Source organism: Cryptomeria japonica, chromosome 9, assembly GCF_030272615.1.
Source record: "Cryptomeria japonica chromosome 9, Sugi_1.0, whole genome shotgun sequence".
Lineage (NCBI taxonomy): Eukaryota > Viridiplantae > Streptophyta > Pinopsida > Cupressales > Cupressaceae > Cryptomeria > Cryptomeria japonica.
The window spans coordinates 536,154,166-536,226,254 of record NC_081413.1 but is presented as its reverse complement, the minus strand read 5'-3'; the positions used below and the strand labels follow the sequence as shown (position 1 = coordinate 536,226,254).

General features: G+C 37.1%; 2 protein-coding genes across 3 annotated transcripts; both read left to right on the top strand.

Moving 5' to 3' along the window:
- The first annotated feature begins 40,909 nt into the window (after positions 1 to 40,909).
- LOC131077095 (uncharacterized) lies at positions 40,910 to 64,605 on the top strand. Of its 2 annotated transcripts, none has more exons than XM_058014517.2 (2): positions 40,910 to 41,247; positions 64,166 to 64,605. In XM_058014517.2, the coding sequence occupies exons 1-2, from the start codon at positions 41,055 to 41,057 to the stop codon at positions 64,408 to 64,410; spliced, it is 438 nt and encodes a 145-aa protein (XP_057870500.1). In that variant the 5' UTR covers positions 40,910 to 41,054; the 3' UTR covers positions 64,411 to 64,605. The 2 variants fall into 2 exon arrangements, with proteins under 2 accessions (XP_057870500.1, XP_057870501.1); XM_058014518.2 differs by lacking the exon at positions 64,166 to 64,605 and adding an exon at positions 60,639 to 60,952.
- LOC131077094 (transcription termination factor MTERF9, chloroplastic) lies at positions 51,191 to 52,458 on the top strand. Its single transcript, XM_058014515.2, has one exon. The coding sequence runs from the start codon at positions 51,191 to 51,193 to the stop codon at positions 52,220 to 52,222; it is 1,032 nt and encodes a 343-aa protein (XP_057870498.2). The 3' UTR covers positions 52,223 to 52,458.
- Positions 64,606 to 72,089: the final 7,484 nt, after the last annotated feature.

Sequence of the window (72,089 nt, the reverse complement as noted above, 5' to 3'; positions counted from 1 at the left end):
AATTTAGATCCTTGCCTATCATGTTTGCTTCCTCTTTTTATTACTATTTATGGATAATTTCCCCTTCAATCGTTATATGGCATATTTGGTTAGAGCAGAATAATAGAATTATTCATAAGAAGCATTCTCATTTGTCAGATGTTTTTTCTAGAATTGAGGCTTCTATCTCTGAGGTTGCTATTTCCTATATTTATAAGAATCTTGATCATCTAACTTCCTTTTCTCATTGGGACAATAGGAAACTAGAGTTTGGAGTTCTTTGAAGTCCCTTCCTTTTTAGGGTTTGGTTGCTAGAAGTTTTGATGGGATTAATTGAAGAAAATTAGCTAAATGGTGTCCTCCTCCTTTTTTCAAGGTGAATTATGATGAGGCCTATAGAGGGAATCTTGGTGAAGCTGGTATTGGGGTGGCTATTTTTTTTATCATGTAACTCCAAGTTAGAAGCTACTAGATGTCATTATGTTGGTGTCAAAACTAATAATTATGCTGAATTTCACGCTTTATCTTTCAGATTGGATTTGGTTGTCTCCCTTGGAATTATGAATGTTGTTTTAGAAGGTGATTCTATGGTGAGCTTTTAGAGCTTAAATAATAAAAAAATTCATTGCTGGCATCTCCAATATCTTCTTGATCATATTTTGATTAAACTTGCTAGCTTTTATTCTTATTTGGTTTCTCATTGCTATAAAAAAATTAATGTTACTGCAGATTTTTTAGCTAATTTGGCGATTGATTTCCATGCTAATCAATTAGATGTTAGGCCCCTTGATATCCCTTCTTTGGTTGTTGGAAGGGTTCCAAATACCTCTTGATTACTTCAAGGATCTAGATGACAGTTTGGCACTTTTCTTTGATGACTCATTTGGGGTATGTTCCATGTTTAGAGGTGCATCTGCACACCTATTATATGGTATGTATTTCATTTTCTTTCATCAAGTAGAGTGCAGGCTGTCCTTTTTTGTATCATTAAGTTTTTCTGGACTCATGGTTATCTTTTACCCTTTTCTGCTTGCTCCGACCTTATGGATATTGCTTGTCATCTTCATTATTCTACATGATGATTACTCAACGGTGTTTTTATTCGGTGGAGATTATACCCTTGATTTGATGAGCTTTGGGGGTTGGGTTTCTTGTTTCTTTCATGTTGGTTCTCGGTTTGTTGAGCTTTGTACGTTAAAATGTGATTAATCATATGCGGCTTACTTGCAGTATTGCATCTTTCTGGATGATGCATGTGTGTCATGTCTCATGCATTGGTGACTGTGTGTATTTTTGCTCCCTTTTGGATTTGACATGGGTAAATGTCTCATGTAGTGGGATGCGTATTGTTTTTGGTGTGTCATTAATTCTAGTCAGCGGTATTTAGCCGCTTGCACGTTTGTGGATGATTTCTTGTAACTTTTGGGGGTGCAAGTGGTATTGGGTGCAAATATGAAATGTTTTGATGACGTCTTTTTACGTAGTTTTCATCATCATTATATTCTTGGGCATTCTAGAGGCAGCTAATTTGCATTGTTCATTGCCTTGTACTTTCTTGGGTCTCACATTTTGGTACAGATTGGGGTACTTGGCAATTATTGTTTTTCATTCCGCCTTCCTTTAATATGATGTTGGCTTCATTTTTTATTTGACATTTCTTTATAGTTGGGGACTTAATTGGAAAGGTATAATGTCTTGTCATGTGTGTAAATTAGTGTATCACAAGGGATTTGATATGTGCGAAGTTCTGCTTTGATCATTGATCTGTATGTTTTTGTTTTCTGTTATGGTACTGTGGTGGCTTGCTGAGGTTGTTTAGATTGTAAATGATATCTTCTTGCAGATACAATTTTGCAGTTGATATGATGATTGTGTATGTCAACCTATGTGAGCTTTTATTACACTTTTGCTCCTAACTATATTTATTTGGTTTCACTCCTCATTTCGAACATGCTTTTGTTTTTCTTTTATATTGTTTTGGGAATTCTCTGGGTATGTCATGTCGTTTCCAATTTTGTCATGTCAATACAGAGTCTTGGCTCTTTTGATTCTTGGTGATTTTTAGGATGATCATGTTTATGATGATGAAAAAATTGGTAAAATTTTTAATCTTTGTTCTCCTAGGGTATCTTATGCAGTCAGAAAGGTGGTGGGAAGAGTTTGGCTTTTGGAAAATGCAAATTCTTGCATGCGTGAGGTGGTATCTTGTTTTCTCAATGTTTGTATGGATTTCCTTTTGGACTCTTCTATGGTGTGTATTATTGCATACATGTTCCTCGTGCCCTCATGTTTTAATTTGGATGATTTGGTTAATATTTTGTCTTTTTACCATTTTGATTATGGTGACTTCCCTTATGGTGGTTTCTTGCTTCTTAATGAGTTATTGGCTAATGGTTGGTGTGGAGAACTTCTTTTTGTGATCAGATGTGGACTTATTAGTGGAAATTATGATGACACTTTGCTGGCTATGGAAAGGCTGATTGATCATGTGCCTCCTTCTATTATGGCTCCTGCACTTGAGACTTTCACGAGAATTCATTTTCTTCTTGATCTTTGAGTGTCTCTGTTGGTTGCTCCCCAAGTTGTTGAACCTTTACAGGTGGTTCCTCCTCCTTTGGATGATACGGTGCCTCCTTCTCTTGGAGATCCTCCATATGAGAGCTCTAGCAATTGGTTTAGAGGGCCATGAGTTGTCTGGTTTTTTGTTTGGGTTGGCTCTTTTTTTGTATAGATCTACATATGTATTGGGGTTTTTTTTGTTGGGTGGTGGATGGTAGGGTTTGGGTTGTGTCTTTTCTTCTTGATATCAATTGTAATGGGTTCTCCATTTTGGGCGCATGGATGGATGATCTTAGGTCTAGGTTCATGGGTACTCTTGCTTAGATTTTTTTACGGGCTACAACTAGAAGTTTTCTTCTCTTGGTTCTTTCGTGCTGGTATGCCTTTTTTGAACCAGGATTGTAAACACTTTTATTTTATTTAATAAATAAAATTCAATGACACTACCACTTTTATCAAAAAAATAAATAAAATAATAATAATAAAAAAAAATTACACTTAATAAATTGAAATTTAAACATTAGAAATCTATAATTCTATTATATAATTCTAACTCTTCAATCTCGCACCCCCGTTATGACGTCCTGGTGATTCATATATTCTGCTCTTGTCGCTTAGTGTAATAACAAATGTTAGCCCTCCGCAATCTCTTTTTCTTTATCCTTTATATGGCAACGATAAAACCCTAAAGCAACAAAATAGGCCCATTCGCTACTAGTGCAGATCCAGCTTACCCTGAATGGATTGCTCAGTTTGCCGTTGCTCAGTTTATGATACCAGGGTTTCTCTTTTTACTCGACCTGCATCTCTGGTATCTCATCTCCCCTCCATTCGCGTATGTCCAGTGGCTTTGACAACACCTGATTTCCATCTTTCCTTTGTCAGATATCCACCAGTCTTCATTTCGTCAAAAATTTCATGGCGTATATCATGTGACGCCATACCGACAAAGCAGTCACAGATAAACCCACAAGTAGAAGAATCGAGACAGCGCCGCCATAATGCCATGAAACAATTCTTGCTCAAGGAATGCTGTTTTTCTTCCTCTCAAATCACATTACTGATAAGCAAAGACCCCAGCCTCTTCAGAAGAAGATCCCTAGACAGATTCCATCAGGTCCTTCAGATGCTCAGAGACTGTGGATTCACTGTAGAGCAGATAAGGAAAACTATTATCAAAAGTCCAGCTTTTCTTACTCATTCTGTCGATGGCAGTTTGAAGCCTAAAATTGAATACTTGAAAACATTAGGGATGGCTGAAGAAGATGTGAATTATGTCGTCTCCCACAATCCCAGAGTTCTTACTAGCAGATTAGATGAAACTACTGCTCCGAAAATCTTATCACTGATCAAGTTATTTGGCTCAAAGGATAACCTATTGAAGGCCCTCAGGAGGGCACCTGAGATTGCGTCCTATAATGTTAAAGTATTGAATAATAAATTGAAGGTTTTGGAAAACACAGGCCTCCTAGAGCATGAGATCAAACGAATTCTTGAAAGCAACCCTCGAGTCCTTTGCTGCTCTGTAGGTAAGATAGAGAAGAATATGGACTTCTTGACATGTATTGTAGGGTTAAAACCAAATGTTGTTGTTAAATATCCCATATTCTTAAACTTTAGTGTAGAGAAGAGGATGAGGCCACGATATGAGGTTTTTAAGTATCTAAATGCATTGCGAGCTCGCCGTGACCTTACAGCCGGTCTAAATACAATTATGTCATTAAGTGAGGGGGATTTCACTCAAAGGTTTCTATCCGGCAGTCCTGATGTCAAAATGGTATATGAAAAATATAAGGGCAAGACTACGGATGTTGAAGTAACCAACTCACCAAATATAATTTGGAATTGAACGGTGATTTCAAGTGCATCGGGTACCATTTTTAAGGTATGTTTTATTGATGTTACTGAGGGGTTTGCTTCTATCCACTAAATCTACACTTTCTTGCAGTCTATTTTTTCCCTTTAGTAGTGAAGAAAAGTTTCTACCCTGAATTTAAACAGGACATTTATGAAATGTATGGTCATGTATTAAATCTATGTATTATAAACGATTTTTAACATTTGGTGTTGAAACCATTGAATGTTCCTCGAAGATTTATCAGGTACAATCTTGAATGGGTTATTTTTAAGGTATGTTTTATTGATGTTACTGAGGGGTTTGCTTCTATCCACTAAATCTACACTTTCTTGCAGTCTATTTTTTCCCTTTAGTAGTGAAGAAAAGTTTCTACCCGGAATTTAAACAGGACATTTATGAAATGTATGGTCATGTATTAAATCTATGTATTATAAACGATTTTTAACATTTGGTGTTGAAACCATTGAATGTTCCTCGAAGATTTATCAGGTACAATCTTGAATGGGTTATTTTTCCAATTGATTCAACCAGATTACATAGATATCAGCCTCTCTGACTTTAATCAGATTATACCCATTTGTGTATTCTTGAAGTATCTTTTGGCTAAGCTGTTACGAAAAGGATTTATTCTGTCAAAAATCACCACAGATTAAAACTGATCCAATCTCATATTCAAGATTTGAAACTTGGTAGATGACAATCATTAGAGTTGGATGTTATTTTTACTATCATATCAGAATGCAGTCATCAATGACTGTTCTGAATGCAGTCCTCAACACTGATATTTACAGTGAGTAGTCCATAGAAGCAGATCGAGGTAAAAACTATCGTGAATGCAATCCTCAACATTCACGTTTAAAGTGAGAATTTACTTTAAACTACAATACTCAAATTGGATATGATGTTGTATAATTATATTGTTTATTTGTACAAGTAAACTCTTTTGTATTGTGGTATCTCTGTCAAGGGAAAAAGCAATATGATTTGTAAAACCAAATAGCTCAGTGGCATTGACTTATAATATCTTGAATCAAGAGAGGGTTTTGAATCCCTATTCATCACGATGTTGATCACACTAGCATATTATAAGTTAACTTGGTGGGCAGACGCGGATCTTTTATTTGCAAGCATATAATTATACCCATGGTACATGAACAAAAAAGAACTAATAACTTGTTTGTAGATAGCCTTGTTTAGTTGCAATAAAAGCAGTTTTCACGTATGATACTTGCTTTGTGAGCAACTGCAAGCATGCTTTTCACGTCTAATGGCTGTGTTGCAGTGACTATTCTTCATTTTTGAAGTTTATTTTGCCAGTTTACAAGAGGAAGAAGGAATAATTAGACCTAGAAAGAACTAAGATACATGTAGCTGATGTGAGCTCCATTAGGTCATCTCTGCCCTCCAAGGGATTCCATCTGAGTAGTCATCTTACTGAAAGTAAATTTTTACAAGCTCACTCTGGAAGGAGCAACTTGCCAATCACATCTCGGGAGATTGAGGCTTTACGCTTACCATTTAACAAATTGCTTCCATCAACAAACTAGATCCTTAAGATGATTAAGATCTCTCTCACAGAACAGCTTGGTCAGAGGTTAGTAGAGGTAACTAAAAAGTTAAAACCTCTCGAAGAGATTCACCTTTTCAAACAAGAAACAGCGTGACATCTTGGTGAACCAGTTCCATTTGAGAGGGATAAAAGGGGGATGGCCAAAAGGTAGTGCAACGATCACTTTATCAGTAAGGCGAGCATTAGCAATACATACTGGCAGACCAGCAGCTTTCATGATTCTTACCGTCTAAGGATTAACAATTACAAGTAACTGCCAAGGCTTTTTCTTATGTTGGAAGATCATTCATAAGAAGCCCAGCCTTCTAGCTTATCAGTATCATCTGGATTTGATAGAGAACCAACAGGCAATGTAATAGGTATGTATCACAATGGGTGCCTTGTTGATACCTGGACACACCTAAGTAAGTAAAGGCTTTTAGTACATGAGTAACTAAGCTTTTATTGTTATAGTGATATCCAATCCAATATATGAATATCCTTCGGATGGAATGGCTAGGTATTTTGTGATTTTGTTCGTCTTTCGCTAACCATCCTGGGATTCATCCACTCAGGAAAATTCTCGTGGCCTATCAGGATTAAATTAAAAAAAATCGTTATGCATCAGAGATCCTAAGGTCACCTTAATTATTACCGTGAGTGTTGGATAATCTTAATGTTGGCCTTTCTCTTAGTGAGCAAAGTGGAGAGTTTAATCGCAAACTCTGCATTGATTGCAGCACTCACTCTTTCAATATTGAAGCTTTCGAGGCAACTCTGCCTCTTAATGTTACGGATATTAAGTTTCTACAATTCATATGATTGGAACTAGTTGTTTCTAAATTAGATTGTGTAAAAAATTTTGCATCAATATTTCTGGTCACACTCTTTGATGCATCATCAGAATGTTAGAAAACAAATAATCAATTCTAAATATGCTTGAACTGTCATATAACTAAAAATATCTACTAAAATAACAGGATTGGGAGCTAAGCAAAAGCCTTGACTAGTTGGTGAGTACTGAAGCATCATTGAAGAGCATCCTTGCTTAGTGAATCAATATGGACATGAAAGGCCATATTATATGGAACGATGGCCACATCCTTTGATCATATTTTAGTTTGGATGAGAATTTTTCTTGCTCTTACAAGAAATGATCAGATTGTATGGATTATTCATTGAGCACATGCAAAAAAAAATCTTGTTGCCCGAGTTTTTATAGTTGGAATTCACAGATGGATTTGTCATATACCTTGAAACAAGTGAAACTGAATAGGCAATATCAGGCCTCGTGTGGATTAGAAACATCAAGATCCCCACAATACTTTTGTAAGCTGTCTCATCAACTAAATCAACACTGTCATCTCGACATAACAAAACTCCATGAGCACTTGGAGTGAAGGCAGGGTTACAATCAATCATATTAAATTTTTTCAGCATATCCTGTGCATACTTTGTTTGACAAATGAAAATCTCATCCTTACTTTGATAAACCTCCATTCCTAAAAAATATTTCATGGGACCAAGACCTTTCATCTCAAATTCTTTCATCATAACATCTTTGAATTCATCTTTCATCTTAGAACTACTACTCATATACAAAAGATCATCAACATACAAACTTATGATGAGAATATCAGTACCTTTTTGTTTGTAGTAAAGGGTAGGATCACTCTTACTTCTTTGAAAGCCATTCTCCTGAAAGTATCCATCAATCCTGGCATACCATGCTCTTGGTGCTTTCTTGAGGCCATACAAAGCCTTCTTCAACTTGTAAACAAGATGCTCTTTTCCTTCCACTTCAAAACCTTGTGGCTGCTCCACATATACTTCCTCTTCTAAGTACCCTTTCAAGAAGGCACTTTTCATGTCCATATGATGTATGCTCTACTTCTTTTGAGCTACTAATGAAATCAGCATTTTTATGGTCTGTTGTCTTGCTACTGGTGCAAATGTCTCTTCATAATCAATTCCATACTTTTGTGTGAATCCTTTAGCAACTAATCTCGCTTTGTGTCTTTCAACACTCTCATCACTATTAAACTTGGTCTTGTAGACCCATTTGGTGCCAATCCTTTTTTTCTCATGTGGAAGTTCTGTTAACTCCCAAGTGTCATTTCTATGAATGGAATCCATCTCTTCTTCCATGGCTTTCACCCAAACCTCATTAGTACATGCATCTTCAAAACGTGATGGTTCAAAATCAGCCTTGGCTAATAAAGCAAAATTCACTATCTCACCTATTGGGTTTTCTTCATGTACTTGATTTCCACTCTTCTGGTAGATATCATTCAATCTCCTTACCTTCCTTGTAGAACTTGGAGAAGAAGCTAGACTTGAACTTGGTACTGAAGAACTTGATGAAGGGTTGCTTGGTGGAGTTAAACCACTAGATACAGAAACATTAGTTGACTACTCATGATCAATATCAGCAATTATATCATCATTCAAAATAGATTTTGGCTTCTCAACATGGCCTTTTTGATGACCATAAACTCCCCCTTCATCAAAAATCACATCTCTTGAGACAATAAGCTTATTAGTGATAGGATTATACAATCTATAAGCCTTGCTTTTCTCACTATACCCAATAAAAATATATGACTCACTCTTTGCATCTAACTTCTGTCTATTTTGATCAAGTACATGCACATAAGCCAAACAACCAAAAACTTTGAAATGATTAACATTAGACCTTTTTCTATACCAAGCTTCATAAGGAGTCATCTTTTCTAGTGCACTGGTGGGGCTACGGTTGAGAATGTACACAGTTGTAGCAACTGCATCTCCCCAATAAGAATTGTTCAATCCCTTGGTTTGTAACATGCACCTTGCCATTTCAACCACAGTACGATTCTTCCTTTCAGCTACTCCATTCTGTTGAGGTGTGTATGTAGTAGTAAGTTGCCTCTTGATGCCATTAAAATCACAATAACTTTGGAAAGCCTTTGAGCAAAACTCTCCTCCACGATCAGTCCTTAAACATTTGATCTTGCACCCTTTCTCATTTTCCACAAGGGCTTTAAACTTCTTGAATGTATTCAAGGCTTCATCTTTGACCCTCAAAAAATATACCCAACAATTTCGTGAGTAATCATCAATAAAAGTGATAAAATATGATGACTTACCCAAACTCTTAGCGTGCATAGGACCACATATATCTGAATGAACAAGCTGAAGTGGGTGATGAGCCCTCCATGCATTTCCCTTTCGAAACTTTTCTCTTGCATGCTTTCCTTTAGCACAAACTTCACAAACCTCTTTGTGTTCCTCAACCTTGGGCAAACCAGAAACTAATGCATGTGAGGTTAGAAACTTCAAACTATGAACATTTAAATGCCCATACCTGAGATGCCATAACCAACTTGAATCCTCATAAGCCATATTTTCCAAACTGTTGTTATGTTCACCAAACCTCAAGGGAAACATTCTATTTCTTGTTGTAAAGCGGAAAAATCGAACCCTAGGTGTTCCCCCCACTCCAAAGAGAGAGAAAGGAGGTCACTAGGATTGACGGTTTTCACTTAGGAGAGACTTTACATTCAAAAGAGGGGTTGAAACTCACAAGATCCAATCCCACACAATGCAAGATTGAATTATAAATGAGTTTCAAGGGTTGAGGCAGCAAGGATACCCTCTTTTGTAAAGAATGTAGATAGAAGAATTGAACTAGGAGTGTATGTGAAAGTAAGAAAGATACGCTTGTAAACGGAGGTAGAGACAGGGGATGAAGCTACGGACTTGAAATTAGCAGTAAAATGTCGAGACGATGCTGTCCTGCAAGTTTGAGCGAAAGTTGACGGGACGATGGCACTCCAAGTGCACACGGTCCTCTGAAAAATCCGCGAAACGAAGGGGGATCTGTTCGTCTCTGCACAAGGATTCCAGATCTTCAATTACAGTCGCGTACCTGCAACCTACACACAGAAAAGAGAGGATGATTGGGGGGTTAGGGATTAGGGGTTTGCCTTTAGGTCAAACCCCGGTTTTGGAATTAACCAAGAAATGAGAATGCTGTAAATGTAAATGTTTGTAATGTAATCAAGTACTGATATCTTGTTGTAAGAATGTTTGTATTCTTACATGCGAAGGTGTAATGATGTTGTATGTTGTATGTTGTAAGTGATCTCCTCTTCAATGGTTGAATCCTTGTCTTGAATGCAACACCTAGCCTTGAATGGAGACCTAGAATGCTCAATTGCTTGAAGGAATGCTTGAATGTTTGAATGTTTGTCTAGCGCTTCCGCCTCTTGTACGCATATGTTTTTCCTCCTTAAAATAGGAGAGGAAATGTAGTTTATATACTTGTCAATTAGGGTTAGGAAATTGATTTTTCCGACCTTAGGCCGACTTAGGAACATTATTTTCCAAATTGCAAACTTGAAGACTCGATGCCCAACAAGAGACTGGGCCCAAAATAGGGTCAGGGACCAGGGCGCTGGGCGCCATGGTCCTGAGGGACTAGGGCGCTAGGCGCCATGGTCCTGAAGGACCAGAGCGCTGGGCGCCATGGCCCTGAAGGACCAGGGCGCTGGGCGCCATGGTCCCACCTCCCGGGACAGCAGGGTGCAAGGAGGATCAGGCCAAGGTGCAGAAAAGATGCAGTTTTTGATGTCGCAAACAGGTTTCGGGGTCTCCATTCAGGTTCAACATTGCGCCGCCATCGTGAAGACCTAAATGCAATCGAAATTGCAAGTGTCGCAATTTTACGACGCTACATTTAGCCCCCACTTTAGCGGGAGTATAAGCGTACGCCCATACTTCCGGTAAAGTACAAGGAAACAACATTGAAAGACTTTCACCACGTCAAGGAGGCAAGATACACCAAGCCCCCAGTGGACTAAGGATCTTACGACTTCAATTGACAAAATAAAAGGGAAGATCATGAGGGAGAACCATGACTGTCAGTAGTAAGGTTCTCTCACTATGAGTCATGCAGGAAAAATACCAAAAATTTTCAAGGCAAAGCTAAGTTCGCCAAGAAATTTTCAAGAATCTTGAAGAGATATGAACGGAGTGTATGCCCCCCACGTTAAAGCGATTGCACACGCCTCATCGGGGGTGATTGCTTTAAGGTAGTGATACACATAAGAAATGAGAAGGGAAAGGAGCATGTTATCAGAAAGATTTAGCCGCCAAGTGTGAGATAAACCCAAGGATAATAGACACAAAAAACAAATCACGAGGTGACTTCGCTTTCCTTGGGGTCAGTATGCTGTATGATAATTCATGTATATCATATGTATGTATGCATAATTGTTCTTCATTCCCCAATCAAGGAAGGTCACCTAGAAGAAGGGAACACATGTGTCTTTTGAGTCAACATGAGAGAGACCAAAAGAGATCTCAATGCTTTGCATCGTCCTCAAGTAGACAACACTAAGGACAACAAATAGAAGAATGAGAATAACACATAGAAGAAGTAACAAAAGAGATCAAGAGAGGAGGAGAGAATTTGCTATGCTAATGTACTAGTCTAGCACGTCATCCACCCCCCGATCTTGCTGATCAATATTTTGGGAAGGCAGGAAACACGCTAGAGGAGGAACATCCAACACAGCAGATGGAGCTATCGCAAGATCCAAACAAGGGCCATGTTCATGTTCCAGGCCACGTTGTTCTTGTCTAGGAGCTAGGATAAGTGCTTTAGAAAATTTGTTAGATAAATGGTTATCAATATCAACATATTCATATTCACTATCAGAAGCAAGAGAAGTAACATTTTCATCATGGATAACATTTTCATCTATATCATCATCAAGATTTATAAAAATAGGATCTTTAACTCGCACAGGATCAAAACCATCATGCATCTTATGTTTAGGAGATTTTGGCTCAATTTTTAGCTGAGGAGAAAATGGAATAATACTAGCTGAAGGTGTTTTTGGGGATTGCAAAGTTTGAGAAGCAGCAGCACGGGCTCTAAGACAACGCTTTCATCGGCGTTCACGCGCAGAACGATTTCGTCTAGTCTTAGTAGGAAGTTGAAAAGATTCAGGAGGAGGAATGTTCTCATCCTTATAGGTTGGACAATAGGAGAAGAGGAAGGTCTCTTCTCTCTATAAGAGGAAGGAGGAGGAACTGCTCCATATAAAGGAGGAATATTTGGTTTAGGAAGGAGACCAAGTCCATCATGACGAGGAGGTATAGGTCTACTTTTAGAAAGTTTATTAGACATAGACATAGTCACATCCATAGGAATGGGTTGGGAATCTTCTTGAGGAAAGACATTAGTTTTATCTTTCAAAGGAAGAACTTCCTTCTCAAGAACGATAGGAATATCAAGTTTGGGTGTTCGAGGTTCACTTAGAGATAGGATCATATCTTTTTTCCACTTTTGATAAGATTTGAAAAGATGATCACTTCGTGGTGGAAGAGACTGGAATTGTTTAGGCAAAAAATAATCAATAGGAACACTAGAAGTTCTTTCAGCTGGTTTAAAGAGACTATGATTGACAGTAACAACTTCACCATTATGGGGAAATTTCAAACATTTGTGAATAGGAGAAGCAATAGCTTTCATGGAAGATAGCCAAGGATAGCCTAGCTTCACACGAAATTGTTCGGATGATGGAATAATAACAAAGCCCACTGTGTAGGGGAAAAAGCAAGACTAGGTTAACATGCCATAATCCTACCTTTTGACACACATTACGGAATACGAAAGAGCCTAGAGATATCGCACAATTGGCTACTTCTTTTTGTGAAAGAGAAAGCCACGGGATATCTATTAGGATTTCTATTCCCTTGTTGAAATTGTAAGATCAAGTAATGCAAGTTCAAACCCTAATCCCAAAATGCAAGTATGAACTAATAACAAGATTGCAGAATTGAGATTAAACAATGAACAGCTGTAAATACAAGGATGAAATAAGAATGCAGATGTGTACCCGGAGTCAAAATTGGACTGAAAATGTTCGGGACGGGAGCGCGGGCGCCACTGTCCTGAAAATTGTACCGGAAACTATCGTTCTGCACTCTGAAACACTGTCAGAAAGCTGTCTGTCTGGAGGACCAGGGCGCCCAGCGCCCCTGTCGCAGTCTTCTGCTCTATAATTTGATACAGAGTGCTGTCTCGACTTGTTCTCTCCGGATCTGTATCCTGCGGCGTCGTCCGAGTCCCGAACCTGCACTTATATCTGAAAAATGGGATGGGCGGCTATATAGGGTTTTGCCTTAGTCAAACCCCCGCTTTGGTGATTTCCACCTCCACGAATAGCCGAGTTGTTTTGTAAAATGTATTGTGTGTGCAGACCTAGTGTGTGTGCAAGGTCCTAAAATGCAAGAAAGCAAACTAGAGCAACCTAGAAAGTAAACCCTAATTGCTTGTAAATGACAATGTAAATGCTCTAAATCAAGATGCAAAGTGATCTAAAACATGAATAAATGATATATTGAAGCTTATGCAAAGACATGAAAACAACATGAAATCATACCCAACCCTCAAGGGAGGAGTACAAGCCAATCTTCAGTCGGTAATCTCCTATTGTTCTTCAATGTCTTCCAAGCCCTAAGTGAAGGAATGAAATTGATAGATGCTTGATAGAAGGATGTTGAATATTGTTGAAGTCTTCAAAGATCTGCTCTTTCGCTGCATATGAGGTTCCTGAAAACAAAAATCGGATCCTTTCAAATGAAGAAAGAGAGCTCTTATGTAGGAAACCCTAGATTGTAAATTCGTCTTTTGGCTGACCTAGAGATTGAATATCCCGCCAATTTCTTGGGGTTAAGCTTTATTTTATGATTGGATCGTGCTCCCAAAATTTCGGGAAAAATGTCCGGGACCATGTGCACTCCGGGCGCCATGGTCCCGACAACTTTTCACCAAATTTTTAGGGTCGTCGGATATGATGATTTTAGAGAGAATCCCGAAGTTACAGGTGATTTCGAGATGTTTTGACCCCGAAACCAAGCCCCCAAATTCGAAATAGGACTTAATTAGGGTTTTTGATTGAGTGATGTATTGGAGGAATAAAATGCAAAGGGCACGCTTTAGCGAAAGGGCCCAACTTTATGATGCAAAGGACGATGAAATAGGACCTTAGACCTAATTAATTTGATTAATTAAGTGCTAAAGGAGAAATGCAATGCAAAATGTAAAATGCACTAAGGCGGGTGCTAAACTAGGTGTGAAATTGTACCACCCTAGCAAGTGCATACAATTTACGACGCTACATTTAGCCCCCACTTTAGCGGTCATATGAGTACTACGTGCATATGCAAGCTAAAGTACAGAAAAGTAAACATCATTTGAAAAAGGATATATCCATAAGTTGTCGGACGAAGCCCTCAGCGGTATCTGCAGTGCATAGTTAGGAACCGCACCCTACAAAACACATATTAGATCACAAAATCACCTAATGCTTACTAAGGAAAGTGATGAAATCTGTGAGTAGCTATATGCCCCCCCCTGTTTCGACTTGCTTATTAGGGAGGTGAAACAGGGTAGCATGTTTACTTACGACAAATTGTGTAAGAGAGTATTGATGAGGGGTGTTCACTAAATAGGCTTCATCATAGCACTTTTTGGAACATCCCGAGAGTAAGAGAAGGAAAATACGATTCCAACGCAACAAACGGCTCGAAAATCGCATCTCTCAAACCCAAGTTATGATAAAATTAATGATAGAGGAAAATTAGGGTTTCAAAAGTGAAGATAAACAAATGAAAGTATATACTTTGAAAGTGACACTTACATTTGTCACTTTGTTGATTTCAGAATACTATTCAGTGCAGCGGAGCCCACATAGCCATCATCATGCCTTCACGACGACCGGAGCGTCCCACGAGGATTGAGATCCTGCGCCAGGCCGTGATCGACGACGAGCCACTAGACGAGGTGAGTTGACTGAACGTTGGCTTTTGATTTTTTTCGCATTTTGACTTTTCTGTGATCGTATGCGGGCCTTGAATGTTGACCCGGGGCCCACCCAGGGCGCCATGGTCCCTGTGGGGCGCCCTGGTCCCTGACAGGGGCGCCATGGTCCCTCCAGGGCGCCATGGTCCCTGACAGGGGCGCCATGGTCCCTCCAGGGCGCCATGGTCCCTGACAGGGGCGCCATGGTCCCTAATAGGGCGCCATGGTCCCAATCAGGGCTTGGTGAGGGGATTCAGGGTTGGCATATGATGTTCGACAGTTTGCATGAGCGATTTTGCTGATCGAGTACTGATTACGGTTATGTTTTCGTGTTGCAGGATCTCCCATACATGAGAGAGCATACAGCGGGACATATTCTTCGCAGTTTGCGAGATCAGATTTCGCGGCTGACTCAGGCAGAGAGAGACACATTGTCGATTGTGGGATTGTGGTATGTGATCCTCATGCCAGCCATTCGGTTCCATCCTGCGATGCTGATGGCATTGATGGAGCGATGGGGTCCTGACACATGCACTTTTCACCTTCCAGTAGGAGAGCTGACGGTTACACTTGAGGATGTGTACCGTATACTTCGTCTTCCTATCAAAGGAGCGACTGTTACATACGCGACCGATCGGTCAGCAGAGGATCATCAAAGAGAGCAGATGTATTGCATAGGGAGAGTCATGCCGAGCGAGATGAGAGGTCGCATTATGGTCAGCTAGCTCTTACATCCTACAGTGGAGGTACCCCTTCTGAGACGCCTTATGATCGCCATCATAGTACTAGCTATCTGCCCTAATGGGCGAGGGACGCACATGCATGGGGGTCTCACATGGTGTATCAGAGCGATGGAGAGACACAAGAGAGTGTATGCTTGGGGTCGGAGTATGCTTGCACATCTCTATCACGACCTTGAGGAGTATGTATTCGGACAGGGTTGCAGTTTGATGACATGCACACTTCTGCAGGTGTGGATTTTAGAGCACTTCACATGCACCAGGCTTGTCGGCTTTCCGCTGAGTACGGCTAGCGAGCGACCTAGGGTGTTTGCTTATCCACTTACCAGCAAGTGGAGATTTGGAGATTTGTTATATTGGAGAGTGATTTTTGATAGACTGACAGCTGAGGTGACAGTGTGGAGACCTTACCTGCGGATGCACAGATGGGATGGGATGGAGAGACAGTTAGCATGTCTACAGAGAAACTGCCTACTGAAGGGATGATATTCACACATCATAGTCCCATTTTACTTCGACCGAGTACGGAGGCAATTTGGGCTAGAGCAGTGTGTTCCAGCCGATGTGCCCATCTATACTCGACACTCACGGGTCCTTCCCAGACCTAGAGTGGTAGCGAGACCGACGATAGATGACATCGAGACTACAGACATAGAGGGATCTGATCAGGATGTAGTCACTGATTACTCTGCAGAGCCTGGAGCACAGCGCAGGTACGTCTCATGGTTTATGAGATCATATCTAGGTCCCATCTTTCCACCAGATCACCCGACAGGCCATCCAGGCCCATGGAGACATGGAGACCGAGACGAGGACCAAGGATCCAGGTCAGAGGAGCCAGAGGAGGGAGAAGGTCATGAGGAGGCGGGAGATCCTGATCCACCTACAGGCGATCAGCCCAGTGCCGAGGAGGAGGAGGAGGACACAGATAGAGAGGAGGACGAGGAGGATGCAGGTGAGGATGTGGATGAGGACGAGGATGAGGATGACGAGGAGGACGAGGAGGAGGAGGATAGGGATGATGAGGAGGAGTCAGATGCAGCTCCCCACCATTCAGGAGACGATACCATAGCTTTGGATCCACCTCTTATTCCCCAACAGGGGGAACATGAGGCGATACGGAGACCTGTTCCTAGAACCGTCCAGCCTACACCTGTCGTGCACAGATTAGTCGAGTGAGGGGAGCCTAGTAGATCCCAGTCACAGATACTACCGTATCATGATCCCTACTGGCGTGAGGGAGACCCAGGTATAGTAGGTTTATATATTAATTGATTAATGTTTTGATGATATAGAATGGTACTAACAAAAATCTGTTCTACTGCCACAGCTAATGTGCAGGAATGGTGTTCCCTGATTCAGCAGGCAGTGACAGACATTTCCATGATAGCACAGATCCCCAGTTCCTCACAGATTGCCTATAGGCCTCAGGGGAACGCGGGTCGGCATGAAGACTTGTTTTCCCCATTCCGAGTACAGGTAGACATATGGAGGGAGAGAGAGAGAGTCCTATCAGAGGACCTTCAGCGGGCGCGGCGAGATCTAGCAGCAGCTCAGGCCGAGGCTACCACCTATCGCGCGATCCTTATGGATAGGGATCGTAGGAGTTCCTCTCGGAGTCACTCATGGTCTGTATCGCGCTACACACCCATGGGTCTGCCTTCACGGCCAGATCAGGAGGGAGCGTCCAGTCGACACTCTCCAGCCACTAGCCCTAGGGATAGGAGATGATTTTATGATGTAGGAGAGGTCACATTTTGGATGTACAGTGACCTATATTTGTATACGATCCACACATATATATATATATATATGTATATATACATGCTTCTCTTTTGTCTCAAATGTGTTATCTTTAATGCTTAAAACAATGTATATTTTATTTTGATTAAATCTAATACATTTGGTAAATGTACATGTATGTTCAGAATTTAATTTCCATGTGATTGATTTCTCAATGCTCCATGATTAAATTGATACATGTGTGACTTAATTAAAATATTTAATCAAGTACTACATTGATGATAAGGAAGAAATATGCATTAAGTCTAAGAATCATATAACTAATGTGATTTAATTTTGAACTTAAACACAACATGATACGATTCTACTTAACACATAAATACACTGTATAATATGCTAGCATAATGGAAATGTAAATCTTTTACAATTTACATAAATGAATTCAAGACAAACTATAAAGTAAGAAGACACGCTTGTCAGGAACGAAGCAATATAGATTAAACACCATAACATTTAATTCTATTTTGCTCAAATTAGTAGATACTAACATATTATCCAATGTTGAAGAATTGAAAAGAAGATAGATGAGGAATGAAGAATTAAGCATAATATCTATGCAAGTGCATAGCATTAATAGGTTCTTTAAGAGGCGTACTGTCTACATCCGCTATTTTGTAAGCACCTGATCCATAATCCTCAATAACGATATATGGTCCAAGTCAATTAAGACTAAATTTTCCCTTTTCTGCAGGTAAGGCATTCACATTGCGCTGATTCTCATAAAGGACTAAGTCACCTACTGAGAAGGAACGTTGAATAACCTTATCATTATAGCTTCGTTGTAGAGTTTTGTGATACGCTTGAATATGCTCAAGAGCGTTTATACACTGTTCATCAAGCATCTCAAGCTGTTGAAGTCGTTGTTCTCTATAAGAGTCATCATCTACTATACCTTTGAGAGAAACCCTAAGTGATGGAATCTCTAACTCTAAGAGCATAATAGCGTCAGCACCATAAACAAGATTATAAGGAGTAGTTCCCGTAGCAATTCGTACACTCGTTCGGTAGGCCCAAAGAGCATAGATTAGCTGGTTACTCCAATCCTTACCATGCTTATTCACGGTTTTGCGAAAAATTTGTTCAATTATCTTATTGGATGATTCGGCTTGGCCATTTGACTGAGGATAGTATGGTGTAGAAAATCGATGTTTGATATGATACTTCTCGAGGAATTTCTTCACGTCCTTGTTCTTAAACGATGTCCCATTATCTGAGATTATTGTGGAAGGTATCCCGAATCAAGAAATGATGTTTTCTAGAAGAAATTGACAAATCACTTCAGCAGTAGTAGAGCGAAGGGGAATAGCTTCTACCCATTTCGTAAAGTAATCTGTTGCGGTTATAATGAAGGTGTGTCCTTGAGATGAAGGAGGAGAAATTTTACCAATAAGATCCAAACCCCATGCGGAGAAAGGCCAAGAAGCTACTTGAGAACGAAGTTCTTGGGCAGGAGCATGAATCAGATTATTGTGTTGTTGACATTGATGACATTTCTTAACAAATGAAAAAGAATCCTTCTGCATAGTTTGCCAATAGTATCCCATACGAAGCAATCTATGGACCAAGGATTTGCCCCCAAAATGCCCCCCACAAGCACCTGAATGTGCCTCTTCAAGAGCAACGGGGATTTCCGATTTGTTAAGACAGCGAAGGAGAAGACCATCATAACACCTTCGGTAAAGAACATTAGAAAGAATGATATACCTAGTAGACAGCTTGCGGATTCTAGCCCTAGTGTTCCTATTAGCGGAATCAGGAAAGGTACCATCGGTCAAATATCTTACGATATGCGAGTACCATTCATCTGAGTCTATAAAATCACAACATGTTACCAAGCTAGAATCGTCTACAATAGCTGGAGAAATAAGGTTGTGAATAACGAATTTAAGATCGACCACAGGGTCCTCTAAAGATACCAGAGAAGCCACACGTGCCATTGCGTCCGCATGTCGATTATCTTTTCGAGGAACAGGTTCCATGGTATAAGAATCGAATTCTTGTAATAAAGAGATAGCAAGATCTTTATATTGTGATAATTTGTCTTGTTTTGCTTGATATAGTCCTGTTACTTGTCTTATAATCAATTGCGAATCTCCATAGATATGTATGTGTTTTATATTCAGAGCCAAGGCTGCTTTTATTCCCGCTATAAGAGCCTCATACTCAGCAATGTTATTGGTACACAAGAAATTTAGACGATAGGATAAGGGAGTGGATTTCTTTGTAGGAGAAATCAGAACAACACCTGCCCCCGATCCCGTACGACACTTAGAGCCATCAAAGTATAACTCCCAAGTTTCATCTTTCTCTATAGAAAGAATAAAGTCATCGGGAAATGACTCAGGGTTAGGAAAGGAGAAAGGTGAAGGGGCCTCAACTAAGTGATCGGTCAACGCTTGTCCTTTAATTGCTCTTTGTGAAACAAATTTAAGGTCAAATTCAGTTAACATCATAACCCACTTAGCTAGGCGTCCTGATAAATCAGTTTTAGAGAAAAGATGCTTCAAAGGATCAAACTTTACCATGACGTGGACTTCTGAATTTAAAAGATAATGTCTCAATTTCTGAGCCGCAAACACCAAGGTCAAGCATTGTCTTTCTATCATAGAATATCGGGTCTCATAATCGAGTAAGGTACGACTTATGTAATAAACCGGACATTCCTTACCATCTTTATCATGTTGTGCCAACAATGCTGCGAGAGCATGAGAGGAAGCAACTGTATATAGAAGGAAAGGTTTAGAAGGTTCGGCAAGTTGAAGAACAGGAGGACTAGCCAAATACACTTTTAAATCTTCAAATGCTTGCTGACAATCCTCATTCCATTGAAAAGTGATATCCTTTTTAAGAAGTTGAGTAAAAGGAAAGGTACGATCCGCCAGCTGAGACACGAACCTACGAATAGCTTGAATCTTTCCTTGTAAGCTTTTAAGTTGAGACACATTTCTAGGAGGTGGCATGTTAACAATAGCATCTATTTTCTTAGTATCCACCTCAATCCCACGATGCGAAACTATGAACCCTAATAGTTTTCCACTATCCACACCAAAAACGCATTTTCGGGGATTCAAGCGCATGTGGTATTTACGAATTCTTTCAAAGATTTGACGAAGGATTTTAACACGATCCATGCGAAGAAAGGATTTGGCTAGAATATCATCAACATAATCCTCTAAAATCTTATGCATATAATCATGAAAGATAAGGGTCATCGCTCGTTGATAAGTTGCACCGGCATTTTTAAGTCCAAAAGGCATCATTATCCAACAAAATGTACCCCAAGGAGTGGTGAAAGCGGTTTTGAATTGATCTTGAGGGTTAATAAAAATTTGATTATAGCCTGAAAAACCATCCATGAAGGATAACAAGGCATGTCCTGCCGTAGAATCAACTATCATGTCAATGTTTGGAAGAGGGAAATCATCTTTTAAAGAAGCTTTATTTAGATCCCGAAAGTCGGTACACATTCTTATTTTGTTGTCTGGTTTAGCCATAGCGACAATATTTGAAATCCATGGGGAATAATCAATAGGGCGGATAAATCCAACCTCCAATAATTTTTCAATCTCAGCCTTCACAAGCAGAGCCACCTTAGGATTCATTTTTCGAATCTTTTGTTTCACGGGCTTAGCATCAGGAACTAAGACAATATTATGAGTAACAATCTTAGGATCTATACCAGGCATGTCAGAGTATGTCCAAGCAAAGATCTCGGGGAATTCGTGCAATAAATCTTCATATTGTTTTTGTTCCTCTTCATCCAAACATTTCCCAATTTTAATAACTTTCTCTTTATTGCAAGGGTCCATCTTAACATCAGTGGTTTCACTTATGAGAAGATTATTTTGTTGAGGAGTATCCTTTAACTGAGGGAATTCTTTCACAATCTCGTCATTATCAATCTCTTTTCCAAAATAGGCTTTAGTGTTCAAACAATAAGGGAGTCCCCTATTGTGATGATAACGAGGAAGAGTGTCATAGGCTCCCAAGAACTCAGCTAAAGCATCGTCAGTAGGGAAGATATCCAAAGCACAGTCACCCGAAGGATCCCCATCAATGTACTCAGGATGCTGTATTGATAGAGATGTAGAGATAGCATTAACACTAATGCATGGTCTTTTAGAAGCTTTAGTACGTTTGCAGGGATTATAGCCAAGTCCAAAGGCATAATTGTGAAAATTAGTCTCTAGAGGCACTCTTATCCCTTGTTCATGAGCGCCATAACCTTTTCCATGATACCCATGCTTAGCAAAAATGCGAAAACCACGACCGTAACGATCAGCCATTTCAGGAAGAGAAGGTGGTTTTTCATAAGACAAAGAATCAAACTCTTCATAATTAGACGTGTGAGGAGAAGAAGTTTGAGAAGCGGCCACAAAATTATTACTCATAGATTCAGGTAAGGTTGATTGATTTTTAGCTTCTTCCTTTTTTTCAACTTTAAGCTCTCTAGAAGGAACCTTATATTCACCCACAAAGGTAGGATTGAAATCAAGGGATCCCCAATCATCTTCTTTGAGGATCTTCTCAAGATCAAAATCCTTCTTATGTGTACTTTCAAGTCGAGAGGAATCTTCTTCAGGAGCTCCAGACTCATCCAAAGAATTTTGATCATCGGAGAGCGAGGATTCATTGATAGGTTTCTTGTTTAAAGAGTCATCACTAGATGAGGATGGCTTAGAAGAATCTCCTTTGGAATTAGATGTTTGTAGACAAGCTTGAAAATTAGTATCACCAATCAAAGTATATGTCTTATTGTTATAAACAAATTTAACTTGTCTATGCAATGTAGAGGGGACAGCTTGCATGCTGTGAATCCAAGGCCTCCCTAATAACAAGTTATATGTTAAATTTCCCGACATAACATGGATAGGAGTAGGCAAAGTAATAGGTCCTACTGTGAGAGGTAAGGTGATGATACCCAATGAAGTCTTAGCCACATTGTCAAAGCCACGAATGGGACGAGAGTCAGGCTCAATAAGAGATGTATCCACATTCATCTTATGCAATAGATTAATGCTACATACATTAAGGCCAGAGCCATTATCTACTAGTGTTCATCTTATAGCAGTATCTTTCATGATAACCACAATCATCAAGGGATCATATTGTTGTTGAATTTCACTAGTAGGCAACTCATCTTGGGAAAACACAATTCGAGCTTTAGGATTCATCACAGAGTTAACCAAAGATGCTATATTACTAGATGTGTTCGGTGGAGGAACATTCAAATCTTTCAAGGCATCTTGTAACATTCGATGATGAGCGGAAGAAGTTTGAATCAAATCCCAAAGGGACATCTTAGCAGGGGTAGCTTTAAGTTGTTCTATGAGATCATATTCCTCACCCATAACTTGCGAAATACGGGGAGCTTGTGGAAGAATTGGTTGAGGATTAGGAAGAGAGACTGGAATAACAGGAGGAGGATTAGGTTGCCTATTATTTCTGGTGTGATAAGTATGGGCAACCGCATGATAACTCTCTCTAGTTATTTGCTTGGCATAACTATAAGGACTTATAGGTTTTCTTCCTTGCACGATGATAATTGGTTTATTTGGGGTACGAAAGGAATCATGATCATACCCTCCTTGAACAGTAAGGAGAGGTGATTTAGGAACTTGAAAGGTGGGAGAAAGATAAGCGCCTTGGACTTCAAAAAGAGGCTTGTTATGTTCATTCAAGTTTATCATGTTAACCAATTTAGAAGTCTTGTTCTTGTTTAAAGATTTCGACAAAGCCACAAAGTCATCAAGAGCATCATCCAACAAAGCATGATCATATCGGTTAAAAGGTTTGTCTTTTGATTCAAAAGGGGACATCTCCTCATAGAGGGGATTATTGAAAACAACCATGTTACTAGATTCAGGGGAAGAGTTGATAGGAATGTATCCTTGAGAGGAATCATTCGACTTATCTTTCTCATCACACCTAAATGGCATAGTAACAAGGTTTATGAGTTTTTGGTAAAATGAAGGTTTAGCATCCTTAGGGTTTAAAAACTCATCTAAAGCTTCATCTAATTCGTCTTGGCTATACTCATAATAATCATCGAAAGCATGAACATTTTGCAAATAAAAATCTGACATTTTAAAAAGATTGCATAAAATTTAAACACACAATGCAAAGAAACACACTCTTTTTTTTTTTTTTCTTTTTTTTTAATGAAAATGAAATGAAAACACACTAAATCTAGATCTAGATCTAACAAATGCAATATAAGAGGAAGCAATGATAGGTTCACGTCGGGTTCACCAAAATGTGTAGGGGAAAAAGCGAGACTAGGTTAACATGCCATAATCCTACCTTTTGATACACATTACGGAATACGAAAGAGCCTAGAGATATTGCACAATTGGCTACTTCTTTTTGTGAAAGAGAGAGCCACGGAATATCTATTAGGATTTCTATTCCCTTGTTGAAATTGTAAGATCAAGTAATGCAAGTTCAAACCCTAATCCCAAAATGCAAGTATGAACTAATAACAAGATTGCAGAATTGAGATTAAACAATGAACAGCTGTAAATACAAGGATGAAATAAGAATGCAGATGTGTACCCGGAGTCAAAATTGGACTGAAAATGTTCGGGACGGGAGCGCGGGCGCCACTGTCCTGAAAACTGCACCGGAAACTGTCGTTCTGCACTCTGAAACACTGTCGAAAAGCCGTCTGAAAGCTGTCTGTCTGGAGGACCAAGGCGCCCAGCGCCTCTGTCCCAGGGACCAGGGTGCCTAGCGCCCCTGTCCCAGTCTTCTGCTCTGCAATTTGATACAGAGTGCTGTCTCGACCTGTTCTCTCCGGATCTGTATCCTGCGACGTCGTCCGAGTCCCGAACCTGCACTTATATCTGAAAAATGGGATGGGCGGCTATATAGGGTTTTGCCTTAGTCAAACCCCCGCTTCGGTGATTTCCACCTCCACGAATAGCCAAATTGTTTTGTAAAATGTATTGTGTGTGCAGACCTAGTGTGTGTGCAAGGTCTTAAAATGCAAGAAAGCAAACTAGAGCAACCTAGAAAGTAAACCCTAATTGCTTGTAAATGACAATGTAAATGCTCTAAATCAAGATGCAAAGTGATCTAAAGCATGAATAAATGATATATTGAAGCTTATGCAAAGACATGAAAACAACATGAAATCATACCTAACCCTCAAGGGAAGAGTACAAGCCAATCTTCAGTCGGTAATCTCCTATTGTTCTTCAATGTCTTCCAAGCCCTAAGTGAAGGAATGAAATTGATAGATGCTTGATAGAAGGATGTTGAATATTGTTGAAGTCTTCAAAGATCTGCTCTTTTGCTGCATATGAGGTTCCTGAAAACAAAAATCGGATCCTTTCAAATGAAGAAAGAGAGCTCTTATGTAGGAAACCCTAGATCGTAAATTCGTCTTTTGGCCGACCTAGAGATTGAATATCCCGCCAATTTCTTGGGGTTAAGCTTTATTTTATGATTGGATCGTGCTCCCAAAATTTCGGGAAAAATGTCCGGGACCATGTGCACTCTGGGCGCCATGGTCCCGACAACTTTTCACCAAATTTTCAGGGCCGTCGGATATGATGATTTTAGAGAGAATCCCGAAGTTACAGGTGATTTCGAGATGTTTTGACCCCGAAACCAAGCCCCCAAGTTCGAAATAGGACTTAATTAGGGTTTTTGATTGAGTGATGTATTGGAGGAATAAAATGCAAAGGGCACACTTTAGCGAAAGGGCCCAACTTTATGATGCAAAGGACGATGAAATAGGACCTTAGACCTAATTAATTTGATTAATTAAGTGCTAAAGGAGAAATGCAATGCAAAATGTAAAATGCATTAAGGCGGGTGCTAAACTAAGTGTGAAATTGTACCACCCTAGCAAGTGCGTACAATTTACGACACTACACCCACATCAAGGGATTTGTTATGGACCTCAATAGGTAACGTAATAGAACCAATTGCAGGAGAAGAAAATGCATCAAATAATTTCACAACCACATTTGTTTTGTCATAGATCACTTGATTCAATTGCAAAGTAAAAAGAAATTCTTCAGTAATAACATTAACCATGTAAGAAGGATCAATAAGCACTCCACGGTAAGGTGTATTCTTGACTTTTGCAACTATATATAAAAGACCATCAGGTGCCCTGATAGTTTCACTGGAATCAAATGTGATGGAAGGTTCTTTAGGGATTTTCTGCTGCTCTACAAAGTTAATCACATTCGGAGTCATAGACACAAGACCATCAGGTGAGAAAGAGGAATCATTAGTCTCAATCACATTAGAGGTATGAGAAGGTAATGGATCAGTAAAAATCTTAAGATTTTGGTTAGGAAGAGCTACAGATGTGTTGCCTTTATCATTCACACCTGAAACAAAGATAGTATTATTATCAATCAAATCTTGAATTTTACCCTTTAAATCAAAACATTTTTCAGTATCATGCCCAGGTTCACGATGAAATTGACAAAAAGATTTGTTATCAAAATAGGGCGAATTAATCTTTGCAAGATCTATTTGCTTTATAGGAGGGAGAGTAAGCACATTTTGTTCCAATAACTTATTCATAATACTATGCAATGATTCATTCAAAGGAGTAAACTTTCTTTCTTTCTTGAAAAACTTAGAAATAGGAGGCACACTTGATGCTGCATTCACATTGTTGTTGGTGATGTTTTCATTGAACTTAACGAACCCTCTGTTCGGTTTAAACTTCCCAAATGGTTGTTGACTACTATCACCCTTATCACTTGGAGCCATAGGATTTGCTTGTTCCATTTGACTCACAGTCAGTTGATAATTGTGAAGAGTTGCACACAACTGTTGGAAAGAAGTAAACTCAGGAAACAAAAGTTTTTCTCTAATATCTTTTTGTAAATTGGAAATAAAGATTCTTTGAATATCATTGTCAAGTACTGGAAAAGAAATTTGAGCACACAAATGCTTATATCTACCAATGAAATCAGTCACTTTTTCTTTAACACCTTGTTTACAATGCATTAAATCAATCAAAGTAACTTTAGGACTTATATTGTTTTGAAATTGTTGAATAAAGGCATTTGCAAGTTGTTGGAAAGAAGTAATAGAATAGGAAGGCAACGAGCAATACCATTGTAGAGCCTTATCTCTTAATGTTCTAGTAAACAGTTTTGCAAGCAACCTTTGGTCATGAGCAAAATCGGTACATACTCTTTGAAAGGTCTTAACATGTGTTAGAGGATCACCTTTACCATTATAAAGCTCCAATTGTGGGATTTCAACATGCTTAGGGGGGATAGCTCGAACAATGTCAAGAGAAAGTGGGCTCGCAACATCAAATGTGTGCACACTAAACTTAGATTGATTCATAGAGGGAATTTGTTGCTGTAAAGAAGAGACAGTTTGTGCAAGATTGTTAATGGTCACTTCAGTCGAAGAGTTCATATTAGACATGTTGGATTGTGATGGAGGTATTATGTTATTGAAAGAAGGTATTGATTGAGAGTAAGGTGGCGGGATACTATGATGGTTAGTCATAGGAGATGATTGGAAACAAGGAACACTACAAGGAGGAATGGAATGGTTGAATGAATTGCCCCCTTGCGTCATGTTCATTTGTGGAGATGTAATAGGAACACTCATTGAAGGAATGAACGAAGAAGTCAGATTGAATGAAGGAAGAGGGTTGATTGAAGAGGAAGGATTGCCCCCATGACTGGTGATCATAGGTGGAATGTTTTGTATTGAAGTAGTCATTATGTTTGATGTAAAAGTAGGTATACTAGCAATAGAAGTTGTCAAAGGAATAGAATGATTGACTTGAGTAGGAGGTTGTGTATAACTTAAAGTTTCGGCACAACTCTTCATAGGCATCACATTCGAATCCACAATGTGTGCAATACTACGCAAAATATCAATTCCATTCTTATCACTTTGAACCATACGTTTTAGACCCTTAATTAATGAAAGAGCTTGACTATCGGGGTATTCTTGAGACATCCATTGCTGAAAATCATCAAATTGGTTATCCAACTTTGAGAGTTGTTCGACAGAAACCTCATGGAGAGTTTCTTCATCATTAAGAGGATTAGAGGATTTACCCGTGTCCTTGTTAAAGGGGCCATTCAAATTAGGTTCCATCTCTTTGGTAATTAAACCTTGGAAAGACTTAATTCTAAGGCTTCGTCTAACGGGAATAGTGTAAGTAGGGCTTATTGTTGTAAAACTCATGCACTAGAGAGAGAGAGAAGATTTTGAATGTTGAAAAATAAAGTTAGCAAAATTGAACAATGAGATAATGATTATACAATTTGAACTTTGTGAAAGAAGAGGGAAACACAACTTCCAAGAAAGGTAGGCACAATTGAAAATTAGGGCCAAGGGGGGTAGCACTTAATTTTAATTGTTATCTTGAAAATTGAAATCTTGAATTTTGAATTTATTTTCGAATTTAGAGGTAGCAAATTTCAATAAAATCAGCCAATCTTTTAGATTTAAACTGTTAAATGCAATCACGACAATCTCTCGAAATTTCGGAAAAAATGTCAGGGACCGTAGCGAACGGAGTGCACACGGTCCTCGCAACTTTTTTCAAAATTTTCAAGGATGAAAGTTATGAAGATTTTAAAGCTAATCTGAAAAAATTGAGTGATTTTACAATCTGTAGATAGGCCAAATTAAAGTTGCAATCTTAAAATTGAACCCTACCAAGATTGTTGAAAAATGCAAAATTTGAATTTTGAAAAAGAGAGGGAAACTGAAATTTTGAATTTTATGCTTTTAGAGGGAATACTAAAGCAATGCAAGCTTTGAAATTTAAAAGTTGACTCAATTTCATGCAAAATTCAATTTTGAAAGCGGAAATCAAAGTTGTTGCAATTAAACACTTAATTTCAAAAGTCACAAATTGCAAAAATTTGAATAAAGCACTGAAACTTCGAATGAATGCCAACACACTTTTCAGATTTAGGACAGTAAGAAACACAATTTTGATACAAAATTTCAATTTCAACAATTTTTGAATGATTAGAAGCCTTAATCCAAGCAATCACTAGACCAACTTTGACTTTAATTTTGAAAGTGTTAGAATTGATGAAATCAACCAAGATTATAGATTCTAGCATAAAAATACAGTAAGATGCAGCTCCTCAAATTTCAAAAAAAATGTCGGGGACAATGGCGCTCGGGGTGCACACGGTCGTCGCAACTTTTTTCAAAATTTTCAGGGATGAAAGATATTATGATTTTGTTGCGGAATTCAAAGTTACAGCTGATTTGGAGGTGTTTTGATCAGTGAAATCATCGGTCAAAGGTTGAATCAAGAGGGTTTTAAAAAATTAGGGTTTTGACACTTAACCACTTAATTTTTAGAATTAAAGCACAAATATGAATTGATAATTTGCAATAGAAGGGTAGATCTGAAACAAGCATTAACAATTAAACATTTCACAAGCTCAATTACTAAAAAGAAAATTTAGGGTTTTTATGCAATTAACCTCTAAAATTTGCAAAAGATCAAACATGGAAATGTAATTAAGGAAGCAAATTTTTTTTTTTTTAGATCTAACCACGAATAATCAGAATTAAGATGTTCACGTCGGGTTCACCAAAATGTAAAGCGAAAAAATCGAACCCTAGGTGTTCCCCCCACTCCAAAGAGAGAGAAAGGAGGTCACTAGGATTGACGGTTTTCACTTAGGAGAGACTTTACATTCAAAAGAGGGGTTGAAACTCACAAGATCCAATCCCACACAATGCAAGATTGAATTCTAAATGAGTTTCAAGGGTTGAGGCAGCAAGGATACCCTCTTTTGTAAAGAATGTAGATAGAAGGATTGAACTAGGAGTGTATGTGAAAGTAAGAAAGATACACTTGTAGATGGAGATAGAGACACGGGATGAAGCTACAGACCTGAAATTAGCAGTAAAATGTCGAGACGATGCTGTCCTGCAAGTTTGAGTGAAAGTTGACGGGACGATGGCGCCCGGAGTGCACACGGTCCTCCGAAAAATCCGCGAAACGAAGGGGGATCTGTTCGTCTCTGCACAAGGATTCCAGATCTTCAATTATAGCCACGTACCTGCAACCTACACACAGAAAAGAGAGGACGATTGGGGGGTTAGGGATTAGGGGTTTGCCTTTAGGTCAAATCCTGGTTTTGGAATTAACCAAGAAATGAGAATGCTGTAAATGTAAATGTTTGTAATGTAATCAAGTACTGATACCTTGTTGTAAGAATGTTTGTATTCTTACATGCGAAGGTGTAATGATGTTGTATGTTGTAAGTGATCTCCTTTTCAATGGTTGAATCCTTGTCTTGAATGCAACACCTAGCCTTGAATGGAGACCTAGAATGCTCAATTGTTTGAAGGAATGCTTGAATGTTTGAATGTTTGCCTAGCGCTTCCGCCTCTTGTACGCATATGTTTTTCCTCCTTAAAATGGGAGAGGAAATGTAGTTTATATACTTGTCAATTAGGGTTAGGAGATTGATTTTTCTGACCTTAGGCCGACCTAGGAACATTATTTTCTAAATTGCAAACTTGAAGACCCGATGCCCAACAAGAGACCGGGCCCAAAATAGGGCTAGGGACCAGGGCGCTGGGCGCCATGGTCCTGAGGGACTAGGGCGCTGGGCGCCATGGTCCCACCTTCCGGGACAGCAAGGTGCAAGGAGGATCAGGCCAAGGTGTAGAAAAGATGCAGTTTTTGATGTCGCAAACAAGTTTCGGGGTCTCCATTTAGGTTCAACGTTGCACCGCCATCGTGAAGACCCAAATGCAGTCGAAATTGCAAGTGTCGAAATTTTACGACACTACACTTGTCATAGGAACAACAGTGATCACCCTATTACCCTTATTTTTATCATAGATAGTACAAGTCTTATTCTCAAAGACTACTTTATAATTTTTCTCACATAGCTGCCCAACACTTAACAAATTGTGCTTCAATTGTGGAGTATAATAAATATCATGAATACTCTTTATACCTTCTTTTGTTTGGACCTCCATAGCTCCTTTGGCAACAACCTCCAATGATTTATCATCACCAAGCTGGATTTTGGATTTGAAACTTCCATCCTTTGTTGAGAACAACTTCTCATTCCTTGTCATATGGTTAGAGCATCCAGAATCTAGGTACCAAACATCTTTACTAGTATTTTCACCCTTTGCATAAGACAAAAATAAGTGATCGGGAGGATTCTCATTACTTTCTTGAGCATAGTTAGCACTTTTACCTTCTTTCAATCTGTATTCTCTTTCAAAGTGGCCATACCTATTACAATGGTAACATTGAACATTTCTCTTATCAAATCTGCCTCTACCTTTTCCTTTGAAACCACCACTTCCTCTTGAGCCACCTCTTCCTCTACCTCTTGAAGAATTTTGGCTTTGCTCTTTACCTTGACCTTGATTGATTTTGGCACTACTGCTGCTTGCATCTTCATTTTTTGTGATTAGCAATTTAGAGGAAAATGCTTTCTCTACACCTTCAAAAGAATCTTTCAATCTTTCTTCATGAGACATCAGGGATCCAACCAGTTGATCAAACTGTAGTTTTGTCAAATCCTTGCTTTCTTCTATGATTATTGCTACATGATTCCATCTAGGTGTCAAAGATCTCAACACCTTTTTAATCAAAACTTCATTGCTTACAATTTCCCCAAGTGTAGCCATTTTATTGACCACATCTTTGACTTTGACACAATAATCACTTATACTTTCAGCTTCTTGCATCTTCAAATTCTCGAACTCTCGCTTCAATGTCTAAAGCTTGACCACTTTAACTTGATCACTACCCTGGTAAGCTTCTTGTAGAGTCTTCCAGGCATCTTTGGCAGTTGTTGCTTCTGATATTCTTGGAAATAAGCTCTTATCAAGAGCTATCTGAATGTGAAACAAAACTTGAGCATTCTTTTTCCTTGCTTCCTTTCTTGCTATTTTGTCATTGGTTGTAAGGGCATTCCAATCAACTAGTTCTTCATAACCTAATTCAATAATCTCCCACAAATCTTTTCCAATCAAAAAGGTCAGCATCTTAATGCACCAATAATCATAATCATTCCCATCAAATTCTAGAACGGGCATATTGTTAAAATTCGACATGATTAACTTTGGCAAAATTCCAACAATAAAACTTTAACCCAAAACAATTTTACCTGCTCTGATACTACTTGTAGAATTTTGAACCTGACCTTTCCTCTCTAAACCAGCTGATTAGCAAACAATAACAACAAAAAGAAATCACAATTTAGAATAAAAAACAAAGTGCCTTGTTTTTTGGAATTGCACACACCAATTTCTTTATTGAAGCTTAATTAAAAAATTACAGAGGCTGTATATATAAAGAATTTGCAGCCTAGAAGAATTATTAATAACTGCAGTTTTAAATATATTCCTAGCATTGCATGGAAAGCTACTAATGCTCTCAAACTAAAAAAAACAATCTACTCCCTAAATTAAGAATACAATAAGTGCATGCACAACATGCTTTATTTACTAAAAACAAATTCATGCAAAAAACAAAACTAAAAATAGTCCTAAGGATTAATGCATGCTGGAGTACATGCTTTATTTGCATGAATAAACAAAAAAACTATTAACTAAATTAATTTAGCTGCATGCTAGAGCAGCATCAGTTATCAACAATTTTTAGGGCCAAACTGACACAAGTACTTGTGAGTGCTTGCTTAGTTAGATCCTAAAACTCACATGGTAATGTTCCTGTGTATGTACATATGTTTTATCATAAAAACACTGTTTTTCCTCTCTATTTAAGCCCCACGCGTCCATAGGTAAAGCTCATACGCCATTTAAGCATCCCTTGCGCGAATTGGAGTGAGTTTATGGCATATTTGAGGAAATTTTGATCAAGTTATTTTTTTCATTTTTATTTTTTTTGGTACACGAATGGAGGACCCTTATATGGATGCAATTGTAGAACGTCTATCAATGCTAATTAATTAGATTTGATAACATTATTTGCAATTTTACATGCACTAAATTCTATTTTAGTGACTTTTATTGCTGATTTATGTTACGTTTTATGAAATTTTTGTTGAATTTTTTGTATGTATATAGGGTTTTAGTTTTAGGAACAAAATTACATTCTTGTAATTACGCCGAGAGGTGTTCCTATACAGTCACAACATGTCTGTGTACATAAAAAATAAATCTTATATATCTATGTTCCAAATTTAAATATTTCTAACAGGAAATTTGTTCAACTTTAGACACGATGTATTGTTGGGCATACTATTTGAATCTTAGTTTGAGTGAGTTTCAACAACCTACATCTGAACCAGGTTTCTTCTTCAAATTCATTAATTTAGTCATTGATTTGAGATCAATTATGATTAGTCTTTTAATTTAGTCATTGAAATGAGATCCATTATGATCAGCGTGTTTCTCTTTTGTAGTCCACCTGAACATTAGTTTAGTTAGCCAAATCACATATATACTACTGAGAATGTTGTTATTCTCAATAATCATTATTTAAATAGATATCTCTAATATCTAAGAAGGGGTTCTCATAGTACTTAAATAGATATTTATAAGATTAAAGAATGCATTCTACTGATCACTATAGAGTTAGAAATGACTTAGAATAAGAGATGGGAATACCATTGTGATGCAGGAGCATCCAAGAGACCACATGAGACCAAGAAGATTAAAAGCATGAATGAAGACCCCAAAGAATCCTTGAAAGTGAATTGGAATGTTTTGAAGCCAATAATGGCCATTTGTAATGACCAATATGATTTTAAAGTAAAAAATCCTAAAGGTCCTGATAAAGGCCTTAGGACCAAAAATGCTATGTAAATGGGCAAATGATGCCTAGGAGTCTAGATAGATTGAATAGTGTTCTAATATGCTTTAATGGTCATATCATGTCAAAATAATTTGATTAGGATAGGTTTTAGTTGATGAAATGCTTTAGAAATAAAGTTAGAAATTCAAATTTTGAATTTTAATGGCTAGTTACAGTTTTGGAGGGAAAGTGGTTTATGAGTTGTTTTGTCACTCTAATCACTCAAACTAATTGGATTTCGGTTTGGGAAGTTAGAGGAAGGATTTATAAAGCTTTGTAATGCCATTTTGGCTAGGTTGGATGTACTGTACGGACATAGTACGGACAGAACAGTAAAATCAATAAAAACTAGTCTTTTCTTGCTTTTCCTTTGATTTTATTGATGGTTTATTGATTGGGAAGTGTTGTATGTTCATGGTGGAGGTTAAAGGAATTTAGGAATCAGTATTAAACATTGTTTTGAATGATTTTATAGAAGGTTTTGATCAGATATTGTCATTTTGTGTTGGCTGTCCTAAATTTTCTGAGTGTTTCATTGGCATTGAAGGCCCAAAATGCAATTTGGAGCCCTTCTATGGATGTAAGAATCTGATTCTCATAGGAGAGGCTCTGCCTAACATGTATAATACATTTCTAACCCTTATAACATGCTGGAGATGTGAAGTTGCAGGTGTACACCATGGGTTTTGACTGGGAAAATACATGGTTTTGATGCCATAGTTGTAGCAGTAGAAGATCTACCTTAAGGAGGTAGTATTTTTATGTGAAACAACGTTAGGGGATGGTAAATGCATGGTGAATATTGAAGGAGAAGTTCTGGAAGTGAGTTTTGGGGTTTGAACAAGAAGGCCCTCGTTTTTAAGCCATTTTAAGGAGGGTTTTGGTGTTTGGGTATTTAGGAGTGCAACCAAGACTTAAAACCTTGAAAATCCTTGGATTGGGAGCCCAACTAAAGACTGTACAAAAGGGTTTAATCTGGTTGTAAGTTTGGAGGGTACTTCCTTCACAAAGTGGACCTAATTAGCCCTCTTGGGGAATGAGGACAGCGGTTTTTTGAAGGCTTTGTTCCAAAACATCCATAGGCAATAATTTGGGAGTTGATAGAGGTTTATATTGTGCATCTAAATCAGTCATAACATTGGTCCATGTTTTGGGAAATGTGTGTGAAAAGAGCCAAAAACAGCCCAGCAGGCTACTAGGAAACTAGGCCTAGTGAAGGGCTAGATTTGGGTTTTGATATCAATTGAAGGTTTGATGGTTTGAAAACCTTTGGAACATGTTAAGTGAAGTTTTTTGAAGTGTGTGGAGGCAGGGGAAACACCTGATTAAGGTGAAGACAAGTTTTGAGCCTATTGAGGCATATTGAGCATTTGAAACACCATAGAAGCATAGGGGTTTGGGTCCATAATTTATCCTTTTCATCTGCAAGTTTGTGTTTAGTCCTACTACCTCTGCATCACATTGGATGAAAGGACTTATAGAGTAGTAGATCTCCATAATGTTGATTTATCTTAATGTTGCCTAAATATAATATTATTGAAATAATGAAGTTTCTTTTTAATATTTATAAGAAAATGATAATAAGTGTTATGAATGTAAATATTGTATTCACTGAATTTCGTAATGTATATAATTTCAAATAAAATATTATAAAAAATAATATATTATAGTGATTAGTATCAATTTGATATCAACAATTTCCTATTTGCATAGATTAATTAAACACGTTTTTGTCTTTTTGTGGAGATATTGTTACCTGTAGTATGATATTATTGTTAATTATTTTTCTCTAGAAAAGTTAAGAATGGTTGAGATTTATATCATTTTTGAAGAAATTTTGAACAATATAAAAACAAAAGCAATGTTTTGATGGAAAAAGAAAGGAAAAAATCTTAATTTTCAATTTAGAAAAATCAAAAATAATTTCTACATTTTTAAATTTTTAACATAAAAATATAATGTTTATAAATTAAAAAAAAAATCAAAATTACATGCCTACAAAGATGAAAAATATTTTTTTTATGTTTCTAAATCTTAATCATAAAAAAATAATGTTTCTAAAGTCAAAAAATAAAAGTTAGATGTGATTTTTCTATTTATCTCTTAGTTGAGTTTGAATTCTTTTATTATATATTAATAAAATTTAAAATTTATTTGTATTAAATTTTTTAAAATTAGTTCCATTAAAATGGCTTTCTATAAATTTAGTAGGTTAAAAAAGCAATAGAACCTATAGTAGGACAAGGGAAACCATCATGCACCTTGATCATAACATTAGATTTGTTGAAATGACCACCATAATTTCACAATAACATAAATCATAAAATACACATAATCAAGAATAAATCATTCCCACATGTCTAGATATACAAGGTTAGAGATAAGGAATTACATTTCAACATATGAAGTCAAATTACATAAGTTGACAACAAGATAAACATAAGGAAACATAAACCGTTACGCTAGACCATAAGGTTAATAAAATAAATGCATAAGCAACAAATTATGATGACCAATCTGACGGGAAGTCTCGACATCTGTCTCCCTCGAACACATCACAGACGAGAACATTGTCGGAGCGCATTTCCACCCTACCACGAACTGGCAAGAGTAATGGAAATTGTGCGAAATAATACATTTACATTCAAACACTAATGCAATGATATCAATAGCACGGATAATTCAAACACCATAAATAGAGAGATATTAGCAACAATCCTTGCTTAACTATCTCCAATCATTTCAACATCTTAGTTCCATCTCAACACATAGAAACCATAGTGACACCCAATAAACACATTCACCAGAGTACAATGATGCAACTATTATTGAAGTGAAGGCCAAAGCAAATTTTAGTCACATTTATTCTAAGAGGTGTACGCAACATGAATTTATCTCAATCATGGTGAAACCATAGGAATGCACCTATGCATACATAAGCAACAAGAATCATCTCTTCTATTATCTACTTGTTAAATTTTCAAGCACATATAGTTATAAAACTAAAATGCACTTGCTAGCATATCATTTATTTTCAACTATTCTAAGTACCATGTCTGATGAGAAGGACCTCAATCTTGATTAATTTGAAAAGCATATAAAAACTTGCAAAATCACACTTTGGCCTAAAAAGGACTTTGATTTAATTGAAGGCATAGCAAATTGTCATTCACTCATTGTTCACGAACTAATATATACAAATAAAGTGAGTCATCTAGAACTTGAAAGCAAAACATTCCCTCATGTTTTGAAATGATGTGCATGGTAAGTTTCCAATGAGATTTCATTAAAAGGATTATCCAACATCTCACCAAATATCTTAAACTAAGATAAATCATTTAAGAAACTATTAATTGATATAATGAAAATATCTTGGCAATGACTATTATAGAATCTACCAATTCATATCTCATAGTGCTCTTAAATCTATTTTTGACCATTACAAAGTCATGTGTAAGAAGGATCAAATCATATATGCTTAAATGTTAAACCCTAAGGTGATTGACCTTTGGGTCTATGATATACTAAGATTATTTATATAGACCAATCACCTGGCATGAATAACAAATCCTTAAATAACTATATAATATTCAAGAACAGTCCTTGCATGCACAAAAAATGATTATATCGTTTACTTAAGAATGAAGGATAATTGATTTAAAATTGCTAGTGGGGAACATACTAATTGATTTATAATACTTTCAAATTAGACTATATACTTATACTTCGTATCTTAATACTTATCATTTACATCTTAATGAAATCATACCACTAACTAATATATATATATATATATATATATATACATATCCCAATCTTACATCTAAAAAAAAATTAAGATGATATATCTAACTTTCTAAAAGCAAGAGAGATGGGTAATGATACAACTAGATTGTTATGCCTTCTCTGTGTTATATTCCCAATCTTACTAATCTTCTATAAGGCTTACAATTCAAGTCATCTATAATAATATAAAATGTTTCTTGGATAATACAATTTTAACATTTTATTAAATATGGGGGATAATTCTGAATTCTCTCTCTCTCAAATAGTAGTAGCTTCTATTCTCTTTTTTTTTCAATTATATAATATACTCCTAGATCGCCTCTATCTATTTTGTACATATATATATATATATATATATATATATATATATATATATATATATATATATATATATATATATATATATATATATATATATATATATATATATATATATCACAATAAGGTTCGAGCTATTCTGATTTCAATCTTCTTGTATTCAAATTTCAGGCCCATTTTTAATACCCAATAGAAAGATATTCTACATGTATAAATAGAGACTAAGGATCAAATACTTATCTCTCAAATTGTAGTAAATTGGTACAAGCTTAATTCTGCAAAATTGCCCAGTCTCTAAATCTACATGGTTGACTTCTCCCTTGTCTTCTTACCCAAAACCAAATCTGTTTTCAGTTGTATCTTCTTTATAGGTTGAAGAAATGTGAAGTGTTTTCAGGAAGAAACGACCTTGGACTTGACAATGCATCAAATCAAACAATGCATTGCTCTCTTTCCCTGTCAAAAATTCGCATCGCTGCTCCAAACTAGCCAATTTCCCCCCTCTGTGTATGACGTCTTTCTGTTGCATATTGATGCTCTTGTGTATATCTTTCAAAAGAAAAGTTGATTCTCTTATATAGACATAAATTAGAGCTATATTTCATTTATAACCATTTCAATTTTCCTTGATACCAGTTAAAACTATATTTAGTTTATAAATCAGCCAATTTCCCCCTCTATGTATGACGTCTTTCTATTGTATATTGATACTCTTGTGTATATCTTTCAAAAGAAAAGTTGATTCTCTTATATAGACATAAATTAGAGCCATTTCAATTTTCCTTGATAACAGTTAAAACTATGAGTTTCATATCAACCATTTGCATGTATTACTGTTAATAGTTATCATGCATTGAAAATAATTTAATTCGTAGCCAACATATTTCACATGCATTTTAATATACATTGTCTTAAAATAATAAGTCAATATTTTGTTAATACGATTTGCCACCTATTTATTGATATGCATGTTTCCAATTGATCCCAAAACTGCGTGTAAACTTAAATTATCGTGCTATGTAAAAGGCTTTATATTAATAAGGATTTTAGTTTTATAAGCGTGCCTTCTGTTGAGCATTGAATTTAAATAATAGAATTTCGTGGTTTCAATTGAAGCTACAGAAGTTTTGTTGAGAAAAAAATGAAATCAAGCATGCCCTTAAGAAATTCGATAGAACCCTTGGCATTTACATCGCCATCAGAATCCTAAAGATTATCGCTCAAACCAAGGCCATCAGATGTACATGCTAATCCTTCACTAAGATATCTAGTTTGACGGAAATGGTACACCTGTTGTATCGAAGAAACCTATCAGTGTTTCATCGACAAGATGACTTATCGAACAGATCTGGGCCTCGATGAGTTCCAAAAGTGGCTCATCGAAAACATTATTTTCATCGACAGGTGGTATGTCGAGGAAATCAGGAGTGGTCCCACCGATGAAGTAAGGAGTTTCGATTAAACTATAGTATCGATGAGACATGTGAACAACTCGCCAAGGGAAGAAGTTTGGCCGAAAGAGTAATATCGAAGGTACCGACAGATATGTTATCAACGAATCTATTTCGAGGAAAGGAGTGTATCGAAGAGGCACAAAAGATGTTGACCGAAGATAGCTTTCTCATCAAAGATTAAAGGATCGATGAAATACAGGAGATTTTCATCGATGACTTGTTATTGACCGAACATAAAGAGTCGAAGGAGAATATTTTTCTTTTACCGAAAGGGGAAATTTCATCAACGCTAGTACGAAGGCTGGATAATGAAGAAGTGTTGCGATGGAATTCTAACATCGATAAAATGATGGAGGGACTTAGTGATAAAAGGATTTTCATTGAAAAGGAATATTTCGATGAATTAATAAAACATTATACCGACATGAACACTTATAGCGAGGCTTCGATGAAATAAAGATATCGATGAGACCAAGAGAAGTGTCAGCAATGATGTCAATTTCACCGAAATAAAGAATGATATCGATGGAATATGGTGTTTCGGGGAGACATAAGATAAAGCCATCAAGACATATGATTTCATCGAAGTACAACGCGGGTGTAAGGTTGAATAAGTGTTGGTGAAAAATTCAAAGCACTGCTAGACAAATGATTACCCGTTGCCGCGAAGAACAAAACAAATTTCAATGAAGTCACATTACCATAAACTCAAACGAATATCTTTGTGACCGTTGCTTAACTAGAATTATTAACTGATGCTCAATGAATTAATGATGAAGGGACATGACTTCTCATAGAATAGGTGTTGCTCATTTATTTATATGAGCATATTTTTTAAAATGAAGCAATGATTAGAAGAGGATATCGGACAAATACTATAGCCTCTGGCATACTATTGTACCATTTTGGAAGCTTTAATAGAATTAGTCGTTTTCTGCTGCATATGTGTTGTGGATTATCTCATTTTATGTAGGTAGTTGTTTGTGATATTATCTAAGGGAGATAAGGTTATTCGTATTCTTACAGTGAAGTTTATGTTTCTATGTTATAAATTTGGATTAAAAAGATCTACTCGTGGATTGTAATTGTTCCTTGAATGGTCCCTTAAGGTTAGGGTTAAATTCATTCAAGCGGTTTATAATATAAACATTTAGCAGATCTCATGAGAAACAGTAACTGACAAATTTACCAAAGGGGGTAGGTATAAAAACTGTCTCACAAATCATACATTAACTCCTAGAGAAATATAAGACTCTATAGCCCAAACAACAAAGAAGGCACCGGTCATCCATAAACCATAATTATCATTATATGAACGCACCTTTACATTAAAACAATAGGGATTAGTTGAGTAATAAGTATAGAGTTAGTTAGTAATAGTGTACATATATAGGAATTTCAAGCACAAAGATCAAATAGCTTCCATAAAAACAAACTTAAACTCATCTAAAAGACATCTATTCCAAGAACCTTTTCCATTCTGAGATAGGGGCCAGTTAGATCAAAATAATCATCCTGCTATAAAAAGCATTAGTTATCAAAAGCCACTAGTGAATAGGTATACCCGCCTAGGTCTTACAGAGCATAAAGTGAGAGAGTTAGTAACCAAATAGGTTCACTCTATAAGTTGGCCAAGTCAAATTGGAGGGTTTGATCATAAGAGTTGGCATTTCCTTAGAACCTATCCAATCTGTTGATTTGAGATCCAACACCTTCCATTTGACTATTTAAATAGCCTATATATATATATATATATAAAGGTCCCATATTAGTTTAAATTAAACTCCTAACAACATGGAATCTTTTGAAACTAAGCCTTCATAAAATAATAAACTTCTCTTGCTAAAAAAAAGCAAATTACTTTTTCTTTATTATAAAACATGCCATTTAAATATAAGCATGCATTAGTTTTAGGAATTTTAATAATAGGAAACTTTTTTTTTTCCTTTTAAGAAGTCGATTCTTTTTTTTTTTTTAAATAAGGAACTTATCTTTTTATTTCATGCATTCAAATATTTTATTAATTATTCATTAACATTCACTTTTTTTTAGTTTATTTAATTTAAACATGCAATTTTTTTTTAAAATAGAACATTAATATATTTTAGTTTATAATATTTAATTTGAAACCAAAATATATGTAGTAAAATATAATTATTTAATTTAATAAAATAGTATAAATAAAATAATATATATATCAAGAAAAATAATTATAATTCAAACTCAATGAACAATATTGGAAACGGCAATGAGGGGGATTTGCAACTAGGGCACGAATTTTGTGGCCTTCTGGTTGCAAACCATCTTGGGCACGGGGGCTCCCAACTCATGTGGGTTGCCCCCGCCATTAATGCTCCCATTAATGCTTCTATCTGTGGTTAGATGGATATTGATGGTGTTGATTTTAACAACCCCACTCCTCCTTCGGCTGCCCTTGACTCTTCACATGCTTCGTCTAGTGTGAGTAAATCCTTCAAGGCGGCACTCGAAGGGCCGAGATTGGAGACTCCGACAAACGCTCATTTCAATGCCATCTCTTCTCGAGATGCTGAGACCAATTCCAGCGGAGAAGACGGTAAGGTTCCTCCTACCATGAAGCTCATCATTTCACCCAACTCCTCTATGTCTGCGTTGATTTCCAAGGAAATTTCTAGGCTTAGGGAATCGACAAATTTTCTTGCAAATTTAGATGTTTTTAGGGTTTCGTCTAGACAATTCATGAATACTTGGTTACAAGATGTGTGGATTAAAAAAATAGGGTTTCATTATTCTTATTGTAGAATGATTCAAAGGGGCATGTATCTTATTTTTTTCAGGGATGCAAACAGCCAAAAGAAAGTTATAGATAGACAATTTTGGACTATAGGAAATGCTAATTTTTGGACCATTAAATGGACCCCTAAATGTTGTAGTGATGAAATTATGGCCTTCTCTGATCCTAGATGGGTCAATGTTAAAAATGTTCCTCCATATCTTTGGTCGTATCTACCCAAAATGTTTGAACCATTGGGGAAAGTCTTGAGAATGGACTCCTTGTCGACCCTTCTTCCGCATACAGATGCTAGAGTTTTGGTTGCACTTAACCCACGTGTTGAGCTTCCATCAGAAATTGAAGTTAAGTTGGACTATTCTATGATTACTTTCCCTATTGCATACTTGGGAGATATCAATGCTTGCCATATCTATAGACATAGTGGAGACTTTAAAAAGAATTGTCCTCTAATTGCCAAACATAACTCTCGATTTGAGCCACTGACCAATGCCCCTGCATCTTCTCAAAAGATGTCAGCTTCTTCTCAGCTCGACCCTTCCTCTGAATTTGTCCCTGCTGCTTCAAATCCTCCCTCAGGTCTCGAGGAACCCTCCCTTGCAGAGAATCCAAAGATACAATCAGGCTTTAAGAGAGGCTAAAATGTTGGATGAACCTTCTTGTCAATCCTTGTTTGAGAACCCTGAGAGCTTGAGGGGGGTGAGGCTTTGAGAAATCAAAATGCTCAACAATTAGTCTTGAATAAATTAAAGGAACTTGTAGAGGCGAGGAAAAAAGTGGAACAAGTCATTAGTGCACATAAAGATGAGTCGGATTTCTTTCTCCCCCTACCCTCTAATGAGGACTTGGGTGAGGTTGGCAAGGAGACTGCTCCTTGTGTCGATTTGAATTTCATCATCAGAATACTACCTGCAACATATTAGTTTCACAAAATACAAAGGAAATGCTACAGGAAATCCAAACTCAACCAATGAAACTACATGAAATTGATATTAAAATAAAACCACTATTTTTACCTTCATGATTTAAGTCTCATTGTGTCCTAACTCCACTGTTCTTGGTTGCAGATGGTGTGCTCTTAGACAAGCACCGATAGCTTCCAAGATGGCATATGAAGAATGGACTGATAATTGATAGTTAACTGATACTATGATATGCAATACTAAATGATTATGCTAAATGAGAAATGCTAAATTGCTTATGCTAAATGATTATGCTAAATTGCTTCAAGATTAAAACTCATAGATGCATAAGTTTTTACAAATGATTAACATGCAAATTTACTTGAAGACTAAATATTTCTCAACTCAAACTCCCATTTTTATAGACTTTGAGAGGATAAGATGATGTGGCCTGGATCAACGGTCATGATCAGATCTGTAGATTTGGATGGATGTGAGCAAAGGTGAAGATTGAGAGAAAGGGGAAGGAGAAAACAAGTGTCACTCATCTCACCTTGACTGGGTTGCTGACTGGGGAAATCTAGGGATGGTTGGAGAAGATTTAGGCATGAGAGGACAAGTGGACTCAAGTCCTTCCTAAGATAGAGGGATGTTGGAGAGAATATAGAAGAAGGTTAAGAAATATGTGTACGTACACCATATTTTATTTATTTTGGAGGTTGGAGATAAATGATGAATTAATATTTAAGAAATATTAATATCTTTAGCCAAATGATTGATGAGTTGGCAAAGAAAATATGAAGTGGAGATGGAAGAATGAGTTGGAAAATGGATTAAATAATTAATAATTTTTTAATATTTGAGACTATAGGATAGAAGAATAACCATTAAATATTAGATATTTAAATGATTGGAGGAATAATTAAATATTAGATATTTAATTAACTGATTAGAAGAATACTTAAATATTAGATATTTAATTAATTAGAGGAATAGGATAAATGAAATAATTAATAAAATATTTCAATTAAATTAATTAATAGAAAGACACGAAATGAATTAAATAAATTAATCTTTTCAAATTAACTATTTAATAGAAGAATAAATATTAAATAAATATTTATATTTATTTAATTGCTCATAGCCATTTTTATGTGTATACACTTATGATGCTGCTAGGGTCACCATTGAGTTCAGTTTTTGTGGAGGCTAGTATTGGGAGGTCTTCTTATCCTCAGAATTTTGTAACTACTGTAAATAGTAACCTAGATTCCCCTATCAATGGGGAAATAAGGGGACCTCATGAGGGAATGGAGGCGTTGAAGACCCCCGTTGGTGACTCTGGTGGGGACAGTGAATTATATCAGATTGATGCCACCCTCGACCAGGCCCCCAGTCAAGGACAGGTGGAGGAAGTGTCTGAGATCCTTGGTGCAGGGCAAGGTTTGGTTTTCTCTGGTCGTGAAAGTTCAATTTTTGCCCTAGGGGCTGGTGAGAATAGTGAAGGTTTTATTGAATTTAAAACAAAGAAAGCTCGAAAGAAGAGATCCCCTAGAATTAATAGGGATTCTCTGTGAGGAAGGATTCCTTAGGCCTTGATTAGATTTTAGAAGGAAGGAAGAAAAGGGGTAGGCCTAATTCTGTGATTGCCTTTGATGCAAACAATCTCTCTAATAAGGAGGAGTGGCCCAAAAGTTTTGAGGGGTTTAAGCCCTCTATGGATACTACTGAATAACTTGGTTTGTCATGTTGAACATTGTATCATGGAACATTCAGGGTTTGGAGGCCTCTAATAGGAAATATATAGTGAAAAGGTTTTTGAACTTCCATAAGAATACAAATTGCCTTATGCTTCAAGAGATCAAGTCAGTTGGTTTTACCCTGGAAATTGGGCTAAAATGTATTTGGAGGGATGCAATGTATTTTTTTACTAATTATCCTAAAGGGAAAGGGGGGTCGGCACTATAGTTAGTAACAAATGGGCCAATAAGGTTGTCAAATGGGGGCAATCCCCTTGTGCTAGAGCGGTGTGGATAATATTAAAATCTAAGGATAAAACTTTTGGGATCTACTTTATCTATGCCCCTAATGATTACAAGGAAAGAATTGAGCTGTGGGACTGGCTTGCTCAATTGAATGATATTCCTTGGTTCCTGGGAGGGGACTTTAACATGTATGAGTGTCATTGATAAAAAAGGAGGTAGTAAGTTTGAGTGGAAAGGTTTAGAGAGGATTCACTGGGATGGAATGATTAATAAGATTAAGCTTATCAACCCTATAGCTGGTAGGAAGGAGGAGTTGAAGACTATTTGGTTCACCTGGTGTAATTTTCAACAGGTTGACAGAAGGGTCTACTGTCGTTTGGATAGATTTTACTTTAATAGAGATTTTTTGAAATTCTAAGAGATGACAGAGGAGAAAAGTACGCAGTGATGCCCTATACACTTTCTAATCACCATCCTATAAGAATATAGGTTGGGGTAGCAAATGTGGATGGCCCTACTTATCCTAGATCATCCTTTTTTATATTAAATGTTAGCTTACTAGATGATGAGGACTTTAGGTGTGCCCTAACCTTTATCAGAATGTTCAATTTGAAAAATTCTGCTCTTGGATCATGTAGGGAGAGATGGGCTCAAAACATTAAGAGCTGGACTGAATTGTTTAAATCGGTTGGGAAGAAGAAAGCTAAAGATGGTAGACGACTGGAGATGGAGTGGCATGGAGCCTTATCGGTGGAAGAAACTAGATTACAAGACTCTCCTAAGAATGTTTAGTTTAAGTGTGACGTGGTTGAAGCTAGGACCATGCTAAGGAGGATTCAGAACTCTAGAGTTAATGGCTCGAAAACAAGATTCAGGTTAAAATGGTTGGAAACCGGGGATAGGGGCTCAAAATTCTTCTTCCAAATATTGAAAGTTAAAGAAGCTAAAGAGAGGATTATTAGCATTTGGGAAGATAATATGTCTGTGTCTGATCCCAAGGAGATTTGGGCTCATTTTGTACGGTACTATAGAACTTTACTGTCCTCAGAAGATGGAGGTGTTGAACAAAATCAGGCTAGAGAGATGATCAAGGGTTTGATCCCTATACTGGTTGATGAGGAGTCATACTCTGTTTTGAAACAACCTCTGGAAAAGGAGGAAATTATGCAAGCTATTAATTCCTTGAGCAATGACTAGTCACCTGGGCCTAACGGAATTCCAGTAGAATTATATAAGGTCAACATGGAATGGATTGTTGATGACTTATATAATCTGTATGTGGAGGCCATAGCGATGGGCTCTCTTGGGAGGGATATTAATCAGGGGCTTATCAAATTGATCCCAAAAGAAGGTGATAAGACTTTAATTAAGAATTGGAAACCAATTACTTTATTGAATGTCTCCTATTAAATATTGGATAAAGCTACAACTACCAGGTTGGAAAATATTCTTCCTAAGATTATTAGTTCTACCCAAACTAGCTTCATTAAAGGAAGATATATACTAGAGAATCTTATCACTTGCTAGGAATCCCTAAATCGGGCCAAAGAATCTGGACAAAAGGCAACAATGTTGTTAATAGACTTTGAAAAAGCTTATGATAGGATTGAGTGGGGTTTTATTGTCCATATGCTCCAAAGTATGGCTTTCCCGAGCTACTACTGTGATATTGTTATAACCCTCCTTGGTGATGCCAATGCTTTAATTGAGGTCAATGGGTTGAGGTCAAATTTTTTCTCTCTGTCAAGGTCAATTAGACAAGGGTGTCCTTTGGCACCTACCTTATCTGTGATTGTTGCAGATGCTTTGAGTTACTTGATTAATAATATGGATTGTTCTCCTAGAGTTAAAGGAATTGGTTTACCAAATGGTCAAGAGGTTGCTAATGTTTAGTTTGCTGATGATACGACAGTTCTATTAGGCCTTGAGGAAGCAAAATTGGAGGTTTTATTGGGTAAGATTTATATATTTTGCAAGGCCTCGAGTAGTAAGATTGCACTTCAGAAGTCTTGTCTCCTTGGGTGGGAGAATGACCTCCCTAATTGGCTTTCTATATTTCCCTTGAAGTGGGGGGTCCTTCTCAAATTACCAGATACCTAGGCATCCCCTTCTCGGTTTCCCCCAATCTCAAAGAGATGTGGGAGTGGGTGAGGAATAAGGTTGATAAGAAACTTACCAAATGGAACATGAACACCTGCATAAGCTAATTAGAAATTTCTTATGGTCGGATGGGAAGGGGGTCAGAAAGAAGCATGCGATAAGGTGGGAATGGTGTGTTATAAACAAAGAAAGTGGGGGTATGGGTCTCAAGGATCTTTGATTGCAAGGGATTTCCCTTGCCTCCAAATGGATTTTTAAAGCTATTATAGGAGATGAGTCGTGAAAAGTACTGATTAGACAGAACATTTTGAGGTCTGTTCCCAAGAAGGCTAAAAAATGGAAGGGCCTCCCACTTGCAGATTTATTGGCTGGGAAAATGGAAGTTGCTCCTTGGGGATCAAAGGTCTTTAAATCCATTTGGAAAGCATGGGAGGCTGTTAAGCGATTCATTTGAGTAGATATTGGCAATGGGGAAAAAGTACTCTTTAATAGGTGTTTATGGTGGAATCTTCTGCACAATGGGAAACCATTGGCTACATTGCAGGGCTGCTCTGCCTGGAAATGATATAACAATGGTATTAAAACATTTGATGATATTCTTTAGGGTGGGGTATTGGTGTCTTGGGATGATTTGAGGCTCAGATTTCAGTTGCCTCCTTCTCACTTCGGAACATATGCTATTATAAAAGAAGCCTTCTCAAATATTATCCCTCACTCCCCTTTATCTGTACTTCCCATTTTTCCTTCCTCTTATTGTTGGAGTGAGGGTACACCTCTCCCTTGCCTCAAAGCTAAGACCATTTATGCATCATCGATTGACTCTTTTGACATTCTGGACCACCTTAATTCTGTTTGGAAGCTCAACTAGTCAAAGGCTAGGTGGAGTAAGGCGTTGAGTCTTAGATGGGCTGGGCCCTTTGAGCCAAAGAATAAAATTTTTATTTGGAAATTGCTATTGGATAGGCTTCCCTTGAAAGACAATAATGGTAATCAACTGATGTGTACTACTTGTCGCCTCCCTGAAACCTTGCCTCATCTGTTCTTTTATTGTCTTTTTGCTAAAGAAGTGTGGAAGATGTTCGGTCTTGATTTTGGTTCCATGAATATTGCATTGTCTGAGGCCATCCTAGGATGCATAGAAGGCTGTAAGAAAATTGTCAATTCTTTTTGGTCTTGCTTTTCTTTGGAAATTTTATGGTTGATATGGAAGTTCCGCAATGATGAGATTTTTAATGGTTACATGCAAGAAAGTGGAATTTGAAATCTACTTCTAGAAGCTTCTTATTTCCTCCTACGACATGTGCTCAATTGGTATTTTGAATAAAATAATTATTTGCCAAATTAAATTTATGACTTTCAAGTGTGTGTGTGTGTGCACTATTTAATTCCTTTTAAAAAAATAATTTCAATCATAATAAATAAAACATTTCTAACAAATCACAAAATGAGATGAAATATAATAGCAATAATTATAATAGTTTTTATCAAGATAAAGAAAGAGGGTTATGACATAGTCCAAACATCCATCAACCTTCCTTCATATCCGTAACACAAAATGTTAACCTAAAAAGAATTACTGGCCCAAATACTGAACACTGTCAGATGCTTTGTTCTTAGCTTGCCAAGAATAAATCCTCAAATTTTTAGACGTTCTGCCTGAAAAATCACTTTGTTTTCTTCCTCAAAATGAGTAAAATAATATCAAAATTCCTCCTTTCTCAGAGAAGATCTCAAAGTTTTTTCGCATGAAACTCAATAAACCCCAAGTCTGACCACTTTTCTTTTTATCCATTGCACACATCGTTGCATCTTTGCACTTGCTCTTCTTCGCTCGCAGTGATTTTTTTGTTCTTTCTTATTTTCATCGGTAAGTGAGAAGAAAATGTGCATGGGCACCCACCAACGGACACAATTTTTCTGGCTCCAAAACGACAATACGGTGTGCATAACATGCAAGTTAGTCGCACATTTTACATCGTAGATTTTGCAAACAACGAGTGAAATTGACTATCTTGTCAATAACATGGTGTACGATTTGGCATTTTTGGAGCCAAAATAGCTACAACCCCCATCAACCAAACTAATAAACATACTACGGTAAAAAAGGTTCATATGGAAATAAACATACTACGATGTAGGGACAGTCATATGCAGTTAGTTGCTAATCAACCAAATTATGAAATACCTATTCAAGAGTTATTTTTCTTTTCTTGTTTATGTAGAGCAATTTTAGATTTTGAAATTAAACTCATAAAAAACCAAGTTAGATTATTAAAGTCAACTTATTCAACAAATTAATATTAGGTAGATGATGTAACTTTAATTTTAGTTTATTAAGTTAAAGAATTTAACATTTATTAATTTAGAAGTTTAATTATATAGTTATTAATTTAATGGTGATTTAATATTTATTATATTAATATTATGTTAATATTAATATTAATATTGATTGAATTAAAAGTTAGCATGTTTTGTATATGTTAATATATTATTTTTGCTCAATAATAATTTTGTAATTATTAATATTCAAAATGAGATATACATTGTCTGAGTACAATGTGTCATCTTCCCAAAAAACATCCACATTGGCCAAAAAGAGGCATCCCCAACAGACGGAACTAAAACAAATTCGAATCATTTGAAACAAAAACTACATCATGCAAACCAAACCCATCCCCTCGACCACACAGTATAATGACCATAACTAAATTACAGAACAAACATATTAAATCATCAAAGACAAAGCTCACTAGAAATCAAAATTGCCACAAACCCATCGCAACATTAACTTTTCTTTGAAGAGCTCACTTCACCACTCGACCCTGCACTCGCTCTCGGCTTCCTCGAACGCAGAACCCTTATCCTTGCACCCTCTGCCTTAGCCTTGGCTCTTTCTATGATGGCATCCAACTCTTTAATTTGCACCAAGAGCTTTAGGGCTTCCCACCCCTGTCTTGCTTCTGCCTTGCGATGGAATTTGCACTGTCCTTGCGACCATCTCACAAAAGGAATTATTACTCCCTTAATCCCCTGTCCATCATTCTCCACACCTTCTCCTATGTCAAACCCCTGCCCAGGTACAACCCACTCCAGAAAAGATTCCAGTTCACCCAGGAAATCCTTAGGAACCAAAGCTTCCATAACCCTCCTTACTGTTCTAGTTTCTTCACCATCTTCCAAGCCCCACACCATAATTAGAGAGTATACGTCCATCCTTGTCTTATACCTATGCTTCACCCTATCAAAAGCCTTGCCCACAATGAGAAAAATGCATGGTGCTAAATGTTCATCCCCAAAATTGAATAAACCCCACAACTTCCTCACTGTTAAATCCCCCAAAAATGGACATAGTTGTTTACCAGTTCACAAGGTGAAATTTACTTCCATTTCGCCACCCTGCACGCCATCACCACCTTCAAAAATTCTCAGAGACACCACTTCTACAGAGGGTCTCAACCACAGTGCTCCACCTCCACTTCAAATTTAGCTTCGAACAATGCAAAATGAAAGTGATAGGAAATTAAAGCCAACACCTCTCGACTCAAGCTCTGTCATTAAAGACTTTGCACATCATAATTACCCACCACCAAAAAACACAATCCTACCTCTCTATTTGTACTCGAAGTGTACAAAACAGATATTGCATAATCTTTGGTTGTTTCCAAAAAAAATTTAAACTCCTCAATGTTAATTTGTAGAAGGTCCTCGAATCTCAAGTCACCAATTTCATTAAAGGTTAAAGCTCATTTTGAGAGAATGTCTGCCTCCAAGTTTCCCGACCTTCTGACATGACTCACTTTGAAGTCTTCAAAATTATTTAATTCTTCCACAATACTGAAAATTGAATTTTGTACATGCCATGCCTCAATACTACCCTTCATTATTGCCTGAATGATGATCAACGAATCCCCCTCCATATGCAACTTTCGAACACCTAAATTTCCTACAAAATTTGACTGCAATCAATGTAGCTAAAGCTTCAACAATATTATTAGTTCCTGGGTCAAGTTTTTGTGCTCCCAACGCCACCACATCCCCCTTCCAATCTCGAACAATGAATCCCACACTTGATTGTCCAGGATTACCTTTAGATGCACCACCAAAGTTAATCTTCCACCATCCCTCCGAGGGTCGCTTCCAAATCTCCTTAAATTGAGAAGAAGAGCTAGATTGAACCCAGTCATGTCCCTTAACGAGTGTCATATGTGTTAATATTATTAATATTGACTTAAAATGAACTTGATTACTATTAAGTTATTAATAATAATACTAATAATAATATGTTTAAAATAAATGATACATGGTAAATCTTTTAAGTGTAATTCTAAACTTTAAACAAATATTTGCAGATTATTTTATAATAACTTATAAAAAATATAACGTTTCCCATCACACCCCATGATCCATCATCAGCATGAGATAGAGATCGTAAGGAAAAAAATGATAGCTCTACACAATCGAATCCAGAAACAACATATATCAATCTCATAGATTGTAAAAATCGACTAACATAAATGATTATAATCTTTTCCATCTTTGATCTCATAAACACAAAGAATCTCCTATTCTATGATTATGAACTTTTCCATCTCACCCCCATAATGACGTTATGTGATTCATATCTTCTCCCCTCGTCACTATTTGTATCAAATGTTAGCCCTTCGCTCTCTCTTTTTCTTTATCCTCTATATGGTGCAATGATAAAACCCTAAAGCAAGAAAAAGGGTCATTCGCTACTAGTGCAGACCCAGGTTATCTTGAATGGATTGCTTAATTTGCCGTTGCCCAGTTTATGATACCAGGGTTTCTGTTTTTACTCGACCGGCATACCTGGTAGCTCATCTTTCCTTAGTTAGATATCCACCAAAAGTCCTCATTTCGTCAAAATTTTCATGGCGTATATTATGTGACGCCACACCCACAAAGCAGTCACAGATAAACCCACAAATAGAAGAATCGAGACAGCGCCGCCATAATGCCATGAAACAATTCTTACTCAAGGAATGCTGTTTTTCTTCCTCTCAAATCGAATTACTGATAAGCAAAAACCCCAGCCTCTTCGGAAGAAGATCCACAGACAGGGCCTATCAGGTACTTCAGTTTCTCAGAGACTCTGGATTCACTGTAGAGCAGATAAGGAAAACTATTATCGGAAACCCATGTGTTCTTAGTTGTTCTGTTGATGACAAATTGAAGCCTAAAATTGAATACTTGAAAACAATAGGGATAGCTGAAGAAGATGTGAATTATATCGTCTGTCACCATCCCAGAATTCTTACTGGCAGATTAGATGAAACTATTGCTCCGAAAATCTTATCACTGATCAAGTTTTTCGGGTCAAAGGCTAATCTATTTAAGGTCCTCAGGAAGGCACCTGAGATTGCGTCCTATGATGTTAAAGTATTGAATAATAAATTGAAGGTTTTGGAAAACATGGGCCTCCTAGAGCATGAGATCAAACGAATTCTTGAAAGGAACCCTCGAATCCTTTGCTGCTCTGTAGGTAAGATAGAGAAGAATATGGAGTTCTTGACATGTATTGTAGGGCTGAAACCAAATATTGTTGCTAAATATCCCACCTTCTCAAACTTTAGTGTTGAGAAGAGGATGAGGCCACGATATGAGGTGTGCAAGTATCTAAATGCATTGCGAGCTCGCCATGACCTTACAGCCGGTCTAAATACAATTCTGTCATTAAGTGAGGGGATTTCACTCAAAGGTTTCTATCCGGCAGTCCTGATGTCAAAATTGTATATGAAAAATACAAGGGCAAGACTACGGATGTTGAAGTAACCAACTCACCAAAGGTAATTTGGAATTGAACGGTGATTTCAAGTGCATCAGGTAGCGTTTTTAAGGTATGTTTTATTGATGTTATTGAGGGGTTTGCTTCTATCCACTAAATCTAAACTTTCTTGCAGTCTATTTTTTCCCTTCAAATTTTATTAGTGAAGAAACCTGAATTTAAACAGGACATTTGTGAAATGTATGGTCATGTATTAAATCTATGTATTATAAACGATTTTTTACATTTGGTGTTGAAACCATTGAATGTTCCTCGAAGATTTATAAGTACAATCTTGAATTGGCTATTTTTTCAATTGATTCAACCAGATTACATAGATACCAGCATCTTTGACTTCAATCAGATTACATCCATTTGTGTATTCTTGAAGTATCTTTTGGCTAAGCTGATACAAAATCACCACAGATTAAAACTAATCCAATCTCATATTCAAGATTTGAAACTTGGTAGATGACCATCATTAGAGTTGGATGTTATTTTTACTCTCATATCCATGTTCAGAATGCAGTCATCAATGACTGTTCTGAATGCAGTCCTCAACACTGATATTTACAGTGAGTAGTCCATAGAAGCAGATCGAGGCAAAAACTATTGTGAATGCAACCCTCAACATTGACGTTTAAAGTGAGAATTTACTTTATACTACAATACTCAAATTGGATATGATATTGTTTATTTGTACAAATAAACTCTTTTGTATTGTGGTATCTTTGGCAAGGGAAAAAGCAAAATGATTTGTAAAACCAAACAGCTCAGTGGCATTGACTTATAATATCTTGAATCAAGAGAGGGTTTTGAATCCCTATTCATCACGATGTTGATCAGACTAGCACATTATAAGTTAACTTGGTGGGCAGACGCGGATCTTTCGTTTGCAAGCATATAATTATACCCATGGTACATGAACTAAAAAGAACTAATAACTTGTTTGTAGATAGCCTAGTTTAGTTGCAATAAGCAGTTTTCACGTATTATACTTGCTTTGTGAGCAATTGCAAGCATGCTTTTCAGGTCTAATGGCTGTGTTGCAGTCACTATTCTTCATAATTGAAGTTTATTTTGCCAGTTTACAAGAGGAAGAAGGAATAATTAGACCTAGAAAACATGTAGCTGATGTGGGCTCCATTAGGTCATCTCTGCCCTCCAAGGGATTCCATCTTAGTAGTCATCTTACTGAAAGTAAATTTCTACAAGCTCACTCTGGAAGGAGCAACTTGCCAATCACATCTCGGGAGATTGAGGCTTTACGCTTACCATTTAACAAATTGCTTCCATCAACAAACTAGATCCTTAAGATGATTAAGATCTCTCTCATAGAACAGCTTGGTCAGAGGTTAGTAGAGGTAACTAAAAAGCTAAAACCTCGGGAAGAGATTCACCTTTTCAAACAAGAAACATCATGACATCTTGGTGAACCAGTTCCATTTGAGAGGGATAAAAGGGGGATGGTCAAAAGGTAGTGCAACGATCACTTTATCAGTAAGGCGAGCATTAGCAATACATACTGGCAGACCAGCAGCTTTCATGATTCTTACCATCTAAGGATGTAACAATTACATGTAACTGCGAAGGCTTTTTTCTTTTGTTGGAAGATCATTCATAAGAAGGCCTGCCTTCTAGCTTATCAGTACCATCTGGATTTGATAGAGAACCAACAGGCAAAGTAATAGGTATGTATCACAATGGGTGCCTTGTTGATACCTGGACACACCTAACTAAGCAAAGGCTTTTAGTACATGAGTAACTAAGCTTTTATTGTTACAGTGACATCTAATCCAATATATGAATATCCTTCGGATGGAATGGCTAGGTATTTTGTGATTTTGTTCGGCTTTCCCTGAACCATCCTGGGATTCATCCACTCAGGAAAATTCTCGTTACCTATCAGGATTAAATTAAAAAAAATCGTTATGCGTCAGCGATCCTAAGGTCACCTTTATTATTACTGTGAGTGTTGGATAATCTTAATATTGGCCTTTCTCTTAGTGAGCAAAGTGGAGAGTTTAATCGCAAACTCTGCATTGATTGCAGAACTTACTCTTTGTAATGTCCCTCGACATTAATCATTAAATTTAAATATTTCTGTGTGGTCCCCTTTTTTGGCGCCACTGAATTTGAACTATTAAATGTATTTTTTTCTTTTGCTTGGCCAACTTACCCTTTGGTGGTAGGGTCAAACTTGGTATTTATAGGGATCAAACTTCATTTTTTGTAAGTGGGTTGAATTTGGGAATAATAGTCTGTCTGATCTGAAGCGTAGCTGCCTGATCAGAACTCTTAGCTGGTGCATAGCTTCAGCTAAGCAAATCGCCTACTCGCTACTGCCTAATGTCATTTCGGTTACATGTGATGCATTGATTTGGTGCGAATTGTTATTGTGTTTCATTTCTGAGTTGGGTCGAGATTCTTTACAGTGGTATCAGAGCGCTTAAGACCTGCCAGCCTGTGGGCTATGGCTTATGCCCTTCAGCCAGAGGGACATCCGTGCCTTAGAGCGGGAAAGGAGGAAGTTCGAAGCAGCTCAAGGAATAGGAGACAGAGGTAAGAAGATGGGGGATCAAGATCCGCAGGATAAATTGAACGACTTCATGAAGAAACAGGACCAGACCAACCAAGAATTGCTGAAGGCCATACAAACCCTCACAGCTACGGTTAACCACATTACAGGTGGTTCCAGCAGTGCTGAAGAAAGTCGGCCAGAACATTCAAATGGAGGAGGACATAGCAGAACTATGCATGGGCATACTCACACCCAACCTAAGTTCTTGCCCAGTTCAGATGGACGACCAGAAGGAGAACAGTGCAGCTATGCCAATATTGTGCAGGAGTATTTGAACCTGAGCGCTGAAGCCCAAGCAGCCATTACCTTCGATCAGTTCTACAATGCCAGGCGTAGTGACGAAAGACAGCATCGTGGAAACAGAGACCTCCAATATAAAATCAACAAACTCTCTTTGCCAACTTTTGATGGATCCGGGAAGATGACAGCTCAATCGTGGATACAGAATTTGGACACATACTTTTCCCTCAGCCCCATTACTGAAGAAGAAGCTGTCAAATTCGCCATCCTACATTTGGAGGAGCTGGCACACGAATGGTGGCATCATGGCATTGTGACCCAAGGTTTCGGACAAGTTAAGTCATATGCAGAATTCACTCAGAAGTTAATAGAGAGGTTCGACAGGAAGGACCCAGAGGCATACTTTCAGGAGCTGACCAGGCTCAAGCAATTTGGCACTATAGATGAATATGTTTCAGAATTTCAAAGGCTCGCTGTGATGGTATCTGATGTCTCAGATAGAAGACTTACCTTCTTCTTCATCGAAGGGCTGTCTGATTCTCTCTAGGGCTTGGTACGAGCTTTGGAGCCAACCACCTTAGAAGATGCCATTCGAAAGGCCTTAAGCCTTGGGGATTCCACCAAGAAAGGGAAGATCACCATGAAAAATGCACCAGTAGAGCCGGCCAAGACACCCTTCCTTAAGACAAATCCCCCACCAAAGGCACCGCCTATGGATCTACAGGGACTGTCAAGGAATGAACTTTGCAGGAAGGGGTTGTGTTATTATTGCAAGGAGAAATGGAGCAATCAACACAGGTGCCAAGGGAGGGGTCAAGTTTATTACATCGAGGTGGTTCCCGATGATGAAAGTGAAGGGGGGGCCACTGAACAAGACAACATGGAGGAATAGCAAGATGAAGGCTCGTCTGAAGGCACTTTGGCAACATTATTTGGAACACCTCGCTTTCATTCTCTCCGAATGAGAGGGGTTCTGTGAGGACAAAAGGTGACCGTGCTAATCGATGGGGGAGCCACACACAACTTCATAGACAAGAAGACGGTGGCAAGGTTGCGTTTAGAGACAGAAAACTTTGAAGGATTTGATGTCTTGGCAGCGGGAGGGAACATCCTTCCATGCACAAAACGAATACCGCAAACAGAGCTGATTATGGGAGGCCATAGGGTGAAGGAAGACTTTTATGCCGTAGACATCGGTGATACAGATATAGTCCTCGAGGTGCAGTGGCTCCACTCCTCAGGAGATCATATTACCAACTACCAAACTCTGGAGCTAAAATTCCAGCACGAGGGCAAGGAGGTTGTTCTCAAAGGGCTCTCGAGAAATGGTCCTATGATGGTGACAGCAAAAAGGATGGAACGGTCTTTCCGACGGAATCAAGCTGCTTGGGTTGCAGAATGTTTAGTCACAAACACTAACGCTCTGAAGGAAGAGAGAACATTCCATAGTGATATACAGATGATTTTGGATAAGAGATGGAGGGTCTTTCAGGAAGTTCTAGCAGGTCTACCTCCTAATAGGGGGTTTCAGCATGTGATAGAGCTCGAAGAAGGGGCAAAACCTGTAATCACCACCCCATATTGCCATCCTTGGATGTACAAAGAAGAGATAGAGAAGGCTATAAAGGAATTATTGGATATGGGACACATTCGCCCAAGCTCTAGCCCCTTTGCGTCATCTATTGTCCTAGTCAAGAAGAAGGATGGGACATTTAGAATGTGTGTTTACTACAGGGCTCTCAACAAAAAAACAATTAAAAACCATTATCCCATTCCTAGGATAGATGAGTTGATAGATGAGCTACATGGAGCAGTGTATTTCTCCAAAATTGATTTGCGTTCAGGGTACCATCAGATTAGGGTCAGGGCTGAGGACGCGCACAAGACAGCCTTCAGATGTCACTTTGGGCGTTTCGAGTTCTTAGTGATGCCATTTGGGCTAACCAATGCCCCCGCTACTTTCCAGTCATGCATGAATCAGGTATTCACCCTTCAATTACGGAAATTTGTGCTGGTTTTCTTTGATGACATCCTGATCTATAGCAAAACATGGGAGGATCATTTGAAGCACATAGAGGTGGTACTCGATATTCTAGAAAGGAACTCTTTCTACGCCAAGATGTCTAAGTGTGAGTTTGGGATGGTTGAGATTCTATATTTGGGTCATAAGATCAGTGCTCAAAGGGTTATTGTGGACGAAGAAAAGATCCAGGCAATCCAGGAATGGGCCACCCACAAGAATTTGACACAGCTAAGAGGGTTCGTGGGCCTTTGTAGCTACTACAGGAGGTTTGTGAGGGGTTTTTCCCAACTTGCAGCACCCTTAACAAGCTTAACAAACAAAGGGGCTTTCAATTGGAATGACATAGCACAACAAGCATTCGATAAGCTCAAGGAAATAATGAGTTCGTGTCCCGTTTTAGGCATTCCAGATTTCTCTTCTCCTTTCTTGCTTGAGTGTGATGCTTCGGGAGAGGGCATCGGAGCCGTATGAATGCAGAACAAACACCCTATAGCATATGAAAGTAGGAAGCTCACCCGGACTGAAAGAGCATTCTCGATTTATGACAAAGAAATGTTGGCTATCATGCATGCTCTTGCCAAATTCAGGCAATACTTGGTCTGCGGGAAGTTCGTGGTGAGGACAGACCATAACAGCTTGAAGTATTTCCTTAACCAGTGAGATTTGAGTGACCGCCAACAGAGGTGGGTAAGCAAGCTACAAGCCTATGATTTTGATATCGAGTATGTAAAGGGTAAAAACAATATAGTGGCAGATGCTCTATCCAGGAGGCCTTATCTATGTGCCATGTCTGACATATCCGCTGACTGGCAGGTAGCGATCACAGCTGAGTATGCCAAGGACTCATTTGCTAATGATATCTTAGAGGGAAGAATGGCTGACGATAAATATCAGGTGGTTGAGGAACTCATCCTCTATAAGGAACGGGTCTACCTTGTGCCCTGCTCTAAGGTCAAGAACAAAGTCATTCAAGCCTGCCATGATACCCCCCTCGCTGGGCACTCGGGGTTCTACAAGACATACAAGCAGGTAAGGGAGCGTTTTACTTGGAAGGGGTTGAAAAATGACGTTGTGCGGCATGTGAGGGAATGCGCAGTGTGCCAACAGAACAAGGTCGAACATATACCACCAGCTGGGCTTTTGCAACCCCTGCCCATATCCAACCAAAAGTGGGAGAGCATCTCAATGGACTTCATCACAGGCCTACCCAAGGTAGGAGGTAAGGACTGCATTTACGTTGTGGTGGATAGACTTACAAAGTATGCCCATTTCTTTGCTATTTCTTCAGAATCCAAGGCACCCCAAGTTGCAGATCTATTTTTCAAAGAAGTTTTTAGGCTCCATGGGTTACCAAAAAACATAGTGAGCGACAGGGACAGCAGATTCATCAGCCTGTTTTGGCAAGAACTTTTCCGCTTGGTTCACACGGAGTTGACCCCTAGTACAAGCTACCACCCTCAAACTGATGGGCAATCTGAGATAGTCAACAAATGGATCGAAGGGTATTTAAGGAATTATGTGACAGGGCAGCAATCTGCATGGGTGAAATGGCTATACCTCGGAGAGTTTTGTTACAGCACCATGCATCATATGTCTATCAGAATGACCCCTTTTAGAGCACTCTATGGATACGAGGCTACATCATTTATGGATCTCCTTCTCTCAGACAGCAGGGTACCCAGTGCAGGGGATATGATGCAGCAGAATGCGGATATTATGAGGTCATTAAAAGAAAATCTGCAACATGCCCAGAATCAACAGAAATTGTATGCTGACCAGAAGAGGACTGAAAGGGTTTTTGAAGCAGGTGATATGGTGTATCTAAGACTTCAGCCTTACCGACAAACTTCCCTCAAAGGAAATGGGGCGGAAAAACTGAAACCCAGGTATTATGGACCCTATAGGATCACAAGAAAGATTGGAGCAGTCGCATATGAACTGGAGTTGCCACCGGAAAGCAGAATTCATAACGCCTTCCATGTTTCGTGTTTAAAAAAGGCATTAGGTCAGCAGATCACTCCCTTGGCGGAACTACCCCCTCTTGATGATGGAGGCAAGCTCATCCTCGAGCCTGAGACTGTGCTGGATGTTAAGGAAAAAAGGCTACGCAACAAGGTCATACAGCAGTACCTAGTGAAGTGGAAAAACCTGCCCATTGAAGACGCCACTTGGGAGGGAATAGAAATATTCGAGCATCCAAATCTGAAGTTGCTAGAGGACCAGCAACAAGCTGAGGGAGGGGACTGTAATGTCCCTCGACATTAATCATTAAATTTAAATATTTCTGTGTGGTCCCCTTTTTTGGCGCCACTGAATTTGAACTATTAAATGTATTTTTTTCTTTTGCTTGGCTGACTTACCCTTTGGTGGTAGGGTCAAACTCAGTATTTATAGGGATCAAACTTCATTTTTTATAAGCGGGTTGAATTTGGGAATAATAGTCTGTCTGATCTGGAGTGTAGCTGCCTGATCAGAACTCTTAGCTGGTGCGTAGCTTCAGCTAAGCAAATCACCTACTTGTTACTGCCTAATGTCATTTCGGTTACATGTGATGCATTGATTTGGTGCGAATTGTTATTGTGTTTCATTTCTGAGTTGGGTCGAGATTCTTTACACTCTTTCAATATTGAACCAAGGCAACTCTTAATGTTAGGGACATTAAGTTTCTACAATTCATATGATTGAAACTAGTTGTTTCTAAATTAGATTGTGTAAAAAATTTTTGCATCATCAAAATATTAGAGAACAAATAATCAAACTCTAAATATGCTTGGGCTGTCATATAACTAAGAATATCTACTAAAAGTAGAGGATTGAGAGCTAAGCAAAAGCCTTGACTAGTTGGTGAGTACTGAAGCATCATTGAAGAGCATCCTTGCTTAGTGAATCAATATGGACATGAAAATGGACATGAAAGGCCACATTAACGATGGCCTCATCCTCTGATCATATTTTAGTTTGGATGGGAATTTTTCTTTCTCTTACAAGAAATGATCAGATTGTATGGATTATTCATTGAGCACATGCAAAAAAGTCTTGTTGCCCGAGTTTTTATAGTGGGAATTCACAGATTTTTTAAAAACAATATTTTGGTAATTTTAGGGCCAAACTGACACAAGTACTCGTGATTGCTTGCTCAGTTAGACCCTAAAACTCACATGGTACTGTTCATATGTGTGTACGTATGTTTTACCATTATGTTATTGTTCATATGTGTGCGTATTTTTTACCATTAAAATCTCCATCAAGTTATTTTTTTCATTTTTAGTGAGGTACACGGATGCAGGACCCTTTTATGGTGCAATTGTAGAATGTCTATCAATGTTAATTAATTAGATTTGTAAACATTATTTTTACATGCACTAAATTTTATTTTAGTGACTTTTATTGGTGATATGTTACGTTTTATGAACATTTTTGTGAGTTTTTTATATGTATGTAGGGTTTTAGTTTTAGGAACAAAATTATGCGGAGAGGTGTTCTTATACAGCCACAGCATTCCTGTATACATAAAAAAGAAATCTTATATATCTATGCTCCAGATTTAAATATTTCTGACAGGAAATTTGTTCAACTTTAGGCACGATTTATTGCTGGGCATACTATCTGAATCTTAGTTTGAGCAAGTTTCAGCAACCTACATCAGAACCAGCTTTCTTCGTCAAATTCATTTAATTTAGTCATTGATTTGAGATTAATTATGATCAGTCATTTAATTTAGTCATCGAAATGAGATCCATTATGATCAGTGCAGGAGCAGATAATGTTTTTCTTCTGTAGTCCACCTGAACATTAGTTTAGTTAGCCAAATCACATATGTACTACTGAGAATGTTATTATTCTCATTAATCATTATTTAAATAGATATCTATAATATCTAAGAAGGGGTTCTCATATTAGTTAAATAGATATCTATAAGATTAAAGAATGCATTCTACTGATCACTATAGAGTTAGAAATGACTTTGAATAAGAGATGGGAATACCATTGGATGAAAGGACTTATAGAGTAGTAGATCTCTATGATGTTGATTTATCTTAATATAATGTTGCCTAAATTTAATATTATTGAAATAATGAAGATTTTTTTTAATAAGATTAGCAATTGCACATCTTGTGGTGTGCAATGGGTATGCCGAAAAGGTTTGGAAGGTTAATTAGGAAAAAGAAGGATCTATGTTTTGCATACATGTGTGTAGTACATGAGGTCAATTAGTAGGCCCTTTAGCAAATGATGTTGTTTGTGCAAGGAAGGTTTCAATGGAGAATTGATGGCTTCAAATCTATTATGGATCCACTTACTGGGATACAAAGATGACTGAAATGATAATCAAGTTCATGTTATGTTTGCAATAGAGATGGAGAGGGAGAAATAGAGTTGGGAAGAGTAAGAGAGAGATGGGCTAAGAAGATAAAGATTGAGATGGAGGAGAGAGGAATAGATAGAAATGGAAGAGATAAATGTATAGAGATAGATAGTGGGGGAGTGATAAAAATAGATGGAGATGTAGGGAGAGGTATATGGGGAGATAAAGATAGAGAGTGATAGGGAGATAGAGAGGAAGCATGAGATATAAAGGAAGTAGGAGAGAGAGAGAGAGAGAGAGAGATAATAAATATATAAAGGGTTGATAGAGAGAGAAATAGAGATAAATTTAATTAGAGAGATAGGGAGTGATATCTATATATATATATGAAGATATAGAGAGATAGAGAGAGATAGACAAAGCTAGAGTGATAAGGATAGAAAGAGATAGAAAGGAGTGAGAGAGATAATAGAGAGATAGAGATAAATAGCAAGATTGATGGAGTTAATAAGAAAGAGATGTGGAGATACAGATTGAGAGGAGGTGGAGATAGCGAGCTAGAGATAGAGGGGGCATGGGCGAGAGAAAAAGAAGGTGACATAGAAATGGGAAATAAGTCTACTAAGAACATCACAATGATATGAAATACTCTATAAATGGTCCTCTTCCCAAGTAAAGTGCAGGATTAAGAGGTGGTTGGTAAGTGGCATATCAATCACAATAGTCTAATTCAAATGAGAGTGCAAGTTTAAAGAGAGCTCTCTTTGTGATGGATCAAAAGTACTAAATTGAAAAACAAACAAATTGACATCTTTCTTACTTCAAATTAAAATGAATTTAAAACATCTTCAATAGTAAACACTGAAACGAGTGTCACAAAAAAAAAACACAGAAAATTTGACTAACAAGCAAGGTGATCATCAAAGGTACACCTAAAGCAGGGGCAGTTAGTAAGTCATCCAACTTTGGCTAGGTCTACCATGGCTATGGATATTTTGTGCAAGACAAAAAAAACAAACAAACTATATTATATTTCAATAATAAAAGTATATCCTACATTTGGTGCTTAATTTAGAAGAGTATAGCAAATAGGACATCAATGCTACAAATTTATAGTAGCTAGAAAAGAGTTATCTCTAAAAAAAAGTCTGGCAGGAAATTGCTATAGTGATAGATTGCATTCTTGGAAGGGAAGGCAATGGTAGCTGAAGTGGCTCAATAAATGTAATCCAATATTTTTTGCCCTTAATAAGTGTAATCCAATATTTTTTGCCCACTATCTGACGGACCAAGGTAGTTGGCATTGTAAGATATCTTAATGAGAATCCATGAGCCATAGTAACAGAAGGGAGTTGGTAACAAAATCCCATAAAAAATAAATGAATGAAAGTCAAGTTCTAAATTTTGAAAATGGGGTTATCGGTTATGTAATATTGAATGGTACTATGAACTTTGAAGTTGTAGGCTATATAAATGGTTTTGAATTTGTATGCATTTATTTGCAATTGCATGCCTCTAATTTATAACCTTAGAGTATTAGTGGAACGATTAATTTGTTAATTTGATCTCATATTAATCCCAAATTAGTGGGGACATTGACAATTGGATTGTATCATTGAAAGTGGCAACTAACATGGACAAGTGGACCGTGACATAGAAAGTGTCAATTGAGATGGAAATTAATTGTTTTATTTCCTACAAATCAAATCTTATTTTACTTTGGGAAGGAGCTCGATACGTGCAACACATGTATCCATGTGGCATTATACTGCTCAGCTCACGTGCCTAGTCTATGCATCCTCATTTTTTCAAGCAAACCATGTGCGTCAGTTGTGCGCCCACATATTGCATGCCTATCAACCATTGCACTCCATGAGACCAGGTCCTGTTAAATGCAATTTCTAAATAGTTTGCATGCCATTGTATTTCCAAAATAAACACAAAAGAGTAGAGAAAGTTCCAGATGAAAGAAATCAACATTGTGGAGGAGAAGGAAGTGACGGATGAGAATGCTACAGTTATTGAATATGAAATGTGTTTACAAAGGATATCTAGAGGGTGGGAGAGAAATAATTTTGTGCTAAAGTAAAAATGATCAGTCGGGGTCACCATCGGCATCCAAATTGATATCTATAACATTTTGGCAAAGTTTTTCTCATGTCATGTCTCTCCCACTGCTTGGCATGCTTACAGTCATGGCACATTGACTCTGGAATCCATGTGAATATGAGTTGGCCATAGTCTTTGAGAGACAGATCAGCCCACCTCGCTAACTCTTTGCTCCTGCTTTAGCCCCATAATGCTTGTTTATTTAGGGCTTTTGTATTTAAGTATTTGCGTTGGTAGTGTAGTTTGCAATGTTTTGGGTTCGGTCCTGTTTGTTGTTATAAACCTAGATAACATCTTGGGCAAATGAATATGGCAACAGTGAAAGAAGTAATGAGAATGAGAATGTTGTACAACCCTCTGCAATAGATGATGAGAGTGGAGATACAGAAGAAGAAAGTCTTGATGAAAGGACCTTTATTCTTCGGGTAGAATATGAAAGCAATGTAAATCTGGTAAACCGGCATAGAGAGTGGTGTATAACATTCTGCAATAAATGAAGATGGATGTATGCAGTAGTACTTCAATAGATTTGAGTTGTTAAACCTAATGCCATATTCTTGCATGCTTCTTGGACAATGGCTGGTCTACAGATATTATTTGGTGTAGTGGCAGTGGTGTTTGAGTTGGAATGAATATGTATGTTTATTTTTGGGGATTGACAGAGAATAATTTTGTCCATTGATTTGCTGCAGTTTGTGGGTATGGGATTTTCTCTCGGCCTTCCTCGAAATTTCGTTGTAAGTCCAGTTCGATCCATTTCAACTTGCATTTGGTTGTTTCGTGGAATCCATGTCAGTGCAAAAAGCTATTAAAACATCGCTCTCCATTGATCAGTCCCTGGGCTGGTACAAGGAAGCGGAAAATAAAAAAACTAACGAATGAAAAATCTGGAAAATTCAATGGTGGGATGATTCCCATCGTCTTGCATCCTCTCTAAAAGAGTTTGAGCCCTTGATCTTTATAGTTAATCAATTTGTTCATATAAGGTACGTCTTCCGCGTAAAAATGATAATAAGTGTTATGAATGTAAATATTATTTCACTGAATTTCGTAATGTATGTAATTTCAAATAAAATATTATAAAAATTAGTATATTATAGTGATTAGTATCAATTTGATATCAACAACTCTCTATTTGCATAGAGTAATACAACATGACTTCTATCTTTTTGTGAAGATATTGTTACCTATAATATGATATTATTGTTAATTATTTTTCTCTAGAAAAGTAAGAATGGTTGAGATTTATATCATTTTTGAAGAAATTTTGAACAATGATAAAAGTAAAAGCAATGTTTTGAAGGAAAAAGAAAGGAAAAAATCATATTTTTCAATTTAGAATAATAAAATAGAATTTCTACATTTCTAAATTTTTAAACATAAAAATATAATGTTTATAAATTCAAAAAAAATCAAAATTACATGCCTACAAAGATGAAAAATGATTTTTTTTGTTTCTAAATTTTAATCATAAAAATATAATGTTTCTAAAGTTAAAACATAAAAGTTAGATGTGATTTTTCTATTTATCTCTTAGTTGAGTTTGAATTCTTTTATTATATATTAATAAAATTTAAAATTTATTTGTATTAATTTTTTTAAAAATTAGTTCCATTAAAATCGCTTTCTATAAATTTAGTAGGTTAAAAGAGCAATAGAACCTATAGTAGGACAAGTGAAACTATCATGCACCTTGGTCATAACATTAGATTTGTCGTATGTCTTCTGATGAAATTGTTGAGTAAAGAGATGTTCTTCAATAGTAACATTCACCATACATACTGGATCTATGAGCACTTCATGTGAGAGCTTTCCTTTGATCTTTGCAATAATGTAAAATGGTTAATCAGGTGCATTAATAATCTCCTTAGAGTCAAAGGTGATGCAAGGTTTAGGGTTTGGTTTAGGTTTTTCAATAAGGTTCACAACATTGTTAGATTTTGTGACTAAATCATTAAAAGTAAAGCTAAGTTTTTTAGACTTAACCACATGGTAAAATGAGAAGGCAAAGGATCGATGAAGATTTGCAAATTTTGATTAGGAGGTGCTATAGACTTGTTTCCTTTACCATTCACACTGGCCATGGATATGGTATTGGAACCAATAAGATCTTAAATCTTATTTCTCAATTTTTAACATTTTTTTGCATTATGACTTGCTTGATGATGATATTGGCGAAAGGCTTTATGGTCAAAATAAGGTGGTAGAGGCTTAGAGGTGTCTATAGGTTTGATGGGAGGAAGTTACAACACATTAGCATTCATCAATCTAAACATTATACTATGTAAAGATCCAAAATAAGAGTTCATTCTTTTATAAATTATTTAAATAAAGGGCCATTGGTGTTGTGGCTGCTACTTGTGTGTTTATATAATTGGAAGAGTTAGCGTTGATCTTGATGAAGCCTTTGTTTGGTTTTTGAAACTTGGTGAATGATTGTTGAACGCTTTTGTTCTTATCAATCAAAGTCATTGAAGAAGAGGATTCATATTGGTTCACTTGAAGTCGATAGTTATGACGCACCACACACAATTGTGTGAAAAATGTAAATTTAGAAACTAGAAGCTTATCTCTAATATCCTTTTGCAAATGACAAATACAAATTCTTTAAACATTACTCTTAGGCACAAGATAAGAATTTGTGAATGCAAATGTTTATATCTAGCAATGAAATCAATCACTTTTTTCTTTAACTCTTGCTTACAATGAATAAAATCAACCAAAGTAATTTGAGGACCAATGTTATTTTGAACTTGTTGAATGAATGCTTTAGCCAATTGTGAAAAAGAAGTGATATAATAAGGAGGCAAATAGCAATACCATTGTAAAACTTTATTTGTAAAAGTGTGAGAAAATAGTTTTGACATAAGTCTATGATTATGAGAGAAATTACTAAACAAGGTTTGGAATATTTTCACATCAATCAAGGGGTCACCTTTTTCATTATATAAATCCAATTGGGGAATAACCACATTCTTAGAAGCAACCGCATGAACCACATCATTAGATAGTGGTTGGCTACATCATAGATGGGGACATTGAACTTATATTGGGGTAGAGAAGCCAACTGTTGTTCTAAGGATGATACACTTTGAACTAGGTTATTGATAGTGGCTTTAGTGGATGAGTTGGAATTGGACATATTGGATTGTGATGGAGGTGTAATGTTGTGACAGGTAGGTGGAGGTTGAGAATAAGGAGGTCGAACATTATGGTATGTTGGTATAGGAGATGGTTGGGAAACAAATCGAAGGGTAATGGAAGGATGTATGTAAGAGCATTGATTAATAAAATTGCCCCCATGACTAACATGTGTAGGATTAACATTTTGTGTAGAGGTGGTCATGATAGATGTATATATAGACACATTAGGGAAGGATGTAGGCACATGAATGGAATGTTCTACTTGATTTGTAGGAACAGAGTAACCAAGAGCTTCAACAATTTTTTTAATAGGTATAATATTGGTATCAACAATAAGAGCAATGCCACATAACACTTCCACACCTATTTTATCACTTTGAACCATTCTCTTCAATCCTTCAATCAAGTAGATTGCCTCACTATTTGGATGTTCTTGGCCCATCCATTGTTGAATGTCACCCTACTCATTGTCAAGCTTCCTTAATTGTTCGCAAGTAACCCTAGTTAGCAAGTTGTCCTCATCATGAGTAGTATGAGGGGAATTGTTGTCAATAATGTTAGGTATGTCTTGTGTAGGGATTGAGGTTTCACCAAAATTCTTATGGAATAGGTTGTTCAATATAGGCTCACACGCCTTAGTATTTAAACTCTAGGAACCTATAAGTCTAACTTTTTCTCACCGAGATGTTGGATGTAGGTGAAAGGGTAACAAAACTCATGCACAAAGAAGGAGATTTTGAATGCAAAGATTTGAAATCACAATATTTTTTATGATGCGAGCTATATGTATGGTTAAACAATGTAACTCCTTTGTAAAATGATTGACTAGCCATTTAGATACTCTTAAAAAATGATAGATGTGATAACTAAATGCTTCTAAATTTGAAAATAACATGCCATAAAATTAGATTTGAGCATATAAATGAGAAATTATGCAACCCACAAATCAATTTTCTCAAAATAAATTAGGGTTTTTGTGAATTGAACCTCTAAATTTTTGTATATTAAGTGTATAAATGATATATATGAGTGCAAATATGGTTTGATTAAGTGCATACAAATCAGATATGAGAATAAAAATTAGAATTAATGCAAGACACTGAAGGAAAACAGAACTCAATTGATCCAATGCAGACCAAGTTATTTTTCCTTTATTTAGTTGACATTGATTTGAATGTATTTTAATATTAGATCTAGTGTTAATGATGAATAATTGACATGAAACAACAGAAACGACAAGCAAAAAATAAAGAATGGGGACACGAGGCTAAGTCTGAGTAGAAGAGACAAAATAACCCTTGTGACAACAAGTTCAACTTGAAAGTGTGGAACTGTACTGTGTGGCAATTTGTGTCTCAGTCCCTAATGTCAAATGCAGACAGTTTGGAATATTTCAAAATTAGGATGTCGCATAGAATTTGTCCCTAGATTCTCGTCGAAAATCGTTGAGACTATGGTGGTTTTCATCCTGGTCCTTTGATTTTTGCCTTTGCAAAATTAAGATCTGATCATCATCGTCATATCCTCTATCAGAATCTTCCTCTGTGGCTCTTGGATATATTGCCTACACACAAAAAGAATGAAAATGTTGTTGTTGAAGGGGGTTTACCTTAGGTCAAACTTTGGGTTGGGAATCAACCCTTGAATTGAAATTGAAGTGTAAGGAAATGTTGAAGTAAAAGCTTACCCTTTGAGGATAAGGCTAGATCTGAATTTGAAATGCTTGAATTGGAACTCAATACCTTGATGAATCTTACATTAAAGTCTTCATGCGAAGGTTGATAATGTCATGTAGGATGTCTTCATAAAGTCTTGATCATGGATGCCATCATGAATGCTTGAAATCTAAACTTTGACGTTTCCTTGAATGCCTTGATGATGTTTGATTTGCTTGCTCACTTGAATTTGCAAAAGTGCAATTGTATTCCAACTTGAGAGATCATAAAATGAGGGTCTTAGGCATGCTTTTATACCAAACTACACAAAATATTTTTAAAATTTTGGGGCAGGCTGACACCAGGAATATTTTCTTGTCTCTGAGATGTGAGCATTGCAAGGTCCAAGTTTGGGCCCCTTTTAGGAGGACCATGGTGCCTAGGGCATCTTGGTCCTACCAATCAAGACTCAGATTTGAATAGGGTCCTACTCGTGTAGAAGATGTCGAATCTAGGTGGGTGTGAGTAGAATCAAAAAAATATTAGGGCATAGGATGCCAGGATGCAAAAGTGAGGCTTAGGTGTGAACAAAATTGTGTATGGATACAATTTACGATGCTACAGATCTTGAGTTTATTCTTGATGTGGCTTAGCCTCTTTTGAAGTTGATAGAGTTTGGAGTGATTTCCTATGGTGATATCACTTAATTAACCATTAACCAAATCATATAAGTTCGGGTCTCTAAGGCACATATTTTCGAATTTGAATGGACTTCCAACTGGGGGGTCCTCTGGTCTTATTATAAGCTATACTAGGAAATGATTAGATCTTGAGAAAGACAAAATGGTAGCCTCTTCTGTGTCAGGTTGGCTATCTCAATCCCATAGAGAAAACAAAGTGGTCCTATCTTTCAACAATTCTAGTAAAGCCTTTGCTCCTATTTGTCTAAGTGTATGTACCATTCTTAGCTTGCATATCTCTTAGTATATTTTCATTAGCAGAGGTTTAAAAGTCCAACTGAACCTAGGAATGATTATGGAGTCCTCCTCATTTCTTAGAGTTGTTTAGAGTTGCATTAAGTCCCCTCCAATTATTCCTTTATCCTTCTCTAGGTTTCTCTATTTGTTTGTGATTTGATGCCATGCGTCTCTTTTTCCAATGGTTGAAACCAAGCCATACACATTGACAACAAGAAATTATCATTCTTCTATAGAGACTTGCATCTCATGACCATCCAATTCTGATTTTCCTCTTCCAAAATTCATGCTATGGTTAAAAGGATTCCAAACCATTCCAAGAACACCTAATGCTCCTATTGATTCCACAAAATGGTCATTCCAATGGCTCCATATGCTTATTCTTCTCATGCTTTCATCCTTCATTTTGTTTCCTGCAATAAGAAGACTAAATCAACTTTACTTTGGTCAATTTGGCACTTGACCAAACACCATTTGTTAGGGGAATTGATGCCCCCAACATTCTATGTTAGTAACTTCATTGGCTTTCGGGAATGAGAATCTGCTTCCTTGATCTTAATTTCCTCTATCTATTCACATTAGCAACTATTTCAAGTTTCACTTTGTTGGATTTTGGTCCTCTCTTTCCTTTAGGTTTGATATTTGGTTTCTTAGTTTTGACTAAGATTTTTCAATGCTTCTCTCTGCAAATATCTCCCCTTCTTCATCTTCAAAGCTCCCCTCTTCTTCTGAGTCTGAGTCGCTACCCACTTCTTCCTCTGCTTCATGATTAGATTCTATGACTAGAGAGTTGAAAGAAGTGATATCTTTCTCTCTTTCCTCATTAGGACAATCTGAAAGTAGTGCATTCTTTTCTAACGACTCTTCCACCTATGGATTTGCCACTATTCCTGCTTCTGCTAGGTCATATTTGCCTTCGGCTATCTCCCCTACGTCAACTTCTATATTTTTTTCATCCTACTAGAGACTTATATGTTCTTGTTCCATAGTGGGGTTCATAATGCAATTCTCCTCCTGCATGTCCTTCATTCATTTTCCCTGTAATTCCATTTCTTTTTTCTTGGAGGTTTTTTTTGGAGTTGTTGTTTAATTTGCAAGTTTTCCTTCCTTTTCCACCACTTCTAGCATCTGTTCATTTCTATTAGAAGGTTCCCCAATGGAGAATCAACACCTCTTTCTTTCTAAACTCTATTTTGTAATCATCTCATAGGCATCTACTTTATTAATCGTCACTGTGATCCAACATTCTAGTTTTCCATGGCCCTTTGATTTGCATTTGGAACATAAGACCAATTGATCTTCCCTTTCTATCTTTTATCTCCACATACCCCAATTAGTATGGATTTCGATCTCTTGAGGATGTGATGGATAGGGCATCAAATTGAGGCAAATTCTAGCATAAGTCCCAAAACATTTGTCTTCCATTTTCTTATCTACATGGACAAAGGGTCTGAGTTTTCTCCCAATGTTAGCAAGAATGTCCTCTTCCCAATATTTAGTTGGGGGATTGTATAAGGATATTTGTATCAGCCCAACTTCAATTTTTTGTTTTCATTGATCAAAATTGGGGCTCCGATCTTTCATAAAAAAATTCTAGTGTCATCCATTAGATAGGGCCTACTATTCATTACTCTCCACCTATCCTTGTTGGATGGGAATTCTACTAAAAAGTATCCATTTGGTAGTGCACAAAGCAGAATGTTCTTCCTCTCGATTTTGTCACAATAGTTCCTCATTTTGCCAAAAGTCGACCATTCTCCCCCCATTTAATAAACATCCCTACATCTCTCATTTTTGCTACTGAATTATTCATTGAGTTTGTATCTAGAAAAACACAAATACACATGCATGAGATTGTTAGGGCCTCGGGACATACCTTGTGAATTCGTCACTTTGTGTTTAATTCACCAATTTATGGATATTTCCACCTTGCTCCTATTGTCTTGCCAAAATTCTCCATATCCTTGATCCTTCAATCCATCGTGATGAAAGTTCTCTGCAAAGTGTCTATGTCGACTCTGATCCAAATTGGGAATGGTAGGGGGAGCCTTCCCCAACCTAAACCATTTCTGCTCCCTTAAGGGTTTAAAGGTTTTAAAATGATGCTACTTCCTTGTGTCACCTCACAATTTTGCATCCAATCTAGTTCCCTTGGTTGATGATATCTTGAATCAAACCTTTTTGAATCATTTCTCGGTTGCTTTGTCCATTGTTTTCCCCTTTCACCTAATTTCGCAGACGTATAAGCTTTGCCAACTTGAGCTCGAATATCCTCAACTGGAAGGATCTACCAGTTATATCCTACTCCTCAATTTTCTCCTCACGTGTGATTAACATTAACTACTCTAAACATATTTACTAAAATATTAAGTTATATGTTTTTTTTGGTGGATTCTCGACTTGAACCCAAGATCTCTTATGTAGGAAGCTCGCAGCTAACCGCTGCATTGTGGGGTCATCCCCATAATATTAAGTTATATGTTAATTAAAGGTCACTAATCATAATTTTGATTATATCTATTTAAAATAAATGGTAAATACTAACTTTTAATTCAATTAATTGAAAAAATTACATCATCTACCTAATATTAATATCATCTAAAATAAAATGAAAAATATGATATTTATTTATTTAAAGCAATTTCAGATTTTCAAATTAAACTTACAAAGAACAAAGTTAGATTATTAAAGTTAACTTATTCAACAAATTAATATTAAGAAGATGATGTAACTTTAATTTTAGTTTATAAGTTTAATTATATAGTTTATTAACTTAATGGTGATTTAATATTTATTTCATTAATATTAATATTAATTGAATTAAAAGATAGCGTGTGTCA

Excerpts from the sequence above, each read along its gene's own strand:
- LOC131077095 (XM_058014517.2), top strand. The coding sequence starts at position 41,055 with ATGGATATTGATGGTGTTGATTTTAACAACCCCACTCCTCCTTCGGCT. Across the intron at positions 41,248-64,165 it reads CAATTCCAGCGGAGAAGACG|TTTGTGGGTATGGGATTTTC; the intron begins GTAAGGTTCCTC and ends GATTTGCTGCAG.
- LOC131077094 (XM_058014515.2), top strand. The coding sequence starts at position 51,191 with ATGGATTGCTTAATTTGCCGTTGCCCAGTTTATGATACCAGGGTTTCT.